The following is a 71427-nucleotide window of genomic DNA, read 5'->3' as shown; positions in this document are numbered from 1 at the left end:
ATATACATATATAGATATTTATATTATATGGCACATGCATATCTTCAACGTTCTTACAAACTCTTTGTAAACATTATTTAAAAAAATTTTTTTTAAATCTTCATCCAAGGATATGTTTATTGACTTTAGAGAGGGAGGAAGAAAGAGAGAGAGAGAGGGAGACCTATCAATGTGAGAGAGAAACACAGACTGGTTGCCTCTGGTAAGTGTCCTGATGGGGATCGAACCCAAAACCTGGAATCAAACCTGCAACTTTTTGCTGTATGGGACGATGCTCCAACTGAGCCACAGCAGCCAAGGTACGTAAGCATTATTATTATTATTATTATTATTATTATTAATCCTCACCTGAGGATACTCTTTCCATTGATTTTTAGAGAGAGTGGAAGGGAGGGAGGGAGGGGGAGAAAGAGAGAGAGGAAGAGAGAGAGAGAGAGACATCCATGTGAGAAACACATCCTTTAGCTGCCTCCCACACAAGACCTAACCAGGTCAGGGATCAAACCTGCAACCCAGGTATGCGCCCTTAACTGGGAGTCGAACCCGTGACCCTTTGGTGTGAGGCGACGCTCTAACCACTGAGCAACACCGGCCAGGGCATAAACACTATTTTTAAATAACGAGATAAAGTTCTTCCCTCATTAAAAACCCTTTCTACACTTCTAGAGTAGGCCCTGCAATTTGAAAGGTTCTGGCCTAAAATATATCCTACACTCCCCTCTGCTCTTGGTCTATCCATCCCTCAGAGCCTGAACGTCCCACCCCGAAAGTCATTACCCTGGGTGGGAACACTACAGAACCAGTGGTCTCCAGAAATCCCTTTTAAATGTTTTCAGTGGGAAGTCAGGAAGCCCTTCAGTTCTCTAGTTAGCATTTTAGCATGAATGTTTGAAAAGGTAACAATTAAGTTAAGGTTACTACAGGACAGAAGTACCCTAGGGAAAAACTGGCTGGCTGATCCTGCAATGATCCACAGGAGGCATCTCAATATTCATTTAACAGATGATAACAGCAACACTCATTAACTGTCTAATGTGTGCCAGGTACTGTGCTAGGCACACTGGGGATGTAACGCTGAGCAAAGACGTGGCTACCTTCACAGAGCTTACCCTTCACCACACCACAGTTCACAACTAAGAACTACGATGCATGCGGCAAAGGAAATATCCGGGTACTTAGCATGTGACAGAGGAGTCTGGTCTAGTCTTCCAGAAGGGACAGCCTCCCCAGGAAGTAAGATTTGTGTTGGCAGAAGCAGGGGTAGGAGTTTACAGGGAAAAGGAGTGGGAGGTGGGGCACATTCTATGCAGAGGGAAGAGCCTGGGTCAAAGCTCTGAAACAAGAGGACTCAAAGGTCAGTACGGCTGGAGCATAGGGCATGAGTGTGATTCTTGTCCAGTGCCTGACACCCTCAGGTTTCCAGCCAGGACAAGTGAAATTAAGTGACCCGCAGTGGTCTGGTGAGCCTGGGAGCAGTGCTAAGAGGGGGCAATGCTGTTGAGGGGTCTTTTTGCCCAGGCCAAGGGGAGGCCTGACGAACCGTCCTGGTTCTGCAAGCGAAGGCAGAGGTAGGCTGCTGAAAGTGCCTCCCCTGTTGTTGTTGTTTTTTAGCCAGGCCAAACCCTTCTTTTTTAAAAAATATGTTTTTATTGATTTTAGAGTGAGAAGAAGGTAGAGGGAAAGAGAAAGAAGAGAAAGAGAAACAATGATGCATCAACATAGATGGGCTGCTTCCTGCATGCCCCCTGCTGGGGATCCAGCCTGGGCATGCGCCCTGACTGGGAATGGAACTGGTGACCTCTTGGTGCATGGGTCGACACTCAACCACTGAGCAACATCAGCTGGGCCAGGCCAAACCCTTCTCCACTGTTCTCCTCTCTTCTTGAGGAATGGGGATACACTCAGCTACTTTGTGGCCTTGGGCAAATGGTCACATCTCTTAATTCACTAATGGATTCTCATCCATTACAGATGGAAACTATATTAACCAACTTTGTGGGGCTATTGTGAAGATCAAATGAGAGAACATATGTGCATTACATAGTAGCAACTGCTTACAATATTATTAAGGTGACTGTTTATGTGCTTAGTGATTAAAAGGGAAAGCTGCTCTGTGTTGGACTCCTACCCCAGGATATAATTAGGTGACTGAGGAAGTAACTAAACCTCTGAGCCTCAGTTTCTTCTCTTCTTTTTTTTTTAAAAAAATATATTTTTATTGATCTCAGAGAGAAGAAGGGAGAGGGAGAGAGTTGAAACATCAATGATGAGAGAGTTGTCATTGATCGGCTGCCTCCTGCACGCCCCTGACTGGGGATCGAGGCTGCAACCCAGACATGTGCCCTGACCGAGAATCAAACTGCGAACTCCTGCATCCCAGGTTGATGCTCAACCGCTGAGCCACGCCCGGACGGGCCTCAGTTTCTTGATTTGTAAAATGAGAGTGTGGTAGGAAGCTTCTAAGATGACTCCCAATGATTCTGGCCTCCTGGTAGTTACACCCTTGTGTAAACCCCTCTACCTGTGTGTGGGCTGGACCCAGGGACTTGCTTCTAACAAACAGAATACCATGGAAGTGATGAGATGCCACTTGTGAGAGAGACAGAAACATCAATGATGAGTCGTCATTGATTGGCTGCCTTCTGCATGCCCCCGACTGGGGATCGAGCCCGCAACCCGGGCATGTGCCCTGACTGGGAATCTAACCGTGATCTCCTGGATCCTAGGTGGATGCTCAACCGCTGAGCTACGCCCAGCTGGGCTGGAACCTACTTTTTTTTTTTTTTTTTAAAATATATCTTTATTGATTTCAGAGAGAGGAAAGGAGAGGGAGAGGGAGAGATAGCAACATCAGTGATGAGAGAGTCATTGATCGACTGCAGCCCGCAGCCTGGGCATGTGCCCTGACAGGGAATCGAACCCCGACTGCCTGGATCCTAGGTCGATGCTCAAGCACTGAGCCATGCCCGGCTGGGCTGGAACCTACTTCTAAGAGGAGGAAACACACAACCCAGCACACAGCGGGCAAAGGACTGGCAGGGATTCGAGGGTTAAATGCTGGTGGGGACTTAACTGTCAAATATTTTGAGATTGTTGTTGTATTTTTAGGGTTCTCATTACAGAGCTTCATATGTGTTGAGCGGTCGGCCCTAATCCGACCACTGTAAGCCCATTTCCAGTAGTATAATTTCAGAATGTGGGTCTTTTAAAAAATGCACATAAAATTTTATAGCAGAAATGCCTACCAGAGACTTAGAAGAAGAATGCCAGGGAGCTCTATATAGCTCAAGTTGGCAAATACATTTAAAAAGTGTTATATATGGAGCAAGAACAGGGAAAAGGCTAAGTGTGCTGTTTGGGCCTGAAGATGTCAGGTTGGAGGTAAGAGAGAAAGCAGGATTCCTCTGGCCCTTTTTGTCTCTGTCTCCTACCAAAGAGAATGATTTTTGCACAGAAGCAGCAGCAGGAGCTTGTTGATGGGGGGAAGTGAGCTTAAGAGAAGGGACAGGAGCCAGAAATCACTAGACTAATCTAAAAGGAATCCAGATAAATGACAGCCAAGGGCACTGAAAGAACACGTAATGGGTCACTACTGGTGATGTAGGAGCTTCTGAGAAAGAAAGAGGGGCCAGGAGCTGGACGAGCCATAGAAAGAAGGTGGATTCTGTAAGCAGCTGGTGATCTTGACATTGTTTCCCAGCCAAATTCTAGAACAAGGTATTGGGGCCTGCTTTGGGGGCCTTGATCTTGAAATAGCACACATTAGGGGCTAGTACGGGACCACTGCGAGCAAGCAGCTCAGACAAGCTGCACAGCCTTCTTAGACAGAGTGTCTAAGTTCACAGAGAAACGAAACGCTAATTCAACAAGTATTTATTGACTGTGTACTCTGTGCCAGGCTCTGTTCTAGGCTCTGGCCATAGATCAGCGAACACAACAAACAGCAGCCCATGCCTTCACTGTTCTTAAACAATTAAACACAATTCCCATATGACCCAGCAATTCCACTTCTGGATATATACCCCAAAGAAATGAAAGCGGGAACCCAGACAGATAATTCGTACACCCATGTTCACAGCAGCACTATTCACATAGCTAAAAAGTGAAACAACTCCAGTGTCCATGAATGGATGAAGGGACAAACACAATGCCATACACACACACAATGAACTATTAGCCTTACAAAGGAAGGAAACTCTTCCATGTACTACAAAATGGATGCACCTTGAAGACATTATGCTAAATGGAATAAGCCCGTCACAAAGGGGTAAAATTGTATGATTCCACATATAGGAGGTACCTGAAATGCTCAAATTCACAGAGACAGAAAGTAGGATAGTGATTATCAGGAGGCGGGAGGAGGAGAGGGTAGAGAATTTCTGTTTAATATGTAGAGTTTCAGTTTGGGATGAAAAGTTCTGGAGATGGATGGTGGTGACGTGAATGACTTAATGCTACAGAGTTATATACTTAAAAATTGTAAAATTTTAGCTCTGGCCGGGTGGTGCAATTAGTTGGAGCATCATCCCGTACAAAAGGTTGTGGGTTTGATCCCAGGTCAGGGCGCGTGGAAGGGAGGCAGCTGATCGATGTTTCTCTCTCTCCCTTCCCCTCTCTCTAAAATCAATAAAAACATATCCTCAGCTGAGGATTAAAATTCGTGAAATACTCAAAGCTAGAGGAGGAACTAGTAAGCTGATGAACAGAAAGATTTTATTTAAATATATCTTTATTGATTTCAGAGAGAGGAAGGGAGAGGGAATGAGAGAGAAACATCAATGATGAGAGTCATTGATCGGCTGCCTCCTGCACGCCCCCCGAGTGGGGATCGAGCCTGCAACCCGGGCATGTGCCCTGACCGGGAATCGAACCGCGATCTCCTGGATCCTAGGTGGATGCTCAACCGCTGAGCCACGCCCGGCCGGGCAACACAAAGATTTTAAATGACTGGAGAGATGGGCCAAATTGAACAAGATGAGAATTTAACAGATTCCTTGCTCTTAGGTCCAGGAAACCAATGAACTCACAAATAAAATGGGGAGTGGGGAAGAATGGAGAAGCCACGGCTTAGTGGCAACATATACAAAAGGCTTACAGTGGAATGACCAGAAAGCAACTGAAACTGGAAGGATATACCCCAAAACAGCAGCAAGGGCGATAGGTACATTATAAAATTTGGTACAATTTTTATTTTCTTCTACTATATGCTTTCCTTTATCTTCCAAATTTCTTACGATGATAATTACTCAAGAAAAATTTTAAACTTTCTGTTATTTAGGCACCATTAATATGGTCTCTAATAATGGAGGCAACAGTGCATCCCTCCTTTGCGCCGCTCTAACTGCTGAGTTGTGTCTGGTGTCATTTTTGAGGTGAGCAAATACATTGTGAATGATTTGGAAACCACACCAGATAGGGAAAGCTTGTAACAGAGAGCCCAGAGAAAACTTAGATGGAGACTAGAACCTGAATGCTGCCTTCAAATATGCCAATGGATGACCTGTGCAAATGGCAGAAACTGACGGGAGACCAATGCCACCCCCACAGAAGGAAGGACACAGCTGGGCAAATACTTCAGGTACTGGAGGGAATTCTAACACAGGGCAGGCAGCTGAACTAGCTGGCCCTCAGCACCTTCCTCAGCCTGAATTTTGGAATTTTTAGAAATTGAAAGTGTTCTATCAGAATTCACTTCAAAATCACATTTTCGAACTGGTGAAATCTCAATGAAGTCTATAGTTGAGTTAACAGTACTGTACCAATGCCAACTTCTTGTTGTTGTTTCCCCCCCACAAATGTACCATGGTGATGTAAAATACTGACATTAAGGGGAAACTGGCTGAAGGGTACATGGCAAGTCTCTGTACTATTTTTGCAACTTTTCTATAAATCTAAAATTATTCCAAAATAAAATGTTTAGTTTTAAAAAATTAAATTTTTGAACTCACACAAAAGCACTGTTCTCAGATTAAAGGTCACGGAATGTCCTGGGAGCTGATGAGCTAGTGCCCTTCAGGCTTCAAGTATCAGAACTGTAATCTATACTTATGATTTACAGTTTATAAAACATACATTATTTTATCTCCACCCCAAGAACGTGACGTACACAGGGTTGGTATTATCATTCTGTACAAGGCAAGAAACCAAGGCGGCTCAGCAAGTGCAGGGTCACTCAGCAGTTGGCTGAGCTGGGTTTTAAATCTGTCTCTTCATTCTAAGGTTCCTTCCACCACAAACTACCAACTCTCCAAGATCTGGAAAGATCCTACTCTGCCTCCAGTGAAACTTTGGTTATGTGTCCACTGGGTTTGGTTCTCTGAGTTTTATTGCAGATGGAAAGGGTGTTCACTGTCATACTGTTTGCAAGAGTGATACATATCTGAATGTCCGTCAGCAGAGGAATGATTAAATAAATTACAGGTCCTTCATTCTGGAAACACTATACAGTTGTTATGAAGAATGTGGCAGATCTGCAGATACTGGGACAGGACATGTGGTTAGATGAAAAAAGCAAATTGCTGGGGCAGTATGTGTAATATGATTATATGTTTGTAAAAAAAGTAAATTAAAATTAAATTATAAACACACGCGCACACACACACATAGAGAAAAGGTCAAGGAGGCTATTCCGAGGGACATGAAATAGCTTTATAACAAAACAACAAAGGGAAACAAAGTTCAGAAAGCCTGGGATAAAACGGGGGTTGTGATGGCTTACAGCTTCCCCCCTTTATCTCACATTGCTACCCCATTTCTCTCCTATCTGCTGGCCAAAAAAGGCATAATAATGTTACTCCCTTCCCTTCTCATGCTTGGCAGGACTGTAGCACCGGCTTTTCTTTCAGGTGGGAGGCCTGGGGCCCAGGACCACACCAAGATTTGAGGCTCCACCCAAATCCTACCCAACAGCAAAGAAACTTCAAGATCTCCTTTGCTTACCCCCCCCTTTTTTTTTTGTTAACCCAGATACAGGTTGGTTTCTTTGTGGCCCTTGTTCCCCTAAATCTCTTATCACTAAGGCATCAGATCCTTTGCCACCTGAGTCTGCCAACCTACTTATTTGCTCTAGAGCTGCCCAACAAGGGCGGTTCCCCCAACCCTCCTTCCCACGGGAAGCGCCCTGGAATTCTGCTCCTTTTCTCCTTCTTTCGCTTTCATGTGGCCGGGCCAGTGGGGTGGAGTGGCATTTTAAGAGCAGTATACCATGACAGAAAGAACACAGGCCCTGGAGTAAATCAGACTTGGCACAAAATCCTGCCTCTGCCATTATTAGCCCCATGACCTTGGGAGAATTTCTTAACCCCTGAAAATTTCTTAACTTTCCTGAACCTCAGTTTTTGCTTCTGTAAAATGAGAATAAAACCTGCTCATAGGGTTGTGGTGAAAAATAAGCAAGATGAAAAATACTAACACAGAGTGAGGAAAACCTAGGAGGCAGCTAGTGTGATTAAGTAGGAAGGGATGGGCTTTACTTTCGGGCAGGCAGAGCCCACAATGGCAGGTTCCACTCCGTCCTACTTCCAACAGGGCGACCTACGCCCTAGGCACAGCAGGCACAGTGCCTAGGGCCCACAATACTTCTAGTGGCCCATGAAAATGCTTTTTAATGATTTTAACTTATTTTAAAATCACAAGAAAAAACAGAATGTTTAGGTCAAGGAAGTGATAATATTGTCAATCATTAATTATAAATGCAACTGTTAATGATTATATATATTCTTCCTTACACCAACACAGTTGTAAAATATAATATTTAATATGTGTATTTTTTAATGGAGGAACGAGTCCACAAAGGTAAAAGTACCAAGGCCCATGAAAGTCACAATGTGGCTCTCACTTCCAGAACTCCAAGAGGTTATCTCCTTTAGGAAATCTTCATGGGCTGATGGGGGGAAAGGGTATGAGGGGTCGGAGGTGGGGAGATGGGGAAGAGACGTGCAAGACCCTCAATGATCTTACCCTGTTAGTGATTTCTCTCTTCCTGTCTCTGAACTTAATATTTGCCTCGACGTGGGTAGGGGACTGTATGGTACGTCCTAAAATACCACATCACTCACGTCACTAGGTGGGTCAAGAATGTAAATATACAACTCAACAACAAAACTAGCCAATTAAAAAATGGGCAAGGGGTTTGAATAGACATTTCTCCAAAGAAGAGATACAGATGCTCAACATTACTAACCATTAGGGAAATGTAAATCAAAACCACAATGAGATACCACTACACACCCATTAAAATAGCTACTATATAAAAAGAGAAAACAATGAGAATATAGAGAAATGGGAACCCTTGTGCACTGCTGGTGGGAATGTAAAATGGTGTAGCCGTTGTGAAAAACAGTACGGTAGTTCCTCAAAAAATTAAACATAGATTTACCACATGATTCAACAATTCCCCTTCTGGGTATATATACCCAAAAGAATTGAAAGCGGGGAATTGAAGAGATATTTGTACACTCATATTCATAGCAGCATTATTCACAATAGCCAAAACATAGAAACAACCCAAGTATCTATCAATGGATGAATGGATAAACAAAATGATATCTATTATATGTATATATAAACATATATAAATAATATAGTATTCAGCCTTAAAAAAGGAAAGAAATTCTGACACATGCTACAACATGGATGAACCCTGGAAATATTAGGCTAAAGTGAAATAAGTTAGACACAAAAGGACAAATATCATATGATTCCACTTAAAGGAAGTACTTAGTCAAATTTATACTAAGACAGAAGGTATAATGGTGGTGGTTACCAAGGGCTGGGGGAAGAGGGAATGGGGAACTATTTAATAAATACAGAAGAAAAAGTTCTGGAGATGGATGGTGGTGACGGCCGCACAGCGCTGGGAATGTTAATTCTTAATATTACTAAACTGTTCACCAAAAAATTGTTAAAATGGTAACACATTATGTATCATTTACCACAAATTTTAAAAAAGGGGGGGGAAGAATGTAAATAGTTCCTCTTTTGCCCAAGTGCTAATTCCTCAGCTAGCTGCCGAAGCATCCCCTCGTTTTAACACTCTCCAGGGGAAACGCGACCTCTGCAGCTTCACATATGGTGCTACCTTTATCTGGAACACCACTACACCCTGCTTTGTCTGGACACCCCTCAGTCATCTTTCGAGGGTAAGGGCTCCACACCTTCCCCACTCATGAAACCTTTGCTGACCAATCTAAACTTCTACCCGTTTCTCCCTTTTCTCTTACCAGACAACTAACAGTCTGAATTGTGTGCATCACTAGTCATAGAGGACAGTGTCTTAGCTTTCTCTGGGGTTGTCACTCCCCTGTTTCCACATCAGTAAAACAGAGAATGTCTATCCTAATGACAAATGAAACTATGTATACGAAAACAAAGGTGTGTGGACCAACCAAGTTTTTGTTCCTTCCTTCGCCTAACTAGCACATAATGAAAATAATAGATGAATGTATTATTTTATAACCAGCTCAGCTTGGTTATGAAATGAAAGGTGGGAATCCATCTTCTATGTGATGAGGAACAATGGGTTTTTGACACCAGAGTGTATCATCTGAGTGGAATTAGAAAGCAGGTAGAATTCCTTTCTAGGAAAAGGTGTGTTTCTAACAAACATCCAATAATAATAATAATAACAACCAATGTTATTGAATGTTTACTAGATCTGAAACACTTTACTTTTATAAAGGTTGTCTTATTTAATCCTCACAAATACTATTTCCCCCATTTTACAAATGAGGGAACTGGAGCTTAGAGGTTAGATAGCTCACTCAGGGTCACAAAGCTGTAAGTGGTAGTGTCAGGAACTGGCCCAGGCCCATGAGCCTTAGATGCAAACTGCACTAAAGGGCACACTAGTTGCCTTCTGCCTTCTCCCATCACCTTTCGGGGGTGAGGCAGCCAGAGAGAGGCGGGAGGTCTTCTCACCTGGTCTGAGGCCTCAGGGATTCAAGGGTGGGCTAGGGGCGAGGATGGTGAACAAGTGTCCACTGTTCCACCTGGAAAAGGCCTTCACCTACCTCCTGGAGAAGGCGTGGCTGGGAGGCCAGTCCCTGCAGGAAGTGAGTGGGCACCTTGAGGACCCGGAGAAGGTGTGACTGGGAGGCTGGCCATTGCAGCAAGCGATGGGCACCTTGAGGAAGGAGCAGTTCTGTAGGAAGATGGAAAACACGGGACTGAGGTGGGTGGGCTACTGCCCGGGGCTGGAGACAACTGGAAATCCCAGAAAAGCCGTTGATGCCAGATTTTCCCGAGTCCCTTCCCCATGCCCTGCTTTCCCCGGGGAGCTAGTCCTGAACCCTTGTTTCGTCTCCCTGAGCATCTCCCCAGGCTGCAGTGATCAAGGGCAGACCCGTGAGACCACCGGTACCAGGGGCGCAGTGTCTCCGAATGTCCTTTCCGGAGACCCTTTCGCCGGGTCACATTTACCTACGAGATTTCGCAACGCCCGATAAAGTTAGGCACCGGGATGCAAATTAGCAGTGGCCCCAGTTTCTCTAAATCGCGGTCACGGGTACCGAGCTCCTACACTGCCGGCAGCTTGGGCGGAGCCATCCCCCCGGCGTCAGGGGGCAGGGGGTGCGCAGGCCCCGCGCCCAGGCTCGGGCCGCGGGGGGCTGGGACGCGCGCTGGGGGGGCGGTGGTGGTGGGTGAGCCAGCGAAGGGAACTGGAGGCGAGGGTCCCCGGTCGCCTTTTGGCCTGAGACGTCCGGCCCACCGGGCTTGGCCAGCTCCCCAGTCCTCCCTTCACTGTCCACCGGCACCGTCCGCGCACAGTCTACCGAACCCCACTAGCCAGCCCCTGGGACCGAACCCCGCGAGACAGAGCCCGCGCCTCGGGCGCCCGGGGACCCTCGCCACCTCCGCGGGCGTCGGGTCTCGCCCCGCGGCCCCGCCCCCGGCCCCGGCCCTCCCGCGTTACCCGCGCCCCGCGTGCTCGCCGCGCTCCGACGGTGCCCGGCAGCCGCGCCGGGAGGCTCCGGCCGAGCGCCGGGCGCCGGGCTCCGAGGTCCAGCGCCGAGGTCCGTGCGCTCGCTCTCAGCGGCGGCCGCGCCGAGGTGGCTCCGCGGGAGTGCGGGGACCCGGCTCGCCCGGCTGCCGGCCCCGCCGCCCCTCCCGCGCCTCCCCCGCGTGCTCACCTTACCGGTCCGACGGGCCGCCCGGGAGGGGCCGGCGTCGCTCCGCGCGTCCTTTTGAACTCGCCGGGGGCGGGAGCCGCAGAGATTCGCGCGGACCCACCGAGGGACACGCGGGCAGGAAGCCCCGGAGAGACGCGCCGAGTCAGCTGGGGAGGCCGGCGAGGGGGGCGGGGGCCGGCCGATGGGTGGGACAGGAAAAGAGGAGAGAAACCGCCCTCTGCAGGTTCCCCGCGCTCGCCGGCCCCTGCTCCCCGGGAGGAAAGGCTGCTTTTCCTTCTCCGATTGTCACTGTGCGCTCCCTCCGGAGCCGCTTCCTCCCTCGCCCAGAGCCCGGGGGTGGGGGGCGTGGGAGCTGAACCCCGGGCTAGCTGGGATCCGCCGCTTTCCCCGCCATTTGAATTTTCAAGAAATGTGGAAAATTATATTTACTTGCGTTTCCGTGTCGTTTACGTAAATAGGTCTGTGTCCCGAAAAGTGGAGCGTAAGGTGACTTAGCGACGCCCCGCGGGCGGGGAAGCGGGGGCGAGGCGGGCAGGGGACGTCGCCGCCCGCGGGTCCTCCCCGGCCGGTGTTCGTCCGAGGTGGTGGAGCCGCGTGGACTTTGGATTCCAAGTCCCAGCCCGGCTGCTTGTTAGTTGCGGGACTCCGAGCAAGTTACTTAACCCCTCTGAAATCTCTTCCCTCAGCCCCGAAACGGGGGACTGAACCTGGTAATGCCTGTAAAGCCGTTTCATTTCATGGACGTGGTTCCTGCACGTGGTAAGGACCTCGATATAATCGATGCCATTCTTGAGCCACCTCCTGACTCACTCCTGTGTGGCAGGAAATGTGACCAAATTAATGATGAGCTCAGTGACTAAGGATGGGCCGGTGTAAGCGCAGGCCCTGGAACCTGCTCTGCTGCGCGATCTTGGACAGATCACTTCTGTTTCACTTCTGTTTTTGGGGCAATACTGTCTCCTGGTTACTGTGAGGCTGGAATGGCTTGGCACATCTCAAGCAGAGATTTTCAACCCTTTTCATCTCCTGGCACACGTAAACCAGTTACTAAAATTCTATGGCACACCAAAAAGTGTATTTTTTTTTGCCAATCTGACAAAAAAAAAAAAAAAAAGGTATGATGTTGATTCATTCACAGCAGACAGCTATTGTGTTGACTGTTGTCATTTTTTTAAATTTGACAATCTAAGGGAAAAGAAGTGAGCGCCCCTGGCTGCATAGTCGGGTACTGCATGTTTTAACAATTCTGGCACACTGGGTGAGAATCACGGAATTAAATACAGAATTAGAACCTTTCCTGGCACGCAGTAAGTCCTCAACAAATGCTAGCTATTGTCATCCTGGCTTCCTACTTGGGGTTAGCGCTCCAGTGGTTATTTTGCCTTCCATCCCAGTGGCACAGACTTCTTCTGTGCTTCCTTCTTATTCCCGTAAAGAGTTCTCTAGGTTTGGGGATCAGTATTTATATAGATCAATAGAAAGGGATTGTGCGTGTTTATTTGGGACACAAAGACTGAAAGAGAAAGTCTCGGGGAGTAGAGGCATAGCATTAGAAAATAAAGCAAACACATAAAATTAGCAAGGGTAGTTGCTTTCATTCCTAAAGATATTATTTGGTTAGTAAAAACTGAGGATAAAAGAGTAAGTTGATGAAATTAGCTTTATTTAAATATATTTTTAAAGGCATAGCAGTGATCAGTGAAGAAGCAAGCCCAGGTGTGGGAAAACTATCACTCCAACCAAGAAAGGCAAAGAAAGTAACACATAGGCAAGCTGTATGTAAGCTAATAAAAAGGTCAGCTGGGTCAGTCCTCAGATAAAAGAATATTCAAGAGAAAAGGAAATTTAGATCCTAAGGGTTAAATTCCAAAGGGGGACAGTTGCTTGCATTTATTGACAAGCTGACCATGAATTCCAGTTAAGGTTGAAATTTTTCTTGTTGGTCTCTCTCATAGCATATATTTCATTATGTATTGAAAATTGTCAGAACCACAAACTCTCAGAGGCCATCCAGCTGAATTGACTCTACTGATTTGCTATATTACTTTCACAATTTAAAGGTTAATAGTTTCTCACAAGCATCTTTTTTCTCTGTAAAATGTAACCTTAAAAGTTTTTTTGCTGATATGTGATTTGATCCCTGTAGGCACATACCATTCATTTTAAAAGTGTAAACAAAGCCCTGCCGAGCATGGCTCAGAGGTTGAGCCTCGACCTAGGATCTAGGAGATTGAAGTTCGATTCCCGGTCAGGGCACATGCCCAGGCTGTGGGCTCGATCCCCAATGACTCTCTCATCATTGATGTTTCTGTTTGTCTCTCCCTCTCCTTTCCTCTCTCTGAAATCAATATATATATTTTTAAAAAGTGTAAACATGCAGAAAAACAGGACCCAATATGCACACACTCAGCACCAATTTAGTATATAATAAACAATACTGTGAGCAGCATGTGTACTCTGCTCTTTGGTGTATCCTAGATGTCCTGGATGTTTTTAGTGTACTCTGGATATATTACCTAGTCTATCACTATTGCCCTTAAAAAACTGCTAGAAGGCAGGGACTGGGTGATGTTCTTGCAATTAATTCTACACAGAGATGCATACAGATAGATGATGAATGAAGCTTCATGTGGTGACCTACCAGTGTTCTCCAAGGACTAAATGCTAAACCTCAGAAACCAGAGCAGCCATCCTTTTGTCAGCAGACCTCCAGGGGCCTCAGGACAGGGGATAAGAGATGTTCATCTCTGCCCAATTTTATTGGATTTCAGCCCCTTCTTGTGCTGCTGCCAAGATGGCAGTCTTCTGAGTCCTGGTCTTTTCCCCCTGGACAGTTTTACTATTCTGTATATCTTGGTAAACAGTTTGGTTCCTACCTGGGAGTACTAGTCTAGATAAGCAAAATTATTACTCATGCCCAACATACTGGCCCTTTCTCCTGCCTTTGTAGGACCTCCAGTAGCGCCATATACCAATGATGTGTCCATTTCAGAATTTAGTAAAATTTTCTACTTCAGTTGTTCCTCTGTTGTAGCACTTAGTTTGCATGCTTGTCTCCCTTGCAAGACTGTCAGTCCCTAGAAATTCTCTCTGGCACACTTCCCAAAGAGAATCAATTTTCTAGGAGAAAGCCTTGCAGAGAAAAGGCTTGACCTGGGTTTTGCCAGATGAATGGGTGGGGCATTCCAATCCTGTATTCCCAGCATTTCCCCCACCCTTCCAATACCCCTGGAGAATCACTCCCAGAAGTGATTCTGAGTATCAAAGCACTGGGATGCTTTCTAGGAGATAGGCAATAGGCCTTTTAGCCGGGGCATGCAATCTCCTTTCCATTATAACAGAAGAGATCCTCTGAAGGTTTTTAAATAAAAGAGTAGCAGGATTAGATCTTAGAAAAATGACTTCTAAATACAAACATTTCCAGTTCCTTAACAGACACATCTACTGGAAAGTCTTAAAGTTCTCAAACTCCTGTCCAATGTTTGTAGGAGATACCAAAAAATCTGCATATAAAGCATACAATTTGACCAGTTTTGACACATATACATCCAGTAGGCTATCACCACAATAAAAATTAAGAACATTTTCATCACCTCAAAAGTTTCCTTGTACTTCTTTGTAACACACCCTCCTTACTACCACCCGCACTACTGGTCTTCTTCCTATTATTGTAGACACTTAACATGCCTCCCCCCAAACTGGGCCGGTCAGGTTCCTTCGCCAGGGAATCTGGATCTGGAAAGGACCCAGTGGCAGATGGTGGATGAAGCTAAGTCTTCCAATGACAGCTGCCTAGAGGGGCAATCCACACATTCCTGCTACAGACATCTGTGGCCTGGTTCTCGCCCTTTCTGCAGCCTGGTTGCTCTTTCAGTTTTATGAGCTGCCTAATATCCTTCAAACATATCCTTTATTGCTTAATTGTGTCAGTTTGTTGCTTGCAAACAGAGAACCCACACACAATGCACTTCCTCCTATAGTCACCATTTCAGAGAAAGCACAATCAAATTCTAGTCTCTCAAGCCTAACCTAGAATAATCCCTTAAAACTTGAGTCTTTATCACGTGTCCTCTTCTAACACATTGCTAAATCTTGCCCATTCTTCTCCCTGCTCAATATTGTCTCTATAAAGTTCTTACTTTTTCACTCATCATTTCTCTAGTACCTAGTACAGTAGTTGGCACAGAGCAGGTACTCAATAAATGCTTGCCAAGTGATTGAACAAAAGGTGATATTGTCCATCACCCTTAGAAACAAAAGCAAAGATGGATGGATGAGTATTTGTGTGTGTCCACATTTATCAGGATGGCAGGACTTCAGAGTAGCTTTTTTATGTTTTCACAGAAGCAAATGATACAGCTTGAATCCAGCACTTCTGATTCCTAATTCCGTGCCATTCCCATTATATTATTATATTCTGTACCCTTTCCCTTCACTTGAATTCCATTTCTTCTTCCATCCTGCTCTTATCCTTATTTACACCAAGTACCAGACTATAAACATTAGATATAGCTCTAAAATGTAACCTCTTTCCAAGGGTATTTGCTTATTAACTAAGGGTAGGGGGCAGGGGCATGCAGTATAGTATCTAGATTGAGGAGCCTGTGGCCCAAATAGTTACAGCCAGGAGGTCCGGTGAGCTGGAAGTCAGGGATGTGACTAAAGCTTTCTGTATCTGGGATAGAATCAATAACCTTGCCCAAGTGGAAAACAGTGTGCTGGGCTGGGACAACCTCCCTCTGTCAAACAAAGAGTCCATACATAGAATAATGCTTTATTTAACAGTCGGAAGATACGTTCTTTTGGCTTTAAGTCTTAAAAAATGAGTGGTAAATCAAAGATTTGTTTCCTGTTCCCTGAGTATGTGTGGTTATGTGTGTGCATCTATAGATGCTTTTGCTTGTTATAGTCATTTTAAGCCCCACTTTAATTAATATATAAAGTCTTATTCTAACAATGCTAAAACCTGAATTAAATATTCCCTGAGTCTAACAATCTCTTCTCCCAAGCCTGCCTGTCTCTCTCCCTCCCCTAAGTCTGCTCCTCAGCCTTCATTAATGCTAGGTCTTTAGAGACCACCAGCATCCATACTGTTTGAAAACCTAGAAATGAATGCTAGGTCTTAAGTCCCTGTAACTTATACACCCTCTAGCTGAGGAGTTTCTCTGGGAGGTGTGTATATGTGGGAGATCTTGGCAGTTCCTCTTCAGAGTTGTGCACTTTGAATTGTAGATACCTGGAAAATAAACATGACTCTATTAGACAGATGCTCACCTGCCCTCCCATCAACCACTCAAGGAGGGTAAAAACTCAATTTGCTTCTGTCGAACTATATTTCATGTCATGCGTTGTTGAGGGAAGTGAAACTGATTGTTGGGATTATTGTCAAGACTTGTTGCAGTTACTGTTCAGTACATCTTCCACCATTTCTTTATGAGAATTCACAGGAGAAATTTTTTTTTTTCATCTTAGTAGCAGGAGTTGTTGTCTGAAGGAATAGCATCATGAATTGGGTGAACTGATCAGATTTTTCTCTTCTTGGATGTTTAGAAAGTCTGGAACCAATTTTGTGATCCAACCTTAGTAATTTTATTTTATAGGATGTATTTTTGTATTTGCCTAATTCATAGCTCCATTTTATGTCACTGTCCCTAACAGCCTTCTGAGTTAGTTTGCTATATCTTGTGTGTGTATATGTATTTACCCTTTTGTATCTTAACTCATTTTTAAAATAAGTTCAGATGTAACTCCTAAATAAGTACTTAGGAGACAGGGCTACGGTGAGAGGTCAAGAGGTTCAAGGCCAAGTGTTGGGAAATGTGCACCAAAAAACCACAGTCTCAGTTTTCTCTTGGTTCCCCTGTTCTCGCCAGCTTCACTTTGCTCAAAGGATATTGTTCACTGCTGGCTTCCCCACAGTGAAGATTCTAGTCTATAGTCAAACTTCCATCCACTCCCAATGACCAATCTTGCCACCCATCCTGGTCTCTGTGTATCTTGGTCACCTTACCTCTTCTTGAGGCTCAGGTGCTGTGACATTGCTATCTTCTGGAACTGCAGAGACATGAAGTTGGACACCTTGGCTCTATAAAAAGAAGAGTTCTGCCAGTGAGAGGGGGTTCAACCTCTCAGCTTAGATGGTCTTCTGTACCTTATACTCTACAGGGTAATAGACAATACAAAGGGCAAACATATAATGTTGTTTCACTACAGCCTGATGGCATCAGAGAAGGCTTTACCGTCATCCTCTTTCACAGGTCAAGAAACCAAGATTCAGAGGGTGAAATGACTTGCTGGCACAGATAACCAGGTCTTTGGGCTCCAGAGTTGTTTCCATGATCAGACACTATAATTTGTGTGACATGCATCAGTATGTTTATCTATGTGGGAGTTTGGTGAGAGTATAAATATAGGTCTTAAGAACACTACCTACCACTTTTAGACTAACCCTCCTCAAGAATGCACTGAAGCTCTCACACTTAGATAATCCTAACCTATGGCAGTTAGGAGAGGCAAGTAGTAAATGGTTTCTTTGGGAAAAGTTCTAGGTTCTACGATAGGAACCCAAGGTATGGAAAGCTCTGTCTAGGAGCTGCTAAGCCAGAAGACCTTAGAGCTCTACAATTAAGAGAGAATTTATTTTTAATTGAAATTTAATTCATACACTGTAAAAGTCACCCTTTTAAAGTAGAACCAGGCCCAGCCGGGCGTGGCTCTGCAGTTGAGCATCGACCTGGGATCCAGGCGATCAGGGTTCGATTCCCGGTCAGGGTACATGCCCAGGTTGCGGGCTTGATCAATGACTCTCTTATCATTGATGTTTCTATCTCTCTCTCTCCCTCTCCTTTCCTCTCTCAGAAATCAATAAAGACATTTTTTTTTTAAAAAAAAGTAGAACCAGTTTCTATCAATATGACAGCTACTTGAAATTCTCTGATTTTTCCTTTTAGGAAAATTTTCTTCTTCTCACTCCCTCCTCTGATTTCAGGCTATGCGTTACCTCAAAGGTAATACCACCTCCCAGAAAGTTATCATTCTCTCTCAAGTAGTTCAAATGCTAAGCAAGAACAAATGTTCTCACATGGATCTTTTTATGCTCTAGTTGCTTAATTCCATAGGAAAAATATGTCTCCTTAGCTGATGACCAAAGCAATCCCACAGGAGAGGCTGTGAATAAAAAACACTATATAGTTCTCAAATATAAGGAGGTTGTGTCCTGTACCTCTTTCCAAAGGAAAACAGTGTTACTAGCCTGTTTCTCAAAATAGACAGCATCTTGGTTCCCATAATCTCCCTTTCAATAACATTACTCCAGGAATGAAAGTTTGTTATTATTCACCAGAGCCAAACAGCTCACATTACTGCTGTCTCCATAATAAAATCATATATTACAAAGTCAAATATAAGTTAATATTGAATTTTCCATACTGTCAAGTTACTCTTTTCAGCGCAGAAATGTGAGAAGTGGCTACACTTGACACATTTATCCTGTGCTTTTTCCCTATCCACATGCCCCACATCCCTCAATCAGTATAGTGACCTCAGACCAGAAACCAGCCAAGGGAAAGTTTTATATCTTGCTCTGGTAGGACCTTCATGTGAATCAAGTCTCAGGGCATAATAATATTGATAACTTAGATTTTAGTACCTCGGGGGAGTCGGCCGAGATAAGCTTGTTGTTTTCTTCCTTGTCTTCCATCTTACTTGCCTTGTCAGACTCTGAAAAAACCTGTGGATCGAAAAGGACAATGTAGAAGAAAGTTCTTCACCTTCACACCCTGGATGCCACCCTGTTACCCTTTGTCCATGTTAACTCCTCTCAGATAGCAGGAGGCTCCTTAGGGAGCGTGGTCAACCTTCAGTTAGGCATAGGCAGTAGTAGGGTGGTACAATCTGAGGGGTACCAGAAATCTCATACTCCCAGGGAGCCACATGGCTCATGCCCTGGCCTCCTTCATTGCCCCAATGTCACCTTCTCTGGGCACTCCCTGTTTAAAATTGCAATTCAGCCCCTATTCCCTGTGCTTTCCCTTACTTAATTTTTCTCCATATCTCTTATCACCACTAATTATTATTTTACTTATTTATTCTGTTTTGTGTTTATCTTCTCCCCTCCTCCACTAGTATATAAGATGCCTTCCTGCATGTTCAATGTAATATCTCACTTCCTAGAAAAGTACCTGGTACACAGTAAGGGCTCAATAAGTAATTGTGGAATGAATGAATGAATCTTGGTACCATCTAGTCAGGAGTCTCACCAAAACCCTCTCTATAATGTACCAACAGATGATCATATATCTTAGCTTTTAACATCAAAGAAGGAGAACTGTTTCTCAAGGTGGCCTATTCCACTTTGGTGTTTGGAAGCCCCTTGTGTCCCATTTCCCATATACTAAAAAAATTTTTTCCATACCATTTAAAAACAGAGCTAATTGCCCGGCCGGTATGTCTCAGCGTTTGAGCATTGACCTATGATCCAGGAGACCGAGGTTCAATTCCCTGTCAGGGCACATGCCCGGGTTGCGGGCTTGATCCCTAATGGAGAGCATGTAGGAGGCAGCCAATCAATGCCTCTCTCATCATTGATGTTTCTATCTCTCTCTCCCTTCTTCTCTCTGAAATCAATATATTTAAAAAATATCTTTATACACAGGCGTAATCCTGCACTCAGGAATCTCAGGGAACATGCCAAATCTCTCGGACAGCCTTACCACATAATTTGAATGGAATGTGACTTGATTTCCAGATTCTTCATAGAACTGGTTACTCTACAGAGGGGCTGTGTGTCTATTTTAATACCATTCTTTTCTCATCCATATTCTCATCTTTCAAAAGACCATCTCTTTTCCTTTCCTTCCTTTGTGAGCTCCTCCTTCTAGGTTTCTTTTCAATGAAATGATACTTTGGAAATTTGCTGATGCCATTTTGGTTGAGGTCTATTTACCACAGTCACAAGTATGACAAACTGAAGTGAGAACCTGTTCCCCATCCCCTATTCAAAAAGGTAAAGCTCGGGATGCCAGTTATAGATTCTTTATTGGAACTCCCAGCACTTAGAGAAAAAAAAAAGGAAATTAGTAGAAATCTTCTCATAATAGTATTAGAGCCCTGTGCAGAAGTTAATTACCCTGAGAGTGCAGATCACTAAATCAATTGTTTTGAAGATGTGAAACAATCCCCAGAACAAAAAAAAGGTGGTCAAGAGTATCCCTGTGACTACAATATGATGACATGAAATCTGATCAACTGTGGGACAACCTGGCCATAGTAAAGATGATCTACATGGAGGTTAGAAAAGAGAATAAAGACTTAATCAGATGCATTCTCACCTGAGAGATCGAGGTGGGGGAAGTACAAAGTTCTGGGTTCAGATTGTCAGTGTTTTCCTTTTCTCTGTCCTCAGAAGTTCTTGCTGGCTTCTCTGGTGGCTGTGGATCAAGAGAAACCTCCAAAGTGGCCTTAGGACTAGGACTTGGAGTCCTAGCCCCCAAGGAGGCCCTGGGGCTAGTGGGTGAACCCTGTTCAGAGGCTGTAGGACTGGAGGGTATGTTCCCTGAGGAGGTCCTAGGGCTGGGAGTGGTTCTGGGTGGAGGAGGCCTATTAGGGGGTGCTGAGGTCCTCTGGATAGGGGCTCTCTTCCTTGGTTGTTCAGACCCTTCACTTGAGGTTCGGGTTCGGAGGACAACTTCTGGGAGAGATGAAGGCTGCTCTGAAGGGGTTAGGGCTCTGCCTGGGGATGGAGCTGGGGAGCCAGGGGGAACTTCTTCCTGGGCCTCGCCACTCTCAGTGGTGGAAGAGGGCTGGGCCTCGGAAGGGCCATTGCAGGCTAGCAGAGGCTCTTCCTCCTCAAAGGAGCTTGCTTCAGCCTCTTCTTTCTCTATTTCCTTTTCTTTTAAGGGCTCTTCTTTAATCTCAGAGTTGTCTTCTCCCTGGGCTGGATCAGATGTTAGCTCTTCTTCACTTGCTGAGATGGAGTCCCTCTCACTTGTCAAGGAAAGTGTAGAGGGACTGGTAGGTGAGGTAGGAGGGCTGGAGACCGTAGATGTTCGAACTGGGGAAGAGATGACTAAAGAGCGTCTGCTGCTGCTAAAAATTGAAGGACATTCAGATTCAGAAGAGCTAAAAACTGGAAGTTTTACTGGGCATTTTTAAACACCCCAAAATAATGTTCCATGTTACAGAATAATAAAACAGAATAAAGTAATTTAAAATACCAGAAAGTCTGTAGAACTTGCAGTAATTCTTATGTTATCAAGTGGAGTGTAAAAGGCTATATCATAATCTCAACTATGTAAAAATATATAAAGAAAGAGAGGCTGGAGAGTAACAGCAACATACTAACAAAATATTTTCTCTGGGTAAAAGATTCATGGGTCATACACAGTTGATCTTCATGGATTCCGCATTTGCAAACTCACCGACTCCCTAAAATTTACTTGTAACCCAAAATCAATACTTGTGATGCTTTGCCCGGCTGGGCGTGGCTCAGCGGTTGAGCATTGACCTAGGATGCAGGCGATCGGGGTTCGATTCCCGGTCGGGGCACATGCCCGGGTTGAGGGCTCAATACCCAGTCGGGAGCATGCAGGAGGCCGTCAATCAATGACTCTCATCATTGATGTTTCTATCTCTCTCTCTCTCTCTCTCTCCTTTCCTCTCTCTGAAATCAATAAAGATATATTTAAAAAAAAAATACTTATGATGCTTTCATGGTCATTCACGGACATGTGCAAGTTGTGAAAAATCGGTACCTGACAGCACTTTCTCAACTGAGGTATAACAAGGAAATCTTCCGCTTTCTTGTTTCAGCTCTCACCCTGTAAACATGTCCTTTTGACATGTTTTTTACATTGCTGTACTTTTTAAAATAACAGCATATTATATTTTAAATTTTTATTGATTTATTTATTTAAAATGTATCTTTATTGATTTCCAAGAGAAGAAGGGAGAAGGGGAGAGAAAGGAAGAGAAGGAGAGAGAGAGACAGAGAGAGAGAGGGAGAGGGAGGGAAACATCAATGATGAAAGAGTCATTGATTGGCTGCCTCCTGCACGCCCCCTACTGGGGATCAAGTCCACAACCTGGCCATGTGCCCTGACTGGGAAATTGAACTGCAATCTCCTGGATCAAAGGTCAATGTTCAACTGCTGAGCCATGCCAGTTGGGCACATTGCTATACTTTTGTTAGTGCTTTTGCTGTTTAAAATGATCTCCAAGTGTAGTGCTAAGAGCAAAAAGACTGTGATGTGCCTTACAGAGAAAATATGTATGTTATACAGGCTTTGTTCAGGCATGAGTTATATAGTGCTGTTGGCTGTGAATTCAATGTTAATGAATCAACAATATATATTAAATAAGCTGTCCTTAAACAGAAACACACGGTAGACAAGGTTATGTATTGATCAGTTGATGAAAATGTTGGGACCAGGGGCTCACAGAAACCAAACCCTGTGATTCCCCTGGGAACAGAGAGGCTCAGTATTCACTAATTCAGTGCTCATGGTGACTTTATAGAACATAACTACCATGAATAACAAAAATCAACTGTAACATTGATCAAGTATGCTGAGTGCTTCTATGGCCAACATCAGCTTAACTCCTTGCCTTCTAAGTGCCTCCTATGTACTGTCAACCAGCTGATTAAGCAATTCACAGATATTTACTTGACAGGTACCAACTATGTGTTGTGTCCTGGGCACAAGGATGGGAGATGGAGATAGGAAGGGAAAGAGATTTAAAAAAAAGTTCCTTCTAAGGGAGTTTCTGATATGGCATAAGCTGAATGATATACGGTTCTTTCTAGCACTACAATTCTAGAGGTTAGTAGCTTCAGGAGGCCCAGGACACAGCAAGAAAACACAGGTTTCCCTACAAGGTTCTGAGATATCTTGGTGTAAGTAATGGTAAGTTTCAGATGAATGAACACTTAGAGAGAACTATGGTTTTCAATATTGGAAAGAGAGAGAGTTTTTGGAGCAAAAGGGACTTCTCATACGAAGTCTACTTTGGCTCATTAGTGATTCCTTTTAATAGTCTGTAACTAATTGCTAAATGAGTAGTATAAGCAACAGATGTGAGCCCTATTCTTCCTTCAAGTCCCAAGTTCAATTTTACCACCTACTTGCCTTGAAGCCTTCCCGGGCCATCTGTACATTGGTAATTACTTATCTTTCTGGAATTCCTACCAGTCTCATTAGGCTCTTTGGTTTCATTAGGCACTTTGTTTTGTTGTTTTTTTTTAAATATATCTTTATTGATTCCAGAGAGAGGAAAGGAGAGGGAGAGAGAGAGACAGAAACATCAATGATGAGAGAGTCATTGATCAAGCCCACAACCGGGCATGTGCCCTGACCGGGAATCGAACCCCGATCGTCTGGATCCCAGGTCGAGGCTCAACCGCTGAGCCACGCCGGCCAGGCTCATTAGGCACTTTGTATGTGCAAAAGTTTATATTGTTCCTTGTCTCCTATGCACATTTTCTATCCTTTCAACTTTTTGTAAATCACTTCAGGGAAAGGAGAAATCTCTATGTCTTTGGATCCCTAATTCTAGGCATAAAACTTGCACAAAGAAGGAAGTTAATAAAACTTCCTGAATAAAGGCTTCAGAATAAAAACATAATCACATTCTAAAGGACCCATGAATTGCTTACACTTACCAGCATAAAGGATGTATGAAGGCAATAGACACCACACACACACAAAAAGTGGAAAATCAACCCATAACAGATTGAGAAAGGATATTTGCAATGCATATTAAAGAATATCCAGAATATACCAAAAAAAACCCCAAAACTTCATATAAATAGAACATTTTTAAAAAGGGTAAACAATCCAAATGAAAAATTTGAAAAAAGGGTAAACAGTAGAGTTACAGAACAGGAATCTTAACTGGCTAATAACAAGAAAAGATGTTCAAGCTCATTAGCAATTGTGGAGATGTGAATTAAAACTGTAAAAAATTACATTTCATACCCATTAGGTTGAAAGTTAAGAAGTCTGACAATGTTACATGTAGCAAGAATATGGAGCAATGGGGGCTTTTATTTTATTCACTGTTGGTGGGTTTTAAATGGAAACAATCACTCTGAAGAACAATTTGGCAATGGCAGTATCCACAGATTCTATGACTCAGCAACGCCACTCCCTGTACACACCCTAAGAAAACTCCTGATAATATTCACAAGGAGAAATGTAAAATGTGTTCATTCACTGTAACATTATTTGTAATAGCAAAAACTGGAAAACAATCCAAATGTCCATTAGCGGGAGAACAGATAAATTGTGAACTAGCCATACAATAGCATAACAGTACTGAAGGAACAAAACTAGCAACACAGAGTAACAAGAATAAATAAATCTCACAAACAATATTAAGAGCACAAAAGAAGTTGCACAAGAATACATAGTGTATAATTCTATTTATATAGTTTGAAAACATGCAAAACAATGTTTTCTGTGTGTATATATGTGTATAATAAAAAGTAAAAAGATATGCAGTGGGATAATAAATACTAAATTTAAGACAGTGATTACCTTTAGTGGACAGTGAGTGGGGAAGGGATACTGGTAGCTTCAATTATATATATAATAGTTTTCTTAAATTTGGTGGTAGGTATATGGCTATTTGTTGTATTACTTTTTATACCTGTAGTTATAGCTGAAGTATTTCACAAAAGGAAAAAGAATTTATATAGAGGCGTAACAACAAACAATATCATACACATAAGCACACAGGAATGGCCAGGATTTGGGATGGGAGATGAGACTGTTGACACACAGGACACGTGAAACAGAAAAGAGTCTCAGGAGTTGCTCACCTCGATAGTCCCTTCACCACAAAGACTTTGCTGGAATGTTGCTTCTCCAGTTTGCTCATCACTTCGTAGAGATTGTGGTTCAGCTAAAGCAAGAGAGAAGGGGATGCTAACCAGATGGAAACTGGCATATCCCTTCTCTACTTTCAGACAGCTCCCCCAAATAAAACCTTCCCACCCTTAACTATAAAATTCCCCCTCATTTCTTTTGCAAGGTCTTATACCACCACCCCTTCTTCCCTGACTTCCTTGTTAAGTTCTGCCTCTTCCATCAGACTGGCAGCTTTTAAAGCTGGGTCCTTAATGCTTGATTTGAGGTTCTAGCTTCTCTTAGGTGACCCAGGGAATGAAAACTCACTGTAATATTAACTAGGCAAGTCATAATTTAGCCAAAGTAACTGCAGAGAGGAACATGTGTGGGTGTGGATGAAAATATAGTTAATAATAGCCAGAGTCTTGGAATCCCAGGATTAGAAAAGACCCCATGAGGTCAGGTTCTGTGGCTGTCTGTCACTGAATAGGATTGGCTCTATTTAAGACTAGCTTACCAGAGAAACTGACTTGTGCTTAAACACTGCCCTCTCTGCTCTGTAGCAACCAAAGATAGAGATTTCACAACTTGGTTCTCCATTTCAGCTGTTCCTTCCATAGGCCTAACCTCCTTTATTCATCTGAAGTTGAAGTTTGGATGCTATTATTCAGTTGTTAATGGCGATGGAAAGGGCCCTCTGACAAGTATGTATATGCTTTAATACGGTCAACACAGTTCATCAAGTGCTTTTGTTTCATCATGAGAAAAGGGTAAAAATCTGTGGTGCTGATATGGATACTTAATGATTATGTAAATTAGGACTACTTTCATATTTACTAGAAAAACTCCTGAGGTGTCTAAATTGACCAGCTGTGTCTCACCTTGCTCATTTCCCTGTAGAAGACATCCTTCAAGTTGGAAATGTTTTGAAAGATGGTCACATAACAGCCAATACGACTATCAGGAGGCAAAACAACAAACATACAGGTAAGGGTTGGTAAAGAAAGTCTTTGTTTGAAAATACAAGGTAGGAGCTTTAGCCAAAGCCAGCGATCACCAAGGCTCCTCAAAGAAAAACACCCACATCCCAAGACTCAGGCTGTTCTGCAAGCTGATTCATCACAACCAGTCCAGGAGCACACCTGACTTTCAGGAGTGAGGCCAGAGGAGACACTCAGCCCAGGCTGACACCAAAGTATAACAGATCTCTAGCTGCATGAAGTTAGTCATCTGATTCAGGCTCTTTAGGTATTGAGGCAGACATTAAAGGGCTTTGAAGAATTTTTAAAATGCTATATAAATATAAGGCCATAAAAATAAGGAAACTGTAGGCAAATTAAAAAATAAATATAAGGCCGTATGATTATAATTATTATAAGTAATTATTCTTTCTCATTATGCATATTGGACTTCTATGAAGCTATATGTACATTAATGGAATTCTACTGGAAATGAATTGGGAAAGTTTACATTTCAAGAAACTATTAAATTTCACTTCTATTTAAATTAAGTCACATAATGTTTTAGAATACATGTAGTTATTAAAAAGGCTCCATCATATGTAGACTAATATTAAGTGACAATATGAAATATGCTGGCTACAATTGCATTAAAGCATATCTTGTATAGTGAAAAGAAAGTAGAACAGAATACAAATAGAATTTCTACTCAGATTCCTCTTCCAATGTAAAAAATTAACCTCTAAAACACTTTTACCTACTGTGAAGCAAAGACATCTTCATTAATGGAAATCATCCCATGATTTACCTGCGTAAAGCTATGTAAATCTGGATGGTCACAAACCAAGCTTGTTTAAAACAATACACCCTTGTGGCATGAACCCAGATACTCCTAGTATGCATGATGACAGCACTTTATTTGCCAAGCTCTCCCCTATCCAACAAACATCTTGTCATGAAACCGGAAAAGCTGGCAGGGCAAGAATGGTTATCTCTGTATTTCAGATGAAGAAACCAGGGGCTAGTCTAGAAAGATAAGGTGGCTTGCCTAATATTACATGGCAAGTTAGTAGCTGGGCTGAGGCTACATTCCCACTCTTGGATGCTTTTTTTCATGAGGTGACATGTTTGGGCTACCAGGATGCCTGGGCCTCCAGTGGCCCAGGAGTCCAGCACTTCCCGAATTTCAGTCATTACCTATTATAAAGAATAGGCAGCTCCTCTAGTAGTTCCTGGTTCAGATCTTCAAACACAAGCTGGGCTTTGCTGAACTCTTCATCTGCCTAAGTGGTAAAAGAGACAGGACAATTCTCCTCAATCCTGAACTCCAGGATAGAAGCTGCTTCTTTAATCCTCTGCATTTTTTCAGGAACTAGGCTTACTCGGAACCATGCGTCTCAAGACCCATGCCCTCCCCAGCCTTGACTCTTTTGCTATCCTTAGAGCATCTGTGTCAGAGAAAACACGACTTCCTTCAGGACACTGGATGATGAATTTATCATTTCCTAAACCTAGTGTGGCCAGGGAGGTTTAACTTTTTTACCTTGGCAATCTTGGCTTCATCTTTCTTCTTGGCATTTTGCACCGCCTCCAGGTGGTGTCGGGCACTGTCATAGTCCACAAGTTTCCGACCCCGCTTGGCAATTCTTTCCTAACCCAGAGTCATGAGAAAGAGCCTTGATATTCTTCAGTGACCAGGATGTAGGTAACATAGTATCAAATAGAGAGGCAAGATTCCTGGATCCTATTATAAAATTTCAAGTTCTAACACGGTTTTGTGCTCAAGGGATCTCCCTTACTATCTGGAAAGAATGGGAATTCTCAGGGGGGAGACAGAGTAAAGAGCAATCCTACAGAGCACTTGAAAGCCTGCATTAAATATTAATATTTCCTATGAACTCACTATAAACTAGTTCAGCCTCCAGGATAAATGGTCTTGAGAATCCTATGAAATGGAAAGGCAGGAGTTTTGGGTTTTACTCCCAATGCTGCCATTTATTAGCCTTGTGACCTAGGGCAAGGCCCATCTCTTTGGAAGCCTCAGAAGCCTCAGCTGCCTTTTGGTGTTATTTTAAAGATCAAATGCTGAATAAAAAGTGCTTTGAAAATCTTAAAGCACAATAAAAATATTATGACCACTGACAGAAATTCTCCTCAATCTTATCCAAACTACAAATTATACCAGGGAGAAGTAAACTATGTTATTGACTGGTCTCATTCTCTCAATCACAGAATTCAAAAGGATCTTAGAGGTTATCTGGTCCAACTTCCTATGCAATACATGAACCATTTCTACAATATCCAAGATAAGAAGTAGTTTGACTTCTGTTTGAACAGAGAATAGGCAACCCACTATCTCATAGTATATTTCATTTTGGGAAAGCGTTAACTATTAGAAAGTTAACGCTTTCATTTCTTTCCACTAATCTAAAATCAATGCCAAACACACTAGGTGTTTAATAAGTATGAATTGAATGAATTCTAATTCTGCTTTCTGGAACTGTTTAGAACAGGTTCACTTCCTCTTTAACCTAACAGGTTTCCAAGTATTTGAAGATAAATATTATGACTCCTTCGCTTCTCTACAATAAAAAGCTTTTAGTCCCATCAGCTGTTTCAAACAACTAAAAGGGATGCTCTAACCTGGATCTAATTTAAAACCAGCCCAAATCTAGTTCACTGAAATCTACATCTAAACATGACCTCCACACCATCCTCAACCCACCACCCTAAAACCTCTTGTCTAACCCTCAACTTTAATCCTTCGCCCAACCCACCCAACTTTGTTCCTAACCATGGGCTCTAACTCTACTTATAAGTTTAACCCAATATGGTCTCTACTTATATGGGCCACTTATAACCCATTATTGATTCTATAAAGTGAGTGAGTACCTTAATCTCGCCAAACTGGGCTACATAGTTTTCCATGGTCCTCAAAGCCTGGTCAGCTAGTTTCTCTTCATAGTCTTCCCAAAGAAGATCATTATTCTGTGGGACAGAGGTGAAGGGGAGTGGTGAGGGCTCCACTTCTCAACAACTGCATGCCAGGGAAATACCCAAAGTCTTCCTGCAATAGACTTCCTTTTTTGAGCACTGGGAAGAATCAGATGAAGAAACAGCCCTTCACCAAGGAACTGCCCTGACAAAGGTTGGACATACATTCAGGGATTAAGAATAGGAACAGCCCAGCTGTCATGGCTCAGTAGTTGAGAGTCGACCTATGAACCAGGAGGTCAGGGTTTGATTCCATATCAGGGCACATGCCTGGGTTGCGGACTCGATCCCCAGAAGGGGGCGTGCAGGAGGCAGCCGATCAATGATTCTCTCTCATCATTGATGTTTCTCTCCCTCCCCTTCCTCTCTCTGAAATTAATAAAAATATATTTAAAAAAATGAAAAGAAAAAAAGAACAGGTACAGATGGTCAGAGTATTGGATCCTAGTGCTTGAAGGGCAGGGAAGTTTGGGAGTAAATAATTGCATGAAATTAGTTTCTAAAAACAACCAATTAGGTTTGAAATAGGTAAAGTTTCCATAAGGTTTTAAAGAGGGGAAACAGCGTAAAAAATGGAGGAGTCCACAGATTAGGGAACACTTGTTTTTACCTTCGTAGTTGCAGCTTTTTTCTTCCACCTGTGACTGAGGCTATACAAATGAACAGTGTGAATTGGCTCCTTTGGTTTCCTATTTGCTTAGATGGAGAAGCTAAGGTAATGTTGAAATGATGGCAGGAATGAGTTGTGAAGAGTTGTAAAGCCCAGAACACTCTTACCCCTACGATGGCCTTCAGCTCCTCATGACCGTCCCACTCACTGCTGTAGATCTCCTGCAGGGTTTCTGACACTCTCTTTGAACTTTCATGCATCACTGAAAGGAGAGAACTCCACAAAGTTTCCCGAAAAGTACTTTGGTATAATCATATGGGCGACAGGCTAATCAGTGGGTCCAATTAAGGAGGAGAAACTGAGAAGGTTTGAGTTATCAGTGATGGAAGCTGGATGGGGCCAGGATAGGAAAAGTTACTCTTGTTTGGCCCACAAGTTCCATGAGTTGGGGCAGGCAAGTGATAAAACCCTGGTCCCCACCCATTCCCCAGACCTCCTAAGAGCTGCACAAACGCCCTCTGGATTTTCTCCCATGCTATAATACCCACCTTTGACTGCACTAAGGAAGTTCTTCAACTCCTTGTATAGCTTGAGGCCCTCTGCCTGAAAGGAAGAAATGCCTTTGGTGATTAAAGATATATATTTGGAAAGATGCTCCAGAGGTCCCAGTATAAAAGTAGCTTCAAAGCAGAAATCAATCCTGGAATTTCTTCAAACATTTGCAAATGTTGTAAATTAGCTATTACTCTCTACCAAAAAGTTGAAGGCTGTCTCTCTGGGGCAATTTTTAAGTTGGGAAATTGCTCCCACTGCATTGGCATGTTTTTCCTCTGTCTGTTCTTCCTTCCAGTGAACAAGAGCCTATACCTAAGTTTCTCTGTTAAAATCTAATGATCCTCTGGCTTATGCCTTCCTCCCCGGGTAAACTACTACCACCTTCTACAGATACTATACCCTCTTCCTTCTCTGCTCCCTCTCACAGGCTATTCTCCTCCCCTAATGTCCTTCTCTGCCTTGCCCCATTTTACCCTTCCCTTCCGTCAGCTACCTGCTTTATACTTTTCTTCCAAGGAGCCTCATCATTGACTCTCCTGTTCCAACTCCAGTGTCCTCACTTATAGTTCCATCTATCTACCTGATTCTATCTTTGCTCCTGTGTCTGAATTCTCATTTTTTATACTAAGACTTCCAAGCACAAATTAGGTCTCTTCCCTCTAAAAAAGAAGAAGGGAGGAAGGAGAGGAAGGTATCATTTAGATTTTGGCAGTTCAAATCTCTACTCAATAGATGAGCCACTTTTTCTATAACTCTGACAAATGTTCATTTAGCCTCTGCCTCCAGCAACCAGAAACTCATGACCTCTTGTTGAGGCTGAACTTCATTTTAAAATAGCTCTATCAGAACTTTAGCACACTGGCCTTAGTCTGGCCATCTATACTCATAGCAGATATAATTTCTCTTGCATTTATGTTTGAAGACATCTTTCACATGCCCTGTACCAAGTCTTTTTCACAGGCCTCCTCAGTTGTTCCTTAGGGTGTTGTTTAAGGCCCCTTTCCCTTCTGGTATATTTCCTCTGTGCTCCAGCTTCTAGGGATTGGATGAGAAGGAAGTTTGAGGTTATGGTAGGCAGGTGTAAGTTTGAGAGTTTTGCAAATGTAATAACCAAGGTTTTAAAGAGTTTTGAAAGACTTTTAGGCATTATAGAAATTAACAAGGATTTCAATTTATTTTTTGACAGAAAATAACCCTGACTCAACTTTTTACTGATTATTTCATTCATCTTCTTGCCTCCAGAGCTCTCCTCTAAGCCAGTGCAAACTTCTGACCATACTTCATGTTAAAAGTCCTTCTCAAGGGGCTGAATACCAGGGCTCAAGGAACATGAAGACAGATAGCCTCAAGGTAGTCTACTGCACCGGCAGAGGGGAAGGACTGGGCTTAGGCAGTGTGTCCCAGCGAGTGAGAATCAAGACAACATCAGAGAAATGGCCAAAGAAGAGTAGGATGCTACAGAGAAGTGAGACTGCAGGAAGAGTCAGTAAAAGTCACTAGACTTGGTAGTGGGAGGTCACTGTTGACCGTGAGAAAGTGTTTCAATAGCATAATGGAGACAAATTCAGTCAGTTAAAAAACATCAGAAACACTCAGCATTCACCAGAAATGATGTCTCACTTCCTCCTTGCTTTTTCACTAACAGAAAAAAAGTTTAAATAGTCTAACATGTTAAATGTACATAATATCTTTTAAACGTGTCTATGGTAGGTAGGTATAAGTTTGAGAGTTTTGCAAATGTAATAACCAAGGTTTTAAAGAGTTTTGAAAGACTTTTAGGGATTATAGAAATTAACAAGGATTTCAATTTATTTTTTGACAGACAATAACTCAGACTCAACTTTTTACTTCACTGTGAAGATTTGGTCTCAAAAATTCATATCTGAGGAACAAAAGCTGTTAAACTGTCTTTAATAATTTCTAGAAATAAAAATTTTAATATTTTATCCTATTATATGGCCTAAAAAACAGATCAATAATCAAGGCTACCATGTATGATGGTGCAGGTTGTATGTACACTGTTCAAAAGGAATGGGAACTATTTATACCATAGTCCATAAAATGTGAATCCCTTCTGCCCTCCATTACACCTCACAGAAGTCCAGATCCATTTCTGTGTATGTATGTATGTATGTATGTATGTATGTATGTATGTATTTATTTATTTATTTATTTATTTATACTTTTATTAGTATTTATTTTATGTTGAATTTACTCCCAGGCCACAAGTTCTTGTTTCTTCAGTTTCTCCTGGGATATCTTTTTCTTCTGTGCGACCTCCTCTTCTGGCTTAGGAAAAATCTGCTCTTTTTTAGTAGGATCCTCTCAGTGGGGCAGGGAGAACTCATGTCTGGGTTAATCTGCCAATGAGCTCTGTAAGTTTTACATCGCATCTTGGGAGCTTTGTTCACCTGGATGTGCTCAATGACCAGAGAATCTACATCTAAGCCCTTAAGTTCAGCATTGCTCTCTGTGTTTTTAAGCATGTGCAGCAAAAAATCAGCACTCTTTTTGGGCCACTGACCCCGTGTCCAGCCCCACTGTTTGGCCTGGGCACACCTACCAACTCCACCATTGTAACGACGGAATGGCACACATTGCTTCTGTAAAGTGACATCCTTCAGATGCTTGGTAGCTTTTCGAATATGCCTACCCTTGATGGCTGGGCAGTTTCATGAGTGTTCTTAAAGTGAACACGAAGATTTGAATCTCTTGATTTGCATGATTTTGTGGGGTTTTCTGGGTCAAGTGAATAACGAACCATTTTCAGAGGGCACCTCTGGCCGCTTTTGGGAAGAGCTCCATTTCTATGTTTTAGAATCAAGCTTCCTGGTCAAAGTTCTTCTTTTATACTCTTGTTCTTTCCTTTGAGGAGATGAACTGGTGGTAGTGGGACGTGGGGTGGTGGAAAAACACTGGGTGTCATTTTACTTCTCTGACCTGTCTTCCCTGAAATGTCTCCAGGCTAAATCACCCCAGAACATTTCTTCTTTCCTGACAGATGTGACTCTCACAGTCTTAGGTTCCCACTTGTCTGGGAGTCAAACACTTGTCTTTGCCACCAACTAGCAAGTTATTCCGCTTCTCTGGCTTTAATTCCTTCATCTATAAATGCCGGGTAAGGCGACTTCTAGCTCTAAATCTTTGTGTCACTTCTGCTCTCTGAAGCCTTGTCAGATTCTTGGCAGCACTATAAAGAGTCTGAGTTAGTCCCTCCCATCCCTTACGCAAACAGTCCTAGCCCTCAGTTCATGAACCACTCACTCTGGAAGCTTATCCTAAGCACTCAGGGAGGTAGACAGAGCTATGTCCTAAGAGACAGGGGTAGAGGGGATGAAGAGGGTCACTGTCTTGGGGTACCCCACTTGCTGGAGAAAAACAGACTCAGAGAAACCCAACATTCAGCAAAACAAAATCATTACCAACCTTGAGCAAGTGCTAAATGTGTTTGATCTAATGGAGGTCCAGAAAGGAAAGATGCAGCTAGATTGTTAACATTGGATTTTAAAGGCAATGATTTGGAAGCAGCTGTCGCTACCAGAAATAATAAAGTACTGCTTGAGAAAAAGAATTCTTCCTATGTAATATGTTTTGGAGAGAGAGAAAGAGGGGAGTAAGTAGAGCCCTCACAGAAAAATTACCTATGGAAATTGGATTAGGAACCTAGGCAAGTGCAAGGCCTTGAAATCAGGCTGGAAAGTTCTGGAGTAATATTTATTTATTAACAAAAAGGTTACCTACAAGTTGACTGTGGGTAAGGAATAGGACACATGACTAACTGGTTCAATTTCTGAAATACTCAACTTTCAATCTCTGACCTTGTTCTTTTTCCTTCTGTTCGTCTTAGCCACCCCAGGTCCAGCCTCAGACCTGACTGTATTATCACCATCTTTCTTCTTAAACTGTTGAGAGGCTTGAGGGCAGGTATGCTGTCTTATTCGTGAAGTTCCAGCATCTAGCACAGTGCCCGCATGCAGCAGGCGACCATGAAATGTTTGATAAGTGAACTTTCCAAGCATGTTCAAACATGGGTTACTACAGATGCAGCATTCTCTCGGGAGAAAAGTTTTCCCTTGTTCCTAATCTAACTCCATTTCATTTCGCAAATATATTTCCCCCCATCAAGTGACGTTTAGTTGGTGGGCTCACACAGAGAATTCTGAGGGAACAGTCCCATCTAATCCTCTTTTTCTTCTTGATGACCCCATCTCTTACCCTTTCTAGCCACACACCTGCCATTGTAGAGCCATCCTGTAAGGCAGAGAGGGAGAGAAAGGACTGAGGGACAGAATGGGCCAAGAGCTGGAAACCTTTCAAACTGCGTGTCAGCTTACTCATTCCTGTTCTTTTTATACTGGAGTTGAAAGTAGAACAGTAACTAGAGTTGAGAAAAGGCCCAGGGAGGCCTCCTATTGAGGTACAGGGAACAAAGCATAGGGTTTAAGTCTGAATCCTAGCTCTGCAACTCTTATTCTATGTTAACTTGATGAAATAATTTCCCTCTCAACCAGATCCTATTTCCCCTCAAAGGAGTTAGACTAGATCAGTGTTTGCCAAATGTTGCTACATCATAATTACCTAGAAAGCTTAATGTAAAACAAAGATTCCCTAGTTAATCATCACCTATGGCTGTTAATATCACACAAAAAAGGAGACAACCAGATATTATGTGCCTCCAGCTGGAAGGACAGAACACCTATCATAATAAATATTCTCTGTGCCAAAAGAAACAAAAACAAAAATATGAATCTCATCAAGGCTCTAAATCTAACTATTAATTTTCAGGAAATACAAGAGATAGAGGAACATGTTAAATTATATCAGAGATCCAATCAGCAAAATTTAGACTGCATGAAACTGCAGGAAAACAATCTAGTATCATCAACAAATAAACTACAAAGGGAAGGATTAGAAACATACAGATTAAGAAGAGATTTAGCCTTAACTCTACGAGATTTAAACATGTCAGCAGTTGCTGATGTAAACAAACTGTATATAAAAAAAGACACAATTAAGAGTGTGTGAATATTGACTGGATATTTTATATTAAGAAATTATTGCTAATATTTTTAGATATCACTAAAATGTGTCTTAGTGGGATAGTTAACATGAAATATCTGAAAAGATATTTGTATTATTCTGTTAAGTGAAAAATACAAGTTATAAAACCCTATGAATGAATAATTTCACTTTTGTAAACCTCTATTATTTATAGTGGATATATTTAAAGATGATGCACATATATAAGAAAGTAATTGCAGGATATAAAACACAGTGGTTGTAGCATGGGAGGGCATAAAATAATTATTTTTAATTTTTCTCTTGATGTATTTTTTGATTTGTTATGAGTAAATGTTTTTTTTTTAGAAATATATTTTTAGGTGCAATAATGGTTTTGTGATTATATTTTAAAAGAGGCCTTATCTTTAGGGATTGATAATGAAATTTTTATGGACAAAATAATATGACACCTAGAATTAGCTTCGTAATAATCAAGGATGAGGAAAGTGAGTGGAGACAAAGATGAAACAAGATTCCCAGGAGTTGATAAATTATCGAAGCTGAGTGATAGGTATATATGGATTCATTATATAAGTTTTTCCATTACACAAGTTTAATGGAAAATTTCCAGGCCCTCCTACCAATCAACTTGCATTTAAAAATATTTCTAGCCCTAGCCAGTTTTGCTCAGTGGTTGGAACATCGGTCTGAGGACTGAAGTGTCCCGGGTTTGATTCCGGCCAAAGGCATGTATCTCTGTTGCAGGCTCCATCCCCCGCCCTGCTCAGGGTGTGTGCTGGAGGCTCTCTCACATCATTGTTTCTCTTCCTCTCTCTCTCTCTCCCTTCTACTCTTTCTGAAAAGCAATGGAAAAAATATCCTTGGGTATGGATTAAGAAAAAAAAAATAATAATAATATTGCTCAGCCAGGCATGGCTCAGCGATTGAGCATCGGCCTAGGATCCAGGAGATCGTGGTTCGATTCCGGGTTGTGGCACATGCCCCGGTTGTGGGCTCGATCCCCAGCTGGGGGCGTGCAGGAGGCAGCCGATCAATGACAACTCTCACATCATTGATGTTTCTATCTCTCTCTCTCCCTTTCCCCTCCTCTCTCTGAAATCAATAAAGATATATATTTTTAAAAATTTCCAAATGATTTTGATACAGTCTACTACTGCATTAGATAATAGCTAATATCTTTTTAATATAATTCTAAAGAATTATTTTGCATATAATTCAACTAACTGATGTTGAACAATAAAGATTTTGGCTGGTTTTTGTCCCTGGTTCCTGGGAAGTAAGCCCCAGATATTTGGGATTTCCCAAGTGATAGGAATGTCTTTGTTATTACTGGTGGACCCCTCAGACCATACCTCAGGATGGTGGCAGTTCAGGTTGAAAAGATGAACCATGGGATTAGAGGATTATGGCTCTGAGACAGGTGATATCAGCCCAACTAACATCCAGGGGAGAGAAGGGAAGGGGAGCTAGAGATTAAGTTCAATTACGTGGCCAATGATTCACTATGCAATGAAATCACATTAAAAACTCTAGACACCTGAAGCTCAGGTGAGCATCCTTGGTTGGTAATACTAGATCAGTGTGCTGGGAGGGTGACATATCTTGTGGACACAGAAGTTTCACATCTGGGACCCTCCTTATATGTCTTCATTTGGCTGGTCTTGACTTGTATCCTTTATAATAAAAGTGTAATTGTACGTAGAACACTTTCCTGAGTTCTGTGAGTCATTCTAGCAAATTACATAAGCTGAGCAGCTAGTAGGAAGCCCCAAATTTAGAGCCAATTTGTCAGGAACGCAGGTGGCCTGGGAACTCTGGAGTTTATGCCTGGTGTCTGGAGTAAGGCAATGTAGTAGGGGGACTATGCACTTAACCTGTGAAATTTGACCTAACTGCGGGTAGTCTGTGTCAGAATTGCAATGCAACTGGATATTCATTTAAGTTAACAACTCCCATTATTATAAAGAGCGGATCACAATCTCCAAGACCTATGTAAGAATTAAATGGGCCTAGCTGGGCATGGCTCAGTGGTTGAGCATCGACGTAGGATCCAGGGAATCACGGTTCGATTCCTGGTCAGGGCACATGCCCGGGTTGTGGGCTTGATCCCCAGTTGGGGGCATGCAGGGGGCAGCTGATCAATGACTCTCTCATCCTTGATGTTTTTCTCTCTCTCTCCCTCTCTCTTCCTCTCTCTGAAATAAAGATATATTAAAAAAGAAAAATGAAAAAAAAAGAATTAAATGGGATGTATGTAAAGCACTGAGTATAATGTTTGGCACATGGAGATGGAAAGTCAAATATCCCATGGAAGGTTAAACCTCTGTTATCCATTTCTTAATGTAAATTTTGTACATAAAATTACCCATACTATCCAGTGAGGTCAGAAGGAACAGTGAGAATAGGAGATGTTGGTGAGAATGACAGGGGAAAAGATGGAGGTAATACTTTAGAATAAAGGGCTTAGGTGGGGTATATAGATGTAGTGAACGAAGACGCCACAAGGAAAAGATGGGCCTATTGAGATAAGAAGAGCCCTAGGGTGGGAGAGAGGCACCCTGGGAAGTGAATAAGGTTGCAGGGGCTCAGTTTGATTTTGTCCAAGGACCTGGTGATGTCATTGTATCCTGGAGGAACCAGGAAGAGAAAAGAACACTTGTCTGCACCCCCCAGCCTCCCCCATGTCAGCAGGAACAGGAAAGGTAAGTTTCTCTGCTTCCAGGGGAAGGATAAGCAGTGGTCACTGGAGGCCCTCACCCCTGGGGGGAGATGGGTTACTAGGAATGCTTGCTGGTTTGAAGAATGTGCTATTCCTCTGCCACTCAGCCCTCATGTCTTCTTTCTTCCTCCAAGCTTCCCTTCCCCACCCTCCAGATTACCTGTTGATGGTAAAAGTTGTTGGCATTTTGTTCAAACCGTTCATCTTTGGTTTCCACAGTTTTCCCCAACTTCTGCAGTACCTGGGGATATAAATCAGAGAGGTCAATAAGGTTATACACATATAGTCAAGTCTCTCTTATCTGTTGGCTTCATATGACTCTGGCTTCTCTCAGAGTTTCAGATGCAACTAAAGGGCCACTGTACTCATATCAGCCCAACAGAATTAGAAATACAACACATTGCTGAATAAGCAATCATGTTTTGTGGCTCTTTTGAAATCGGGTACTCTTGGGGATATGCAGCAGTGTGCTAGATGATATATATAAAGTCCATAATAAATAAGGTATATATTCCTGGAATGACATTGTTATTTACAGTGTTTTTTTGTGGGGATGGAGTGGGGAGAGCATTATATTAAAACAAGAATTAATAAAAAGAATGTAAAATGTGTACGGTTTTTAAAGATATAACATGGCCCGGCTGGGCGTGGCTCAGTGGTGTAACATTGACCTAGGATCCAGGAGATCGTGGTTCGATTCCTGGTCAGGGCACATGCCTGGATTGTGGGCTCGACCCCCCAGTCAGGGGTGTGCGGGAGGCAGCCGATCAATCACTCTCTCATCATTGATGTTTCTATCTCTCTCTCTCCCTTTCTCTTTCTGAAATCAATAAGGATATATTAAAAATTAAAAAAAGATATAACATGAGCCTTAAAGACATTTTTCACTTGAGAGACTCTCTTTCAGCCATAGCTGCAGGTTCCTGTAGATAGATGAGGTTAGAGAGGTGGGCAGGAGACTCTTCTCTCATAAGGGCCCTTATGGAAAACTTTAAGAAGCCCTGATAAAATGCATTTAAAACTCCTCTACAAATTAATGCTATCCATGTCTATTTCCTTTCCACTGGGAACCCGAGAGCTAAACATTATACCAGTCTCAGTGCTAATGCAAAGGGTATGGAAATGAAAAAGGTAGAGTACCTGTTTTCACAGGGGAGATTCACTCATCAACAAATAAGGAAGTCTTGCCTCTTCTATCTGTAACCCATTTTGGAAGGAGGTACCATCATCCCCCAGGTCCAAGTTGGAATCTCAGGAGTTTCCTGCCCTCAATTCCTTCTCTCTCACCTCCCTCACCATGTCCATCTCTGAAAATCATCCTATGCTTTCTAGTCTCATTGCCATAGCTTCAGCCCAGGCCCTGGTCTGCTATAATAGGCCTATCATGCTGCTACTTAAAACCTAATGATTCTCCATTTATCTTTTCAACAAATTTTTATTACATTCCCATTATGTATCTGTAAATTATAGTGCAAGCTCTAGAATGCATACAGGTTTCAATATCTGACTATTCATTTAGCCTCAGCTCTCATAGTTCCTCCTTCCTGTAGGTCTCGCCCCCAACACTTTATTCGCTTCCTGAATAAGCTATACTTCTGGTTGTTGTAGATGCTGTGCCCTGTTTCTGGAATGTTCTTCCCCACCTTGGCTGTCAGGCCACTATCTAAAAACCCCCAATTCATAATCTATATCCTTTGTGACACTTAATTACACCTACTTCATCTTATTTATCAAGTTAATCACTCCCTCCTAAGCACAACTTCTGTACCTTATATGCACTTCTGTTACTGTTTTATTATTTGTATTTATCTATCCATGTCTCTTTCTAAATTGTGAGCCCCTTGGATTGGGTACTTGCCTTACTAATTTAGATTTCTCAGAATCCAGCAAATAGATACTTAATACTTATAACAGGAAGGAGAATAGGACTGATACAGGAGAGGACCAATGCTGGGCCTTGAATTAATATTTTGATAGATTAGAATAGAGTATAAACAGTGAGGGTGGAAAGAGGCTTCTATGCAGACAAAATCAGTAAAGTCAGGGGGGGAATATAAGTTTACAGCAGCTTCATGAGATAGTTCAGCATGGCTGGTTTAGGGTATGTTATGGGGAATGTGTGTAAGGAAGCTAGAGAGGGAGATTGGGCTTTGAATTGCATGAAAGACTGCCCAGGTCTTGGGAGTGAGAAAGACTCCATTCTTAATCCTGGTGTTAGTATCTCTCACTTCTGGAGCTCTCTCTATAATGGTTAAGATCAAGGACTCTGGAGTCAGAGAGATAGATATATTCCCCCATCTTGGCCTTTCCACTTACTGGCTATAAGCCTTTGGGCAAATCACTTAAACTCTTGAGCCTCAGTTTCTGTAAACTCCTTTCTCCCCATTAAGACAATAGTATCTCCTAGGGTTGTTGGTAGAATTAAGTGATATTATACATGTAAATTGCTTTCACAGTGCTGCCTTAAGGTGAGTACTTCAATACAAACCCACTATCACTATGTCTAGTTCTACCCCTCCCCTATTTCCTTTTCAGTTTAACTATATGTGTTTGTCTGTGTCTCTAACTCCACTTTATTTAATATCTAGCCCTGGGTGTGCAGAGTCTGCCATCTTCCTTGGCTCCACCCTCTCCCCCATGGAAACACTGTCTTCTACCAAGAAAGTTGCAAAACCACCTTGTTCAGTGGTTAACACAGCTCTCACTTCCTTCCTGCTACCCCTCCCTTCCTTTGCTTGGGGCGTAGTTCTTCTTAGGTAGAGGGGGCTCAAAAAGATAGAGAAGTCAACTGGGTCTAGAATCAATGTGGCATACCCCAAAGCAGATTTATATTCCCAATCTCCAAAAGGCTTGGAAGGTGTGGGAACGTGTGTGCTGAGGTAACACTCCACCTTCAATTCTGAAACTGAAAAGATGAGTATTATCACCCTGGAAACATAACCAGTGCCCTGGCCCCAAAGTCATTTATTGCCATAAACAACGGGGCCAGGTGTCCAGCATTTATACTATGCTGTAGATGTTCTTTCTCAACTAGAGTTCCTTGAGGGAAGAGGATGTACAGATGCTCCATAGATGTTTGTTGAACGAGTAAGTTCTACCTTAGGATCACTTCCTACTGAAGGCCCACATAATGCTAATCCCTGAAGTCCTGCACTGAGAATTCTGACCCAGTTTGCCTGGTTTAGCAGCTGGAAAATTAGAATATAGATATTTAGGGAGAAAGAGTAGGGGAAAGAGATAAAGTAAATGTGGCAAAATGTTAACACTTAGTGAATAGGTAAAGAATATTCCAGTGTTCATTGATTTAACTTTTGTGTAGGTTGAGGTAGGAGGGTAAAGCTTTAAAAAAAAAATCACTGCAGACATATTTGGTACTTAGAGTTCCTCACCATGACCCTTCCCCATAATCATTTATATCTCAGTTAATTCTTTCAATTGGGGTAACCTGAATAGGGCCTGTGCATTAGATGCTGTGAAATTTTGTTAAAATTTTTTCTAGGTGAGATAAAAATACCGTAGTTACGTAAGAAATCTTTAGTTTCAGAATATATGCTAAAGTAGACTCTCCTTAATATGGCCCTAATATACTTTTCAGCCTTTTCTCCCACCACTTCTTACCTAAAAGGGTTTCCAGATGCCATGCCTGGCTCATGCTGGCATTCCTCAGCTGGAATGCTCTCACCCCTTGCCTGAGGAACTGCTAATTAGCCATAATTCCTACTTCAAATTCAGCCTCCACTACAAAACCTCCCTCAATTCTCCTTAATCTTTCTGTCCTCTGAATTCCCAGAGAGGTGCAGCTCTCTCAGGTCACTTATTTTACCTTTTTTTTTTTAATAAAAAAACAAAACTAGATTGTAAGCTTCTGACAGGCAAGAATGTTCTTACTCATCTCTAAATTCCCTCCTGGGTCCAGCCAGGTATCCTGGACAAAAGAGTTTTCTCTAAATATTGTTGACTGAACCATCTGGGTAATAAGTTGAATAAAAGTCAACAAAGCAAAAGACCAAAATAGGAGTGGTAAACAGTGCCCTTTCTTGGGGGGGGTGGGGTGTAGAGATCTAAGAGGTTTGCCACAGAGTTATGGCAAACAGTTGGTGAAAGCATTAGTTTGAAATGTGAAAATGTATCATATTGTAAAAACACAATAAAGCCACTTTGAACTGTCTCATGTTGAGCCTGGGTGGCAACTAGAAGATAAAACAAGAATGCTTCATCTCCATTGTGTTTAACAGTCACCAAACCTTCACTCCTAGCTTTTCAGAGGCAGCCTGAGCAAAAGGTGTTCCCACTCCCAGCTTTGCTCCTGAGAAAAGATCAGAAGGAAGTGGGCAGGCGAGCAGGAAGTGGAGAGGCACAGATGTCAAAGTGGTTTATCAGGAACCTTGTAAAGAGAGCAGCCTGAGTTTGGCATTCAAAGGCAAGACACCTGGGTTCCAGTGATAGTTCTGCCACATACCAATCTCTTTTGAGCCTTGTTTCCTCGTTTCCAAAATTGGATACTAATAACATGCTTAAGGATTGAAAAGATGAAGTGAGATCATATCATGAGTATGTTGGCTCCATAAAGGGAAAAATCATGTCTTTCTTAGTGGGCACTTGATATTTCACACATTTGACTATTTGACATATTAGTTATTACATACTACTCAGAAGATTATAGCCAACTGCTTATGGAAAAATTGCAGTTTCCCAAGGAGTCCTTTCTTATGACTATAACTTTCACCATCTTTATCTTGCCTTCAATAACTTCCCATTCAACAATAAAAAAACAAAAAAAACTTCCCAAGACTCAAGAACTCTGGCAGGCTGAGCTGAGCTCCTCCCCACAACCTAGGCCATTCACACTCTATCCATGCAGCATCCACTATCTTTAAGGTGTCAGCTGAACTATCCAGGTTCAACTTCTGCCTGCCCTTGTGTCTAAGTCTGAGTTCAGAGTATTTTCTTGTTTTCTACAACAACTTGGGAATTCCCCAGGGCAGATTTGAGTTTGTTCCTTGCTTTGCCTTCTCAGGGTTCAGACCAGGAAAAACAGGGTGTACCAGGGCAGCTAGTTCTCCCTTTGGGAAGCATTTGACTCTGTGCTTCAAGGAGCCCTCTCCCCTTTTCACTTTGGTGTCATGTCCTTACCATGTCAAGTTTCCAAATCCCTGAACACCCAATCTCTCATTTTACAAATGCAGAATCTGAAGCATGGAGCAGGGACGTTATTTAGCCAAGGCTTAGGGGTCCATGCTTAAAAAAGGAGAGAAATCCCAAAGCAAGGGCATCGTGTTGATGATAGGCTAGATGATGATAAAATGTGACAGAGTGAGTTAAAATCAATTTCTATGTCTTTTAAAAATAACTATTATCTATAAGTTTTATCTTTTGGGTTTCTTCTTTGTTTTTCTAACCCACAGTGTTAGCCTCCCCTCTTTTCTAGTACCTCCTGTTTCTCCACACTGCTGCTAACTGGGCCTAGTATAGACTCTAGTATCTACGTATCAGATCTATAACAAGACAGGCTTTTGAAAGGCTGAAACCAGGATCAAGGTGAAGTTAGGGTAAGGTGAAGTAACAAGGTCTAGCCACACAAAGTCCCTTTTCCTTTGCTTGTTCACGTGACCTGGCTTCTTCCCCCTCCTCCACCTCTCTTCCACTGTGAGCCTCTTAAAGATCGTAACTATATCAGTTCTCTGTTGATAATCTCACTTGGGAGAGCTGGTTGCCTTTAATCCTTCCAGGACCCAAGCCAGTGTTCTGCATTTACTTATTTATTTATTTATTTATTTAATCCTGACCTGAGGATATTTTTCCCTTGCTTTTTTTTCAGAGAGAGTGGAAGAGGGGAAGAGAAAGGGAGGGAGGGGGAGAGAGAGAGAGAGAAACATCAATGTGAGAAAGACACATGGATTGCTTGCTTCCCACACACACCCCAACAGGGGCTGGGGATGGAGCCTGCAACTGACGTATGTGTCCTTGGCCAGAATGGGACCCATGACCCTTCCATCTGCAGGTCGATGCTCTCATCACTGAGCCAAACCGGCTAGGGGAGTGCTCTGCTTTTAGAAGATGACACAAATATTTCAATTCTTAAGCATGTGGTATCCATCCAAATGCTCCTAAGACCACAAACCCTTAGAAAAGCACAATTCTACGTGAGGTCCTTCTTATTTCTCCCTCCTCCTTTTCTTCTGGCTTAACCATCTTCCTGTACCCTCTCACCTACTGGCATGTTGACAGGGAGAGAGAAGTTCAGGTTAGAGGCAAAGAAAATACTCTGGAGAGGTAGAAACAAGAATGTCATTAAACATGTAGAGAAGTGTCCACACATTCTACATAGGTAGGCAAGTTATGGACAGTCTACCTAAAGGCTAGTGCTAGAGTAGGACCACCAAGAGCTAACTAAGGGCACGAGGTAACGAGAGAAGCGCCTTCATCGCCCAGGATCGGTACAGGAAGCAGATACGGGCTACTCTTACATCAGCTGAACAACACCCAGAGGCCAGGCAGCGTTAGGTACAGAGAATCATGCAGGATGACTCCAGTCCTTGAACTCCCTGTCCAAGCCAACCGGCGGCACTCGGGGGCAGCACATCTGGGCACTTCGGTCTTATAACTTTGGGGGAATTACCTACTTTGAACTCTCCATGCCACCATCTGTAAAACACCATCCTTGCTGTTTTGCTAGGACCAAAACTGCTGCGAGGCAATTGCCGACGTTAGTTCCTTTCTTTCGTCTTTTCTGGGTGAGTCCAAGCGTTAGGGTTCCTGAGGGAGGCTGCTGTCTCCTCAGCTTCCCTCATCCTCACCCAAGATCGGGTGATGCTCTCCCATTCACGTCTGCCTGTTTTCATGGACACTCACTCCCCGCTCCCGTTTCCCAGAGGAAGCCAGAGACCCTTCTCTTCAGCCCAGCCCAGGCCTCGGGGGGCCCCTGAGCACCCGGTAAGCCCCTCTCGAAGCATCCTGCCCGGGGCCTCCGTTCCTGGCCGGCGGGCGGCGGGCGGCGGGCGGCAGGCGGCGAGGCGGGCGCTTACCTTCTCCTGGGCTCTGCTGAACTTCTTCTGCATCTGCTTGGCAAAGAGGCCAGCGGCACCCCCAGCCTTGCCCTCAGCCATCCTGTCAGTTCCCTGGGGGTCGCAGACCCTGACCGAGAGAGACCTGTGGTTTTCTGGAGCCTCCTGAGGAGGAAGTGCCCTTCCCAGCATGCCTCGCATCCGGCCCCGGGGGGCGGGCCTCCTACTTCCCCTCGCCGCTGCCCCTGTGAGCCTCAGCCTGTCCGCCCAGAGGCCACCTCAGGACCGCCCCGAGGCCAGCCCGAGGGCACCGGGGGCTGTCCCAGGACCATCCTGAGGCTACCTCAGGACCACCCCTGGCTTCCCCAGGACCACCCCAAGGTCGCCCCGAAACCACCCCAGGCCATCTCAGGACCATCCCGAGGTCGCCCCAAGATCACCCCCAGACCACCCCGAAATCCAGTGCAGCGAGCCTGAGACCCACGGCGAGGTTCACGTGGAGGCCCACTTGAGCCCAGACGGCACTGACCCCTGAGGCCCTCCCCACGGCCCAGCCCGGGGGCGCGGCCCAGAGCAGCGGCCGAGGGGCCAAGCGCGGACTCCCGGAGCGCCGGGTAGAGGCTGTTCCTGTTGGGAGGCCGGAAGCTCGGGCCTGCGCTCGGCGCCGCTCGCTCAAGGCCGCCTTCAAAGTTCTCCAGCCCTGAGGTGTAGGAGCACCAGCGCCACTGAACAGAGTTTGCAAATGCGGGCCAAGACTCACTCATCCCCGAACGCCAGTTAGCCACAGCGATCCTCGCTGGAAAGTCACAGAAACAGTGGGGTAGGAGACATTGTGATTTTCACTCAGCAAGAGTATTTATTGTATAGGAAATCTCGTTTCAGTTATATGGGTGTTTATACTGGGTGGCCAAGTAAAATGTACTCCTTACCTCAGGTTCCAGTTTTTAAAAATGGAAAGCCTCTATCAGAGAGGTTGGCTCCAAGCCTAGAAGTGGAAGGGATGGAGTCCACACCTGATCTTGAAAGGGACAAGCAACTGAGATAGAAATGGGGGTCCTTAGGAAAGGAGAGGATCTTGCTGAAAGAAGAATGAGGGGACTATGGAAGCCTGTGCTGGGCGGGGATGGAGAGCAAACCTTTCTAGCTTGATAAACTAGTACAGTGTACTAGAAGGAAGCAGAATGTGAAGGCAGACACAGATTGTGAAAGTTGGGGTGGAACGCTGCTATTACAACTGCTGCTTCTCTAGGTAGAAGGTCTCCAAAAGGAAGTTACTTTCTGACCTGTTTGAGGGGGTAGCTGGAAATTAGGACACTAGGTTTGTAGGAAGCATTTATTCAAGGATCTTTCTTTCTTTCTTTCTTTCTTTCTTTCTTTCTTTCTTTCTTTCTTTCTTTCTTTCTTTCTTTCTTTCTTTTTTAAATATATCTTTATTGATTTCAGAGAGAGGAAAGGGGAGAGAGAGAGAGAGAGAAACATCAATGATGAGAGTCATTGATCGGCTGCCTCCTGCACGCCCCCCACTGGGGATCAAGTCCGAAACCCCGGCATGTGCCCTGACTGGGAATTGAACAGTCTCCTGGATCCTAGGTTGAGGCTCAACCGCTGAGCCACGCCCAACTGGGCTATTCAAGGATATTTCAGTGCAGATAAAATTCCCTTAAGGAAGGGAAGAGGGTCACAATACACTTCCTAAGGAATGGAGAGGGAAGCTGGAGGCCTGAGACAAAATTAGAGGCCCTTGTCTAGTATCTTTTCCAGGTCATTCCTCAAAGTAAACGTACCGCATGGATGATCAGCTGTGTGACAGGCATTGCTGAGTGTTGGGAAGCCAAAGATGAATGAAAAATATGTGATCTTTGCCCAGCTGGGCGTGGCTCAGTGGTTGAGCATCGACCTATGATCCAGGAGACTGTTCAATTCCCAGTCAGGGCACCCGCCCGGGTTTCGGACTTGATCCCCAGTGGGGGGCGTGCAGGAGGCAGCCGATCAATGACTCTCATCATTGATGTTTCTCTCTCTCTCTCCCTCTCCCTTCCTCTCTCTGAAATCAATAAAGGTATAAAATATATATATATATATATATATATATATATGTGTGATCTTTAATCTCAGATGCTTAATGTCTGCAGATGGAGAAAGATTGGTAATCAGATGATTATAATGTTATATATGTTACTCATTTATAGAGATAGGTACAATATTTTCAGGTAATAGATCAATAGAGTTTATTCTGAATGTTAGTTGTGAGGGTGGTCTAGAAGGAGCAGAATGAAGAAAATGGAAGGGCTTGATGTTGGATGGGGAGAAGTGGGGAAGAAGCCCAGAGAATAGTGGTGCTATGGGGATACCTGAGAGAAGATGGTGATGATAACAGGTGTGTCACTAGCAGAAGGAGGCTAGTACCTGTGTCACAGGAATCCACAGCATCCTCAGCAATGCAGTCCAGCCACTGCCTCCTAGGAAACTCTCTCTTCTGTAATAATCTCTTAGGAACTGAAATTGGTGGTCACCAAATCATGTAATATTAGAGCACAAACAGTCTTTAGAAGTTAACTAGATAGGGAAATCGAATCACAGGAAAGGCTGGTGGCTTGCCCAAGGTTACCCATTCCTCAGTGTGGAACTGAGATTGGGAATGTAGGCATCCTGATTCCAGCCCAGCTTCTTATAGTATGTACACTGTTCAAGAGGCCTCTGCTGACATAGCAGCCTACAAATTCCAGGACCTGGCTTAGCTGGTTTCTCCTGCTAATAATGTTAACTACCCTGGCCCCTCTTGTCTGGTCCTCAGTGACTGCTATGGAAAGTTGCTTCTCAAAATGGATGCCCCAAGGAAGCCTACACAGCCCCACCAGCTAGTGAGGGTTGAGGAACAAACTTCTGTGGGAAAGGGGGAGGAGTATTCTAGGAAGAACCATGACCAGGACCAACGCCACCCTGAGCCACACAGTGCTCTTCCATCAAATACAAGGGTTTTAAGCTAATATATTGGCAGTATGCAGCTCTCTTCATTGTGGTTGGAGTTAAAGGACACTGAGAATGAGATGACGATTTATGAATTCATCCATAACTTTGTGGAAGTTTTAGATGAGTACTTCAGCTGAGTGAATTTGATATACTGTTCAATTTGGATAAAAGACACATCATTTTGGATGGGTTGGTGTTAAATGGCCGCATTGTAGAATCAAATTGGGCAGGAATTCTTTTCCCTCCACTAATTCTTGATAAGGTGTCAGAAAGCTGAATAATGGAAGACTCTACCAAGCATCATAGACATAAGAAATGAGAACATGAATATCTCTCAACATCAGTAGCCCAAAAGAATCTGGAAGAGCACATATTGCAAGATAGGGCATCCTTCCAAAGACATTTTAATCCTCATGGAGGACATACTTTTTATTGGTTTTAGAGAGAGAAGAAGGGTGAGGGGGAGAGAGAGAGAAAGAGAAAGAAACATCAGTCCGTTACTTCCCAAACACGACTCAACCTGGGATAGAACCTGCAACCTAGGTATGTGCCCTGACCAGGAATTGAACCTGTCACCTTTCAGTGTACAGGACAATGCTCCAACCAACTGAGCCACAATGGCCAGGGCCAAAGACCATTTTAAATATGTGTTTTTCACAGTTCCTAAATAGAAAACAAAACTGTATTTTAAAATATGATGTACAAAGAAACACTTTCTCTGAGAGATAAGTTTTATTTTCTAACCATAAGCATTTCCCCCCACTTGTTTAAATTTTGTTAAATAAAGTTTTTAGTCTCTGCTTCCCTTTGCAAATTAAATTCAGCAATAGCAGTATGAGTTGGGAAGAAATTGTGGCAGCTCTTTATCAGCCAATAAAACTTAAGACTGGCATAAAAAAAAAAAAAAGATAGTTGCTTTTCTTCCTCTTAGCCTTCTCCTCTCAGTTTCTTCTCCACTCTATCATAGACCACTCTAACTGACTGAGCCCTGGCCAGGATGAGGCAAATTATCAGCTTCCCAGTTCTCTGTGGTTTATAGAACCCTGGATTAGGTTGCCTATTTTAGTCCCAGCCTTGAAGTGCTGACTCATACTTAGATTGAGGATATATATATATTTTTCTTTTTGAAAAGCACTTGTGAGCATTTAATGAACTTCCCTCTGTGTGGCTTAAAGCTACCAGGACACAGGACTCCCAACACCCTTAATCTTCTCAGCTCTTCTGCTGAAAAATATGGCTTTTGTGATGACAGGCTGCTTTGGGAGCTTTCCCTTCCCCAGAACTTTGTAGTAACCAGGTCCCACCACATCAATGATAGCAGCTCCAGTCTTGTTTTTGGCAGCATTTACCCATGTCTACTCACTGACGAGGGTCCACAGTTTATCAAGATTGACAGTTGGGCAGAAGCTCTGGTTCCTTTTCAAGTGGTAATTCCTCATACCAACTTTCCCCTAGTAACCTGGGTGATAGTTGTCGAAGTTGATCCTGTGATGGCGCATGCCACCAGCATTACCTTGGCCTCCTGAGTGCTGCTGGTGCTTGTGGCTGTGGCTGTGGCCGTGGCTAAATGTGAGGCCCCATATTATTGTCTCCTCTCCCTTTTTGTTCTGCTTCTTCCACTTAATTCTTTCTTTTCTTTGTTCAACATTTTCTTTTCTCCTTTTTTCCTTCCTAGTCTTCTTTCTAATTTGCCACTTTCTTTGCTGGCATCTGACCTACCATCTAACCCCATACTCCTGTATCCTAGTATGAAGTTGCCGTCATCCAGAACCTTGGGTGAGCATTTGTTCTAGGCACTGAAGGGGGAAATAAAAGAATGAGGAGCCCACAGTGTACCTGGGAGATCAGAACACATTTTGTCACTCAGGAGCATTTAAAAGTAAGTACTCTGTGCCTTTGAATGTAGCAAATATGCATAGGAGGAGGGCAGATGGGCAGATTAGTGGATAGGTAGATCCTAAAATAATTCAAAAAGGATAATATAAAACCCTTCCTACTTGGCTTAGTTTGTGAACTGATAGAGGTATCACCAAGTGGAAGAACCAGCTCAGAAATGTGGCAGAATCCAACTTGGTACCTATAACTGCATTTTTCTTGAGAGCTTAATTAAAAATAAAAAGACAGGTTGACAGTGTATATGCAGTTTTATTTGCTCTTCTGTATCTGGCTCAATAGTCTCCTAGAATGTTTTTTCTTGATGACCTCCAATTTAGCTGTGAATTGAAGAACCATTTTGGGATGGCTGTTGTACTCAGGAAGATGTTCAGTTGCTGGCAATGACCTGAAGGAAAAGCCAGTTATATTCACAATCAGTTACTTCTGCCCACCTCCTTTTTCCTTCAGGTTTCCTAGTTGAGTATGACCTTGTACTGGGTTTATGAACAGTTAAGAGGTTGTGGTACAGGAAGTAGGTTTCAGCTGTGTCAGGACAATTCAATGTTATAGCATATACCCACGACTTAGCAGCAGGGGCAAACTTGGAAGTGGTTGTGAGTCAGTGTTCATACCACAAGGCTCCAGAATATGGATAACTGTGAGGCTCTCCCACTAAGTTAGTATAGAATCTCACCTAACCCTCAAACATTGTTTAAAGTGGTAGAACCTCTTTCTAAAGGGTAGAGCAAATTCTCATAATGGGAGAGAATGTTAGTGCCTTTTCCCTTGCCCAGGAGCATGCATGCCTTCTGAAGCTGTTTTTCCCTTGGCTTTAACTTAGGACAACAGTGATACCTGCCTGGTTTAGATCTTTTGTTACCACCATCTTACCCTAAGCAGTAAACAAATGGTGAAGCCTGCTTAGTGGGCATGTGAAGAACTCAGGATGGTAGCATTATTGAGGGAAAGTGCACTATAGAGGGAAGGGAAAGGAGTAAAACATATGAATGCGGTGGGGAAAATGATGGCTTGCCCTGTCCAACTTGTGCTCTACAACCCAGACAGTGCACCAGTGCGCAGGTCCTCCAGGTGACCCTATTTCAACCCATTATTTGAGTGGACTCACATTATTCATCCAAGAGATGTAAGCAGAGACCCGGGTGAAGACTGTGGGCTTCCTGGAGACATTACAGCCCTGGCTGGACACAAAGCTGGTCACTCCATGGACAGTATACTGACCATTCACCAAGCAGTGGAGAGGGCCTCCAGAATCACCCTACAGGGAATAAAAGCAGAGTCCTGAAATTCCAGATATTTGTCTTTGGGCCTTTGCTTTTGCTTACACCCTGCCCACCCCCATCTCTATTTGTAAAATCCTGTACAGTTTTAAAACTCCAATTCAAATCACCACTTGCTTCATAATCCCACAATCAAGATGAATCTCTTTTTCCTTTCTAAACAACCACAGTACTTCTTCCTTTCTTTTGCATTTTTTATGTCATGTTCTGTCTTGTATTTTGGTTTCATAATTTGTTTCTACCTCCCACGCATATTTGAGAGCTTGAGACAGGAGCTATGTCTTGCTGATATTTTTCCTTTCTGCAATGCTAACATAGAACTTTGAACATCTAAAGCTTAGTAACTTTTATGGACTTAAATTGAACCTGGGATGGGAGAAATAGGGTGTTCTAATGATTTCTTTATCCCCAGCATTTAGACCAATGGGTCTGATTAGACTTAGCATTTAAACACAGGGTAGGTAATTAACACATGCTAAACTAAACTGGGGTGAAGAGGAGAGAAAGTAATGTATTGGGTAGTGGTTACGTGCTCAGGCTTAGAATCAGAAATCTGGGTTCATAGAATATGACCTTGACACACTTCTTCTTACTCAGTCCCCAGAATGCCAGTTCTATAATTCCAGACATAAAATTGGAAGGTATTTCTCAGGATAATCTGACCAGCACAAAAGGGCAGACCTAAAGATAGTGACATGGGCCCTAGCTGGTTTGGGTCAGTGGGTAGAGTGCTGGCCCATGGACTGAAGAGTCTCAGGTTTGATTCCCAGTCAAGGGCATGTACCTTGGTTTTGGGCTCTATCCCTGGCCCTGGTGGGGCATGTGTGGGAGGCAACCAATTGATGTGTCTCTCTCACATCACTGCTGCTCTCTCTTTCTCTCTCTCTCCCGCCCCCCCCCCCCCCGCCCCCTTCTACTCTCTCTGAAAAGCAATGGAAAAAATATCCTTGGATGAGGATTTAGAAAAAAAAAAAAAAAAAGATACATGGGAAGTCCCCCAATGAAATGGCTTAGCCAGGTCACCTGACAAAGCTGTTCACTATAGATGAACCCCACCTAAGGTTCAGAGCTACCTATCTGCTTTTTACCACCCCACTCTGAGATAAAAGCAGATGGTCAAGGATTACCAATCATTTGAAGAAAGCCTCTAATATTAAAAAAAAAATCAAAAGAAAGAGACAAATAAAATATGAAGGCCACTAAAATTATGCAGGGAGAAGAAAACAAACAATAAAACTATGATTAATATTGCATCCATGATCCAAGATATTAAACAGAACGTTCAGAAAACCAAAAAGAGCCTTTGGAAGTTATGGCTATGATAGTAGACATGAAATGTTGGAAGTAGTAGAGGGTAAAGTAGAACAAGCAAACAAAATACAGAGAAAATAAGAGGGCCAGTTTAGGAGGTAAATATGCGAATAACAAATTCTAGAAAGAGAAGATAAAAACGGAGGGGAGGGAATCATCAACAATAACGTTTTCAGAAACAAAGCTCTGGAGTTTCCAGAATGAAAAAAACCTAGTAAGTGTCCCTTATGCTGAATGCAAATAGACCCATACCAAGACACAGAACACTAGGGACAACAGAAGATAAAATAGGTCACTTGCATATTAGTGGAGAGTGTGAGGTTGAATTAGCAATAAGTTGAGTACATATTATGCAAATAAAAAAGACAATTATTATTTTCCAGGGAAAACAAACTTATGCAGGAAATGAAAATTAATCCTAGAATATGTGGTTTGATTGTGAATAGCATTTTATATAATCATAACACATTAAATGTTAATCTAATAAAAATTATTTTTGAAAGCTGAGGTGGTGATGGAAAGCGTTCATGCTTGGGGACAAGTATATATGTGTAAAAGGAAGAAATATCCACATCTCTTATAATTCCTGAACTGAAAATTAAGTAGCTATATAACTATATATTTTTTTAGAGAAGTATGGAGGTGGAAACCAAAAGTAAGCTGAAAAGAGCTGAAAGTAGCCCTGGCCGGTTTTGCTCAGTGGTTACAGTGTCAGCCCGCAGATTGAAGAATCCTGGATTCTATTCTGGCTAAGGGCACATACCTCAGTTGCGGTTGCAGGCTCTGGAGTGCAGGAAGCAACCAATTGATGTGTTTCTTTCACAGTAATGTCTCTCTCTCTCCCCGCCCCCCATTCCTTCCTCCCTTCCTTCCTCCCACTCTCTCTGAAAAGCAATGGAAAAAATATCCTCAGATGAGGATTAAAAAAAAAAAAAGAGAGAGAGAGAGTTGAAAGTAGCCTCTCCTGGGGAGCAAGAACTCTCAAGGGGTGGAAGGAACACAATGACTATTCTTTTCCATTATTAAGCCTCATAGTTTTGTTAGCCACCTTAAGCAATTTAATACATATAGTTTCAATAAAAAGTTAAAGCTTAAAAAAAAAAGAATAAAGAAAGGGACCAAAAATTCAAATTGGGGATTTCTTTTAAAAAGGAATAGCTATACCCCACCTGAACTACTGCTTAGGCAAAGCAGATATTTCATTTAGATTATTGTACTCAAAACAAACAAACCAATCTAAACCTCTTCTACTCAGATTCTAATAGGGATTTGAGAGTATTTCTGGGCTATAGGACAGGCAGGTTATTGAATTATATGTAGTACTATTGTCTTATGCTAATTGATTGGAAAAGAAACAGGCTCTGGAGAGATGAAGGGCATGGCTGAAGATTTTAGGACAGAGGAAGAGATGAAGCTGGCTTTGAACAGGGAGAGTCCTCTCTTTGACTCTGTCCTTTCCTCTCTGTCTATTTAACACTCAGATTTCTTCCCTCTTAAAAGATCCACCTCGTTCTTGACTTCTCATCCCTCTTAAAGCTACCAAACTATTTTTGTTCTTCTCTTTCACCCAAGATTCTTAGAAGAGTATTCTACATTTCCTTGCTATGTTTTTATTGCCCCTTCTTCCTTACCCTTTAGCCTTTACCATCACCACTCCACTGGAACTATTCTTGCCATAGTTCTTGCCAGTAACTCACCCGCTGCCAAATAGTCACTTCCAGATTTCTACTGTGGCTCCTGGCTGCACCATTTATTATGTGATGACCTATCAGTACTTTTTGAGATTTTGTAAATCTCTCAGTTTTCTCTTGCCTCTAGTCCCTCTTAGATCTTTATGGGCTCTTTATTTTCCACCTGAAGCACTCCAGTATTTATGTTATCACAGTTCTCCTGCTAACTCGCTGCTCTTTTGTTTTTTTAGCCGTTTTCCCAGGGAGGGAGGGGAGGGCTGTCTCAGTTGCTATTAAGGGTATCTCCAGCACAGCTCTCTGCCCCAGGTTCTATTTTCTTTATATTTAATTTCTTACCAGTTAACTATACCTGAATATCCCACAGGGATCTCAGACTCAACTTATCCAGAACCAAATTCATCACCTGTCCTCCCAAATCCTATAAATCTTGTCTCATCTGAGGGAGCAAACCCCTCTCTCAAATCACTTAATCCAAATGCCTGTAATTCATTCCATATTTTCCTTCTTCCCTCTTCTCCACTCTCCTCATTCCAGGCCCTCAAATTTCTTGCCTGGATAATTACAATAGTCTCCTAACCTGTCTTCCTGCCAATCTTGTCCTTTTCAAAAACATGATTATCTATCTTGCTTCTAAAAGGCAGATCTGATCATGCTATTCTGTTTGAAACTCTTCAGTAATTTCCCAGTACCTAAGTGATAAAGTTCATGTCCACAAGCATGACATTTAAAGCCCTAAGTCATGTGGCTCTTACTTACCCCTAGTATCATCTCCTGACATTCCCTAATATGGTAATAGTTTATGTTCTAGCTCAAGGGATCAGCAAACTTTTTCTTTTAAGAGACAAATAGTAAATATCTTAGGCTTTGCAGGCCGCCATACAGTCTCTGCCACAACTACTCAATTCTGTGAAAGCAGCCATAAACAATACACAGTAAACAACTGCTGTTTTTCAATAAAATATTGTTTTATGAACATTGAAATTTTATATTTTTCATGTGTCATGACATATTATTCTTTTATTCCCCCCAACCATTTAAAAACATAAAAACCGCTCTAGCTGGTTTGGATCAGTGGTTAGAGCGCCAGCCCGTGGACTGATGGGTCCCGGGTTCAATTCCAGCCAAGGGCACATACCTCGGTTGCAGGCTTGATTCTCAGCCCTGGTCAGGGCGCATGCAGGAGGCAACCAATTGATATGTCTCTCTCACATTGATGTTTCTCTCTCTCTCTCTTCCTCTCTCCCACTCTCTCTGAAAAGCAATGGAAAAAATATCCTCGGGCAAGTATTAAATAAATAAATAAATAAATAAATAAATAAAAAAAAATGTAAAAACCATTCTTAGCTCACAGGCCAAGCGGAGACAGGCAGCAGGCTGTATTTGGAAGCCTGTGGTCTTTGACCTCTGCTCCAGCTAGCTCTAAGGAACACCCTGTAATTTTCTATGTGTTCTACCTAGGTTCTTGACCCATGCCTTTCTTCATGCTGTTCCCTCTCTCTGAATATCTTTCCCTCCTTCTGTTTAATGCATGTTTAAGGACTTATTACAGACTCCACTTTCTTAGGGAAGGCAAGTCTTTTCTAACTCCAACAGATAGAGGTAAGTACCTATTTTTGGACTTCCATATCACCTGGTGCATATCTTTATTATAACACTTAATCATATTGTATTACAGTGTTCTATCATATGTCTGCTATTCCCATTCCTCCACTGTGTTTGATTTATCTTTGTATCCCTGGCACTTTATTTAGTATATAATCAAGAGCATTTGTTGAATTTCATTAAGAAATCTGTAAGATGGTGTATTGCTGATTGATCTTGTCTAAATATAAGATTCTACTTATTCTACTTATGTTTATTCTGTTATACTATTTATTCTTTTTATTTTATTATAAAACCATTTGTGCACTTTCCTCTGCTATATTCACCCGTATGTATGGCTGTAAATACTAGTGGGGTAAGACAGTGTTAGTAGAGGAGCTACAAGAATTATTGGGATTGCCCGGCTGGCATGGCTCAGTGGTTGAGCACTGTCCTACGATCCAGGAGATTGCTGTTTGATTCCAGGTCAGGGCACATGCCCAGGTTGTGGGCCCGATCCCCAGTAGGGAGTATGCAGGAGGCAGCCACTCAGTGACTCATCATTTATGTTTCTATCTCTCTCCTTCCCTTTCCCTTCCTCTCTCTGAAATTGATAAAGACATATTTTAAAAAAAAAAGAATTACTGGGATTGATGGGAGGGGAACCACCCTATACAAAATTACAACCATCACACCAGGCCCAGCCCCACTACATCCATAAAAAATCTAGGTCATGAACAAATTCTAAAGAACACACACATACACCAACACAAATGTTAGACCACTCACAAGCTTTTGAGGTAGGGGCCCTAGGCAAGATGCATTTTAAGGTTCTTTTCAACTTTGAGATCCTGTAAGCATAGAGTTACTAGCACAGAATCATTCTCATTCAGAAACCAGAGTAGAAAGCTGAGTCTGTACATAGGGTGTGGGTAGATATGGAACAGGAGGTGAAGAAAAGGTGGGAGGTGGAAGGAAGAGAGGGAAGGGACCTGGGTGGGACTTTGGATACTTCCTACATGTGTTCACCTGGCATCCAGAGCGAACTCCATCTCCTCCAGCGCACACCATGGTGTTCCTCACAGTGGAGCCCCAGTAGGAGGGGCTGGAGCAGGTGGCGTAGTCCACAGTGGGCAGGTAAGCCTGCTGCAGGGTCTGGGCCAGCTGCCCATTGGCTAAACAGGACACAGAGCATTGGAGATCAGCTCCAGATGCTGTCCAAGGGAAAAACCTTCCATATCCTTCCAAACCTTTCAAGGTCTGATGAAAGCTGAAATCAGGGCAAGCTCCTCTCTGCCCATTGTATGTCATAAATCCTCCTCTTTTCTGTCTTTATATGGAATCTACAGGCCCCTTCCTTCAGGGAGTCATCCTTGATTACTGTTCCCTGGCTCTAAACAACCAATCCTACTCCTTTTTTTTAAACTCTTGGATACCTTAGTTAAGTAACTAGAATTATTTGTTGATAACTTATCTGCCTGTCCTGCTTTTTCCTTACACTGTAAACCCCATGAAGCAGAACTGGGACTGTGTACCCTTGTTTCCATTTCTTAGGAACTGGGTGCAGCTTTTCTTTATCTGGTTCTTTGACTTTCCAAAGCCTTTGCACATTAATTATTTCTTTGGTGCTTTCATATTAAAGATCATGAAATTGAACCACAGTCACATTACGTGAACTGAGAGCAGAGCTGGATTAGAAGTAGGTCTCTCAGCTCCAGGTTTTTCCAGTAGACTGGTTGCTCATACCAAGGCCTTGCCTCTCTTTCAGAGCTCAAATACTGCCTGATGGCTGACAGACTTCCATATCAGGCCTAATATCTCTGCTCTTCTTAACTATCTCTGCTCATAGCCTCTCCTACCTTTCTGTTATTTGACATTTTCTACCAGAAATCTTCCCATGATTACCAGAAGAGGGCTGAGTCCTCTTCTGCATTGACTTTTCTGGACCTACAGCTACCCCTGGTTCATTCACTCCAACCCAAAACCCAGTGACTGTCTATGGAGCTAGCACAATGGAGTAATGACCACCAAAATGGGATCCAGGATACCTGGGTTCTGGCTCCAACTCCATAGTTACTAACTAGTCATGTGATCTTGTACAAGGTCTTTAATTTTCTTGGGCCTCAGTTTCCTTATGTATAAAATGAGATGCTGGTACATAATACTCTCTGAGTTAAGTTGTGGTTTTGTTGTTGTTTTAAGTTATAAGAGTCTATGAATCTCTGACTTGATTCAATGGTCTGTTCTTAGCTTGATTTCATTTCTCAGTTATTTTGTCTCTGGTTCCTTTGGGGTTTCTGGCCTCTGGCTGTGAATACCTAGGACCACAGAAAATTGTACCCTAGAAGCTCAGCTAATCAAGATCCAGGTGGTAGATGGTGTTCATGTAGGTGACTTACTTCTGGTCCTGCCCCAGCCTGTGATGTAGCAGGGACTGTTGTTAGCCAGGATGGTTCCCTCCCGTGGCAGAACACCCAGCTGGACATAACTGTTGAGGGTAACGCTCTGGGCCAGGCGCAGCAGGGCGATGTCATAACTGCAAGAGGAAAAGAGACTTCTCACTCTTGGAATCAGGCCTCAGGCCAGCATATGGGCAGGCCCTCGCTGAGCCTTTGTGTCCCCATACAATTGGAAACCAATGATTTTGAAAAAGGAGGGGGCTGACTTGCTAAGTCTCAAACTCGAGGCATTATACATTTGGATCATTAAGACATTACATATTTAACAGCAGCACCTGCTGGTGAGGTCTTGGTGTTGTAGTTTAGCTCTGATCCCTGTAACTCTAGGGAGTGGAGCTTACATCTTTCAGTTATAAGTGGGGAGTCAGGAAGGAGCAGAGTGTCGTGATGACAGTAGCAGAGAATTTCTCAAGGAAGAAAGATGTAAACATTTGTGTGGTTCTGAAAGCTGTGCAGAAATATCCCAATTACTTGAATCCCAACCCCTATATTCTATAGTATTGACCACCATTTTGATGACTTCTTTTCTAAAAATGTACAGCTCAGCCTGGCCAGAGTGGTTCAGTGGTTGGGCGACGACTCATGAACCAGTAGATCGTGGTTCGATTCCCAGTCAGGGCTCATGCCCAGGTTTCAGGCTCCATCCCCAGTAGGGGGCGTGCAGGAGGCAGCAGCTCAATGACTCTCTCATCATTGATGTTTCTATCTCTCTCTCCCTCTCCCTTCCTCTCTGTAATCAGTAAAAACGTATATTTTATAAAAACAAAACAAAACAAAAAGTGTACAGCTCAGTCTTGGAGGAGTTTTCTCATGTAAGATTCATTTTAAGAAATTTACTTTTGCTGATGGAGTCTATTCCATAAAATGAATAATAACAATAAAAACAGGGACATTAAACTCTGCAGAGAAGGAGCTTCAGGCAATCCAACCATGCAAAGCAGCCTAGATCAAATAAATACCAGAAATCTTCAAAAATTCTCAAACTCTCCAAAATATAAGTTCTTAAAGTCCTCCTGGATGAATGTGAAGAAAGCCAAAACCCTGTTGCTAGGCAGCCCTCTACTTCCCGGCCCAAGAGCAGCCCAGCCTTGCCCTTACCCGGCAGCCACGTTATTGCTGTTCCAGTATGGATGCACCACTATCTGCTGCACACTCACGTACTGCTCAGTACCATCGTTCTGGCTCAGGTTGTGGTCTCCAACCACCACACGGAACTTCATTTGGCTGGAGTGAGAGAAGGAAGCCCTGAGTGATTCAGGGTGCTCAAGCCTCCTCTTTCCCCCTTAGGGAAAAGTTGGGAAGCCAGCTTATATGTTATCTTTAGGACAGGAACTCATCTGACCCAGCAAAGGAAGGATGAAAAACACTGGATGGTGAGGAGGTAACAAGCTCTCTTATTTCCTAATTCACTAACATATGAGGGTGACAAAAACTATCATCAACTTCATTTCCCCAGCTTATTAAACTAAACATCAAAAGCTGATTATCTCATAACCTGAGAGAGGTATGGTGAGCATAAATGAAATAATGGCTTTTGGCCCATGGAGGGATTTTGAGGAAAGCATAAACTTCTAGACCAGTAATTCTTAAAGCATGGTCCTTGGACCAGCAGCATCAACATAACTTGGAAACTTGTTACAAATGCAGATTATCAGGCCTCACCCTGGACCTACCAAATAAGAAACTGCTAGATGGGACCCAGCAATCTGTGTCTACCCGGTGATTCTGATACATGCTCGAATGAGAACCATTGCTCCATATGAGAAAACTGAACTGTTATCAGCCAGGCATTGACTAGGCACTCAAATATTTACCTCCTTAACCCTCACAATAATTCTACAAAGTAGGTATTATTACTCCACTTTAGAGATAAGAGAATGAGGACTTAGAGAAGCTAAGTCAGTCATCTAAGGTCACATAGCTGGAAGAAGGTGGAATGAAATTTGAACCTGAGCTTGTCTGATGCGAAAATGTGTACTTTTCATTATATTCTACTACTTTCCCACAAGCCCCCCAAACAGCCCCTTGAAATCTTGCCCTGAGTGGTCAATGATACCCTCTTCCCCTCCCAGGGGCTCACTTGTCCACACAGTGAGCAGCTGTCATCACCCAGTTCCGTCTGACGAGGGTCCCTCCACAGGTGTGATACCAGTTACCTCCGGACCAGTACTGGAGGGAAATCTAGATGGGGAGGGAAGAAAGGAAGAATAAGTGGCGTTTCCTAAAAGGCTTTGCCCCAAACTACATGTTACCCCCTTAAATTCCTGCCAGTCCTTAAAACATTCTCCAACTTCCTGGGCTAGAGATGGCAAATAGGTTTCATTTGACCTGTCAATTGCTATTAATTGGTTGGTAGTGGCTGCCTGGCATGGTAGTGAGAAAGGGTGTGTAGATGATCTGAGATCAGCAGGAAAGAGTGCTCCATTGTTTGGTGATGTTTGCTGTGTACATGGATCGGTGAGGGGAGGTAAAGCCATTTGCCCCACCCCACACACACTCTAGGTTGCTGCAAAGGGCTGAGAACTTAGGTCCTTCTACCTCTATTTCCCCTTGGGAAGGGAAATGTAGCTATGGACTTGCTCCATCACCTAAGACCCACAAGCTCAGGTCTCAGAGCTTTCCCTCCAATGTTTTCAAGGTATACCCTGTCCCCCTACCTTAGGGAATATTTAGAAATACCGTTGGCATGTTCATTTTTATCAGTTCATTTCTTCTTCAGCACCTCACATTACACAATAGCTCTGTTCCTGAAAATTGGGGCTCCAACTTTTGTAAATTGAATTTAATTCTTATTGCAGTGATTCCTCTCAATTTGCCAGTTTTACACATTTAAAATTGCTTAAATCAGAGCTTAACTGTCCTGTTATGAAAGTGGAAACTCTTTAAATAGCCAGATAAACAACATGCTCTACTTGGGAGCAGGAGTGCACTCAAATGCCTGACACATACTGCGTGGAGGTTTGTGTGTGGGGTGTGTGTGAATGTGTGTCAAAGTATGTGGTATCTGAAGTGTGGGTCTGGCACACATTCATGTTAATGTGGCACAAATGGTGTTGCTGGGAGTGTAAATGTGATTTGTGTTTCGGTGTGTGCCTGGGAGAATGTGTGGTTCGTGCTTAAATTTCCTCCTTCAAGTCTTTTGCATTTAGAAAAACCTGCTAAGCCTTGTCCCATTCATCTTTAAAATCTAGAATCCAGGCAGTTGGAGAGCTTCCTGTTGATAAAGACATACACAAACACGTGTAATACTGTGTATCAGCCCCCGGGTAACTCTTATTTTTTTGGAAGCCTGGGGCTGTGAAGAAACACCCACCTGAGAGGGCCAGGAATTCCTCCGGGCCTCAATCCCTCCGACTACCCGGGCATTGGTTTCCGGAAAATCCTGGGTGCTGTGTCCTTTGTGGGGCAGAAGAAAAGTGAGTGATGACTAAGCATGGGGTTAGCCCGTGTGGGGGTGGGGGGTAGCAGTTGTGCTTTGTCTGCAAATTCACAGTTCCTCACTAGCAAATGAGGCCCTCCTCCCCCACCTCCCACCCCTACCCGCCACTGTGAGTTCTCTGAGCCCCTTTTGAAAGCAGGGAAGTCTGTGTGCTTTCTGTTTTCCCTGGGTGTCTGGCATGCTATGAAGGACCTTCCTCAAATCACCAGGCTAGGGCCTCAGAGGCAACTTCCACGTGGTCTCAGCCTTGCTCAGGTCATCCATTGGCCTGAGGGAAATCCCTCCTCCTTAACTATCCCCCCCCCCCCCACACACACACACAGGGCAGGGGCAGCAGTGCTCATCTCAGCCAGGCACCTGCTGAGGATGTCTTCCTGTCAATGGGGGTGGTAAGGAAGCCCAGGCCCCTGGAAGAGGCTTCTCTCTGCTTCATGAGGGACCTGCATGGAGAGTGGCCTGATCTCTCCTTTCACGGGCCCCAGGAGAATAAAGTTTCTGCTAGACACACAGGCAGCGTGTTCTATCCACCCTGGAGTAAGGAGCAGGTCTGGGTTTAGGGATAGCTTTCTGACCCTCCTGCTCAAATCCCTCTCCCTACACCTCAGGCCACATGACCCACTTACCATAAAGGACCAGGGTGGCAAAGACCAAGAAGCTCAGCATGTTGCCAGCAGAGTAGACCACTGCCCCTTACCATGAACCAAGCCCTCTTTATACTCCTCTTATCAGCAGCTTTGCTGACCTTCTTCCTGCCAGCTGGCAGGGCTGCTGGTGGAAGGCAGGGAAAATCACAGGTGACATGGAAATACAAATGAAAAGATTTCTTTTCAAGTAAACTTATCTGTTATTCAAAGACAGAACAAGGTCAGGGCTGAATTAATCATCTGCTTTTCATTGAAAAGCATCCAACAAAATCTTTTTCAGCAATAAGATGGAGAACTGGGACTGGTTTTCCCCTCAGGCTGCTCCCCTTGTAGTCTGTCACTGCCTTACTGTCCTCGGTGGCACTACAAGCACAGAGACCATTCCTGTGCACTAGAAGGTGGAGGCAAGAGGGATTGGAGGAGGGAAGAGTGGCTAGCAAGAGGAAGGAAGAGACAGCAACATCTCCCTGTGCACAGAGGGAGATGGGACGTGTACATATGTCTGTACACATGCAGACATAGGTGTAAATGCAGGAGGCAAAAGCAAAGTAGGTGCGGTGGAGAGAACTCTTGTGGAAGAGGGTACTAGGAAACAGGTTTGGGGAGACTCAGATAGCTGAAAACAGAGCTCCCAGAGGAGAATGTGGGGAGAGTTAGAAGAGGGAGTCCTCAAGATAGGGAGATAATTTGGGTGTTATAAGGGTAGAGGGCAGGGGGAGCAAAGGTGAGGAGTGGGCATGTCCTGAAGGAGATGAAAGGCTCTGTGCATCAAAGTCAGTAGAAGAGAAAAGAGGGAGATGCAGTGTGCCTTGAGGTAGGCAGAAGGCTTTGGATTGGGCGACCCCAGAGCAGAGCACTATGGGTGGAGTGGTTTTTTAGGCAGAGGGAAGCCAGGAAGCTTGGAAGCCTAGAGGGAAACAGTAAAGTCGCCAGGTCCCTAGAACTGCAAAATTCAACTTTGCATGTCTGCAGGTGCAGAAGAGGCCTGGAAGAAACTGTTAGAAGGTGTTCTGTACAAACAGTCACCTTTTCAGGTCCTTGAGCTGTTCAAGGAAATTGCACTGTGATGCCCAGGTAACCTGGAGGACTCCCTCTTCAGTCCAACCCCCAGCATTCTAACACAAAGTAGAGCTTGGGGAGGAGGGCCAAGCTGGCCTTGGGGACCAGGGCCTCTTTTCATTTTCCCACCTCCTGCCTCCTTTGGAGAGTAAGAAGACAGCTCTAGCCCCAGGATGAGAAGTTTAAGAGGAGGCTTTAGGGTCTCCTAAAGGTTACCCCTCAACATCACATACTCTGAAGTGAAGCTTTAAGGGCAGGGCCAATATCACATCCATCTCTGAACCCATGTACCAGAGAAGCCCAATCCGTATTTGCTTAAAAACCAAACTTTTTAGGCCTGGGCCGGGTGGCTTAGTTAGTTGGAGCATTGTTCCATACACCAAAAAGGGTTATGGGTTCAATTCCAGATCAGGGCACATACCTGAGTTGCAGGGTGCATGTGGGAGGCAACCAACCAATCAATGTTTCTCTCTCTCTCAATCTCTCTCATATCAATAAAAACAAATTGTCAGGTGAGAATTGTAAACACAAAAAAACAAAAAATCCCCAAACTCTAGGACTGCATTTAATACCTTCACAACCAGTGCCTAATCTACATGCCCCACATCATCTCCCATGCTGGTCATAGTCTTTTTATTCTAACTCTTCGGGGTAAGCATAGATAGTAACTGTGGCTTAACTTTTTATTTTATTTATATTTTGAGGGGAGATTTCTTTTCCTTTTAATGATGCTGATTGATTGAGGGCAGATAGAAAGAGCAGAGGCATCACGAATGCTGAGTCTAACTTCTCTTGGTAAACAGATAACTTCAGTGGATGGTCTTCTGTGTCACACTGATAAGAAGAAGACCCTGGAAATGTCCAAAGGGAGTTACACATTGTTGACAAATTTTATGCATTTTCCATGGCACTAGAGACCTACTGGGGCTATAACTCAAAGAATTTCCATCCAGATGGGACAGATGTAGCTGAAACTTTCTAACATTGTATCCCATGCTTCCCCAGGCCACACTAACCTTGAGAAGTACGCTCAGAGAGTATAACAATTAGCTGTAGCCCATTTGCTCAGTGGTTAGAGCATCGGCTCTCAAACTGAAAGATTTAAGGTTCAATTCTGGCCAAGGACCCTTATCTCAGGGTCAGGGCACGTGTGGGAGGCAACCGGTCAATGTGTCTCACATTGATATTTCTCTCTCTGTCTTCCTTCCACTCTCTCTGAAAAGCAATGGAAAAAATATCTTCGGGTGAGGAATAAAAAAAATAATAATAAAAAATAATAAAGTCTCCTCCTCCAGTTCATCCAACAATTAAAAAAAAGAAAAGAAAAGAACAATTAGAATGATAACAAACTATGTTTGATGAAGAGGTCTCAGATAGTAGAACTACTTGGACTACAAGTTTCTCTCTTCCCTGGCACAGTCCCTGGTGGCTTCTGTGTTCTGCTTGGCACCATTTAAGTTCTCCAATGCATAGTTCAGCTCTTGATAGCTATGGAGTCACATTCCATCCTCTAGGGAAGACAAGGTCTCCACTGCCAACACCAAACCCTGAATTTGCCTGGTTTGAGGACCACTGGTTTGGTTTAATATTTGTTGTTATTAATCCTCACCTGAGGATATGATTTTTCCATTGATTTTTAGAGAGAGTAAAAGGGAGGGAGGAAGGTGGGGAGAAAGACAGAGAGACAGAGAGACACATTGGCTAGTCTTCCACAAGTGCCCCAACTGGGGTTGGGAATTGAACCTGTAACCCAGGCACCTATCCTTGACCAGGAATTGGACCCGTGACCCTTTGGTAGATGGGTCAGTACTCTAACCACTGAGCAACACTGGCCAGAGCACCACTGATTTGGTTTAAAGAGAGGGTGGGATTTAGGGAAGGAGAAGAAAAGAAGTTGAAAATTTTTGTTCCCTAGGAGAATATCCTTCTTTTGCCATCTTTCCTTTAGTTACATTTTTGGGTTCCATTCTTCCTGCTGTCAGGCTTAACTTAAAAAATATGTATCTTTCTAGCTTTTCAATAACAGTTGACATTCAATATTATATTAGTTACAGGTATACAGCATAGTGGTTAGACATTTATATAACTTAAGTGATCCTGCAGGTAAATCTTGTACTCACCTGACACCATATATAGTTATTACAATATTATTGACTATATTCCCTGAGCTGTCCTTTACATCCCCATGACTATTCTGTAATTGCCAGTTAGTACTTCTTAATCCCTTCACCTTTTTCACTCAGCCCCCCGACCCCAGACCCATTAGGCAACCATCAGTTTGTTCCCTGTATCTATGAGTTTCTGCTGTTTGTTTATTTTGCTTTTTAGATTCCACATATAAGTGAAATCATATGGTATTTGTCTTCTTTGACTTATTTCACTGAGCATAATACCCTCTAGGTCTATCCATGTTGTCACAAATGCTAAGATTTCATTCATTTTTTATGGCTGAGTAATATTCCATTGTATATATGTACCACTTCTTCATCCATTCTTTTTATTTTATTTTTTATTAATATGTCTTTATTGATTTCAGAGGGAGGCAGGGAGAGGGAGAGAGAGAAACCTCAATGATGAGAGAGAGTCATTGATCAGCTGCCTCCTGCACGCCTCCACTGGGGATTGAGCCCGCAACCTGGACATGTGCCCTGATGGGGAATCAAACCCCGATCTGGATTATAGGTCGATCCTCACCTGCTGAGCTATGCCAGCCAGGCTCATCCATTCTTTTTTTGATTAGAGCATTTAATCAATTTACATTTAAGGTAATTATTAATAAGTATGTAGTTATTGCCATGTTATTGTTTTTTGATTTTTTTGGTAATTCTTTTCTATTCTTTTCTTATTCTCTTGCATGTTGATGACTTTCTATAGTGTTGTGTTTGGATTCCTTTCTCTTTATTTTTTGTACATCTCTTGTAGATTTTTTTGTTTGTGGTTACTATGTGCTTCTTATACAGGGGTAACTCGGTTTTCTAATGTAATCTGTTCTGGAAGACCATTTGAGTTCTGAAATGTTCAAAAACCAAGGGATCAAGAGCCAACAGCTAGGCCTCAGGATCTTGCACTCAGCCGAAGCCATGTGGCATGTTTGACTTCTGAGGCATATTTGAAAATCGAAGCATTTACTTCCGGGTTTATGGTATTTGTAAACCAAAATGTTTGTCAACGGAGATGTTCGAAAACCAAGGTACCACGGTATATACACCAAGCCACATTTATAGCAGTGTATTTTAAGTTGATGTTCGCTTATGTTCAAACACATTTTAAAATCACTACCATTTTTACTCACACCCTCTACATTTATGTTTTTGTCATTATTTTTTTTTACTTCTTCTGTGTGTGTGTGTGTGTGTGTGTATTTGCATATATCCCTTAATTTACTGTTTGTATTACCTGTAGTGTTGGTTGATCCACTGTTTTTATTATGTGCTTGCCTTTGTCAGTAAGAAATTTTTTTGGCAATATTTTCTTATTCATTTCTTTGATTTTTCCTCTTCTTTTTAAAGAAGTCCTTTTAATATTTATTGTAATACTCCTTCAGCTTCTTCTTGCCTGGGAAGCTCTTTATCTCTCCTTTGATTCTGAATGATAGCTTTGCTGGGTAGAGTAATCTTGGTTGTAGGTTCTTGCTTTTCATTACTTTTTGTGCCAATCCCTTCTGGTTTGCAAAGTTTCTGTTGAGAAATTCAGCTGTCAGGCTTATGGGAGCTCCCTTGTAGGTAATTAATTGCTTTTCTCTTGTTGCTTTTAAGATTCTCTCTTTGTCTTAAACCTTTGGCATTTTAATTATGATGTGTCTTGGTGTAGGCCTCTTTAGATTTATCCTGTTTGGGACTGTCTTCATTTCCTGGGCTTATATGTCTATTTCCTTCACCAGGTTAGGGAAGTTTTTCATCATTATTTCTTCAAATAGGTTTCAATTCCTTCCTCTCTGTCTTCTCCTTCTGGTACCCCTAAGATGCGAATGTTGGTACACTTGATGTCCCAGAGGTTCCTTAAACTATCCTCATTTTTTAAAATTCTTTTTTTCTTTTTGCTGTTCTGATTGGGTATTTTCTGCTACATTGTCTTCCAAATCGCTTATCTGATCCTCTGCTTCATCTAATCTAATGTTAATTCTATCTAATGTAGTCTTCATTTCAGTTATTGTATTCTTCATTTCTGACTGGTAACTTTTTATGTTTTCTATCTCCTTTTTATGTTTACAATCTCTTTGTTGAAGTTCTCACTGAGATATCTATTCTTCCTCTAAGTTCATCAAGTATCTTTATACAGTGGTACCTCAGTTTTTGAACATTTCAGAACTCGAACATTCCTCCAGAACAGATTACATTTGAAAACCGAGGTACCACTGTAATCAGTGTTTTGAAATCTGCATCTGATAGATTGCTTCCCTCCATTTTGTTTAGTTCTTTTTCTGAAGTTTTGTTCTGTTTCATTTGGGACATGTTTCTTTATATCCTCTTTTGGCTGTCTCCCTGTGTCTGTTTCTATATACAGTGGTACCTCAGTTTTCTAATGTAATCTGTTCCGGAAGACCGTTGGAGTTCTGAAACATTTGAAAACCAAGGGATCAACAGCCGACGGCTAGGCCTCAGGATCTTGCACTCGGTGGAAGCCATGTGGCATGTTTGACTTCTGAGGCGTGTTTGGAAACCTAAAGCATTTACTTCTGGGTTTATGGTGTTTGTAAACCAAAATGTTCATCAATGGAGATGTTTGAAAACTGAGGTGCCACTCTATAGGAAGATCTGCTATGTTTCCCAGTCTTGGCAGAGTGGCTATATGTAGTAGGTGTATTGTGGGGTCAAGTGGCACAGTCTCCATGTTTACCTGAGCTGGGTGCTCCAGGGGTGTCGCAGCTGTGTGGGCCTCCTATTATAGTTGAGCATCGATTGCTGTTGGCACAACAGTTGGTGGGATTGAACCTCAGGCTAACTGGCTGTGAGGGTTGGCCATGACTGTAGTGGGCAGGCTGTTGTGTGGGTGTTGACCCCATGGAGTGGGATTCAATTTAGGGGGACTCTGGTGCCTGCCAAGTCCACCCCTTGGGTGTGTCCTTTGTGGCATTAATTGGATGGTGTGGTCTGAAATTGGCTACCAGTTGTTTTGGTTCTGGAGCCTCTTAGGAGGGGCTCCTGTGCAGCCCAAGGTCAGCTGCTGTGTCCAGCCCAGGGCCACCTGGTAGGAGCTACAAAGTGATATGTAGTTAGTAGCTGCTTGTGCTGGGCTTGGAGGTGCCTGGAAGTGGTTATGCTGTGAACCAGGGCTGGCTGTCACTAGAGTCAGGCTTGGGGCTGCTTAGCCAGAAGTACAGAGCACAGTGAAGCCAGCTGCTTGTTTGGGGTTTGTGGACTTTTGAGAGATTTTTAGTAAAGTCCTCAGTTGGGGCCTAGGCCAGGGGCTTATGTAGATTAGCCTCTGAAAGAGGTTTGAGCAGGCCAAGAATTGGGTGAGGATCCGAGTAATCACCAGGGGCTGGTCGAATGGTGTTAGCCAGGTTGATGGAGACAGATTTGGCTCCCATGTGAGCCTACAGGCTATATGGAGGAGGGCTCAACAAAGGAACAATGGTGCACCTTAGTTGGGAAGAGAGCTGCTCCTCCAGCCCTTGCCCGGAAGCCAGTTTCTTGCAGTAGTCCCTGGAGCTTTTTGAGCAACTGTCCCTTCTCTGGAGCTTTGGGTGAGTATGAGCAAGCAAGTCTGTGCTCAGGCCCTTTAAGAGGACTCCTGGACCTACAGCAGCCCTGCATTTCACCAGGACTGAATGCCTGCTGATTTTCACAGCCCGCTCTTCTGGGGACTCCTCTTTCTGGTACTAATGATCTGGGATTGGGGAGCTTGGTGTGGGGCTGGGACCCCTCACTCCTCAATGGGGGACCTCCACAGCAGGACATCCCTCCGAATTTTTAACTGCCACGCACAGGTGTGGGACCATGTCTTCACCCCTCCTACCAGTCTCCAAGCAGCTGCTGCTTCTTTATGTCCTTCGTTATAGGAGTCCTGTTCAGCTAGTCTTCAGTTGTAATGTGTATGGTCAATGGGAGGAGGAGCACAGCGTTTATGTACTCCACCATCTTGACCAGAAGTCTGGCTTAACTTTCAAGGCACTGCATTTCTTCTGACTAAGCAATTCTAATTCTAGGAATGCATCATTTGAAATAAACACAAGCACAAAAATAAATCTACAAGGATTTGGGTTATAGGAAATTTTGTCACAAAACTTTGAGGCAAAATTGGGAAACCCTAAGTATTCAATAAGGAAAGGTTAAAGAAATTGGATTTAACCATATTATGGAATACTATGCAGCTTTTAAAAATGAGTTAGCGCTCTCTCTCTCTCTCTCTCTCTCTCTGGAGCACACTCATGCCCCCCTTACCCAGTGTGTTACCTTTGCTTTTTTGCCTTTTCCTCTCCTAAGCTCCAATGGCCCTTCTTTTGCTTCTGCAACTTGTTTCTTGAGCCCACACAGCCCAGTGGGCTCACTTCTACTGCTACTGGAGAAGAATGTGCCTCATCTTCCCCCATTGCTAGTGGGAGTGGGGTCCTTGCAATATCCTGAGAAAAGGAATTTTCTGAGAATCACACAGGAGGATGCAATACAGTAGAAAGCTTTATTTTCATATACTCCTGAGTTTCCAAAGTCCCATTTCCCTTAGTCCAGTCACAGAAGAAGTGTAGCTGGGATTTTAGTAGGCCTAAAATCAGAGCCAGTATCCAGAGTTTTCCATTCCATGTTGGAGCAGTGTCCAGTATAGCATTAAGCTAACTGCAGTCTATTAGTCCATTGTATGTGTGGGGTCCACATGGCTGTGGGGCACACGAGAGAATTCCAGGATGCCAAGCATGAACCATGAGCCAAGTGTGTCTCTTATAATTTGGAGAAAAAGAGAGTGAGCTTCTTTGTTTAGGGGATCATATATATCTCAAATTTCTTCATGCTTGCAGTGGCGATGCCCATTCTGGCCAACTGTCTCTGTCCCCAGGTGTGATTGACAGGCAAGTACCTTCCCTATGTCACCCCAGCTTTACTGGGCATGCATCTATCTTCCCGTTGTTGGATCCCTCCCCCAGTGTTTTGCAGGGAACATGCTTATAATGTCTAGCCTTTCCTTTGCTCCTTTCCTATTATTAATAACTAGCTAATTACGACAGCATCATTCCCCTCTTAGAGAGAAGGAACCTTTTTATAATCTTACAAAGGACAATGGACAAAGGTCTCCATCTTCTTGTAACTGCTTACTGCTGTCAGAGGGGTGTATTCCTGACTATTCCAAGGCTCAGAGGTTCTTCCTAACAGAGGAAGGAATAGTAGAAGGGAAGGGAAGTCTTCATGTAGGGAAGAGGAATTTTGCAGAGTCCAGGTCAGTCTGGTGTCCCTGGGAGGTAATATAAGCAATATCCAGATGGATGATGCACTGGACAAGCTGGTGTCCTTGTTGTATTCTAGAAATGACAAACTTGGCAAGAGGGTTAAAAGACAAAATTCAAAAGTGAGGAGACTTACAGCAACTAAAGGTCTAGTGAGAGGTAAAAACCCATACGATAAAGGGAAAGGCTAACTTGCAGTATCCCAGATTAGGTTGGAGGAGTGGCTTCCCTGCAGGCAGGTGTGTCACACCTGTCTGAAGTCCTTCTGTCCACCATACTTAACTCAAGTTAAGCTAAGGGAAATGTGGGCCTTTCCTGTCTGAACTGTTTGGGCAGAAAAGGGAAAGCAGTTTCAAGTGAAGCCGATAGACCATCCATATTTCATTGACTCAACCATAAGTCTAAACCGTTGAGTATTATTTTCAGGACATGGTAATACAGATGACTTCTATAGTGAGACTTATATTGTATGCACATGCAATCAGGTAAATAAGGACATGGGCATACATTCTATGAAAATAGGAGAATATAAAACAGAAAGGTTAACACACATAGCAAATCATACACCAGTTGAGAAGCCTTTCAGGTGCAAGGCTTCTGCTGGAATGAAAGTACACAGTGACAATCTGATAGACTGTCTGCAGTTAGAACATTCTTGGTGATGTCATCAGGTGCTGAGGCTTATATGGCATACACAGACACAGTCTTAAAAGCAACATTTTGAAGATGGTTAACTGCACTGGAATCCAATATCTACAATTGGACATGGTGGTTTCCATTGAAACACAATTTTTCTCTCAAAGATTACCCTCCCTTTCAAATAGACTGCATTAAGTCCAGTTTTAGTTTGGCCTGGTTTTTTGCATAAATACAACAAGAATAATAA

General features: G+C 43.1%; 3 protein-coding genes across 3 annotated transcripts in view; all 3 read right to left on the bottom strand.

The window, feature by feature from the left end:
* Positions 1 to 10104, bottom strand: part of SMAGP (small cell adhesion glycoprotein) — a 12084-nt gene extending 1980 nt beyond the window's left edge. Inside the window, exon 1 of the mRNA XM_016201041.2 lies at positions 10011 to 10104. Within this exon, the coding sequence (XP_016056527.2) occupies positions 10011 to 10104 (94 nt within the window). The remainder of the gene's footprint in view (positions 1 to 10010) is intronic.
* Positions 10105 to 16163: 6059 nt separating this feature from the next.
* On the bottom strand, positions 16164 to 44941 carry BIN2 (bridging integrator 2). The gene is made up of 13 exons (XM_016201083.2): positions 44861 to 44941; positions 37996 to 38076; positions 30088 to 30142; positions 29707 to 29801; positions 28828 to 28923; positions 27479 to 27586; positions 27133 to 27218; positions 25858 to 25933; positions 24949 to 25031; positions 20459 to 21215; positions 18778 to 18858; positions 17140 to 17214; positions 16164 to 16365 (listed from the first exon to the last, which is right to left on the bottom strand). Exons 1-13 carry the CDS (start codon positions 44939 to 44941, stop codon positions 16336 to 16338), a joined length of 1704 nt encoding a protein of 567 aa, XP_016056569.2. The 3' UTR covers positions 16164 to 16335.
* A 5131-nt stretch (positions 44942 to 50072) lies between these two features.
* Positions 50073 to 62126, bottom strand: CELA1 (chymotrypsin like elastase 1). The gene is made up of 8 exons (XM_016201085.2): positions 62087 to 62126; positions 61338 to 61420; positions 60105 to 60205; positions 59123 to 59248; positions 57965 to 58101; positions 56595 to 56740; positions 50811 to 50960; positions 50073 to 50090 (listed from the first exon to the last, which is right to left on the bottom strand). Exons 1-8 carry the CDS (start codon positions 62124 to 62126, stop codon positions 50073 to 50075), a joined length of 801 nt encoding a protein of 266 aa, XP_016056571.2.
* Positions 62127 to 71427: the final 9301 nt, after the last annotated feature.

Source organism: Miniopterus natalensis, chromosome 2 (assembly GCF_054644295.1).
Source record: "Miniopterus natalensis isolate mMinNat1 chromosome 2, mMinNat1.hap1, whole genome shotgun sequence".
NCBI classification, from domain to species: domain Eukaryota; kingdom Metazoa; phylum Chordata; class Mammalia; order Chiroptera; family Miniopteridae; genus Miniopterus; species Miniopterus natalensis.
This window is presented reverse-complemented; position numbering and strand designations above follow the sequence as displayed.

Excerpts from the sequence above, each read along its gene's own strand:
- BIN2 (XM_016201083.2), bottom strand. The coding sequence starts at position 44,941 with ATGGCTGAGGGCAAGGCTGGGGGTGCCGCTGGCCTCTTTGCCAAGCAG. Across the intron at positions 25,032-25,857 it reads TCTACAGGGAAATGAGCAAG|CTGAACCACAATCTCTACGA; the intron begins GTGAGACACAGC and ends CTCTTGCTTTAG. Across the intron at positions 16,366-17,139 it reads CACCTGAGCCTCAAGAAGAG|GTATCTACAATTCAAAGTGC; the intron begins GTAAGGTGACCA and ends TTTATTTTCCAG.
- CELA1 (XM_016201085.2), bottom strand. The coding sequence starts at position 62,126 with ATGCTGAGCTTCTTGGTCTTTGCCACCCTGGTCCTTTATG. Across the intron at positions 56,741-57,964 it reads AGGCTGGGGCAGGACCAGAA|CCAATGGGCAGCTGGCCCAG; the intron begins GTAAGTCACCTA and ends TGTCCTGTTTAG. Across the intron at positions 50,961-56,594 it reads GAGTTCGCTCTGGATGCCAG|GGTGATTCTGGAGGCCCTCT; the intron begins GTGAACACATGT and ends TATTCCCTGTAG.